The 71102-nt window shown below is 50.5% G+C and overlaps 1 protein-coding gene across 4 annotated transcripts; it reads right to left on the bottom strand.

The window, feature by feature from the left end:
• Positions 1 to 11136: 11136 nt before the first annotated feature.
• FGD3 (FYVE, RhoGEF and PH domain containing 3) lies at positions 11137 to 63756 on the bottom strand. 4 transcript variants are annotated; one of them, XM_082637289.1, is made up of 19 exons: positions 63689 to 63756; positions 62476 to 62588; positions 52575 to 52758; positions 51207 to 51726; positions 42045 to 42134; positions 36686 to 36822; positions 34714 to 34870; positions 33372 to 33507; positions 32499 to 32557; positions 29358 to 29504; positions 28921 to 29013; positions 27637 to 27716; positions 26217 to 26247; positions 25200 to 25307; positions 24081 to 24143; positions 14837 to 14959; positions 14398 to 14538; positions 12514 to 12660; positions 11137 to 12245 (listed from the first exon to the last, which is right to left on the bottom strand). In XM_082637289.1, exons 4-19 carry the CDS (start codon positions 51675 to 51677, stop codon positions 12003 to 12005), a joined length of 2226 nt encoding a protein of 741 aa, XP_082493415.1. In that variant the 5' UTR covers positions 51678 to 51726; positions 52575 to 52758; positions 62476 to 62588; positions 63689 to 63756; the 3' UTR covers positions 11137 to 12002. The 4 variants fall into 4 exon arrangements, with proteins under 4 accessions (XP_082493415.1, XP_082493413.1, XP_082493414.1 ...); XM_082637287.1 differs by having other exon boundaries at positions 11138 to 12245; positions 33372 to 33510; XM_082637288.1 differs by lacking the exons at positions 62476 to 62588; positions 63689 to 63756 and adding an exon at positions 52297 to 52425 and having other exon boundaries at positions 11138 to 12245; positions 33372 to 33510; positions 52575 to 52595.
• Between the last annotated feature and the right edge of the window lie 7346 nt (positions 63757 to 71102).

Here is a 71102-nt window from a genome sequence, read left to right as displayed (position 1 = left end):
TCTTCCCAGACCAGGACTCGAACCCGTGTTCCCTGCATCGGCAGGCAGACTCTCAACCACTGCGCCACCAGGGAAGCCCCAATGTCTGTGTTTTTGGTGCTTGTCCACATTTTCTGAACTGTTCAGAGGAATGTACACTCTATTCGTCTGGCCTTGGGCTGTAACGATGCTATCTGAGGGCAGGCGGGCAGAGTCTATAACCAGAGACGAGGTCATCTCTCACGTACCCATGTGTGGAGTCCTGATTATGGTGCCCAGGAGTTTTCCTTCCCATCGAGACCCAGCTCAGCCCAGGTGGGTCCAAGCTCATGTAGATCTTGGATATTGCTGTATTTTCTCCCCTGTCCTCTGTACCCCCATGGTCCTGGTCCTCCTGGAGACCACCTTGTTCTCAGCTCCTTTGAGAGGCTCAAGGAGGGCCAGGGGAGGCCAAGGCTAGCCCATCTGGTGAAGGCCAAGACGCTGAGGGTAGTGCACGGGCTGGATCTCTTTGTGTCTCTGTGCTCACTGGGGCCCCTGTGCAGCAGACAGTCTGTCAACTGAACTGTGATCCTCGGTGGGGAACACGCCCCTTCAGCCTTCAGAGGACTGTGAGCGCAGAGGTCCTGCCTTCCCTTGCTGATGGCCACCACCTCTTAAAACCAGACTCAAAGGGTGATTAGGTTAAAAGGTCCCTGCCCAGCTCTTCCTTGACTCCCTTATCTTATTCCATCCAGTCATCAAATACCTGCTGCTGTCTGGCTCTGTGCCCCATGCTGCTGACCGCTGTGATCTCTTGGGTCCCCAGGGCCCAGGAATAAAGCCCTCAGTTAAGCTGACTTTCCTTGCAGTCTACCCAGCCCTGTGGCTCTCCTCGTGCTTCCACAATACACTCAGGTGCCACTGCTTCCAGGAAGGACTCCTTGCCTACCCAGGCTGGCTTGAGGCAGACCATAGGCTTGCGACTCCTTCTCTCCCACCCAATAGACAGATTGTACTTGGAGTGCAGGAACCACACCTGGTTCATCTCCTTGGCCCCAGAGCCCAGCACAGGCTGAGCACAGGGCAGGTGTCACTAACTGTTGGAGGAATCTGAGAACGAGAGATGGTCCAGGTAGAAAATGTTGGTGACACCTTGGGCAAACTCCTGCTATTCCTTTCTCTCCACTCACCAAATCGAGCTGTGGATCAGATTGTGGAATTTGGCATCAGTGACCTTAAGCTCAAACCCTGGCACTGCTGTGGTGACTGTGGGCAGGTCATCTGTGACAGATGCTGCCTGTGCCCACCATGTCTCCTCTGCTAAGCTCACTCAGGGCCCTAGGCCCAACTCCCAGCTGCCTGAGTCTCCCTCTGGGGTCTTGTGTTAGTCCCGTCTTTTATTTTCTGTGTTCTGATGCTTTGACGCAGGCCAGGCTGACCCTGGAGGGATGGCCTCCAAGTCCTAGAGAGAGTAAAGCAGTTGCCATGAGCACATCTTTCATATGCAAACCAACACATCCAGAGCCAATGCCACAACCACCTCACACTCCAGACCAGTGTCCACCCGCCCTAGTCACCCCAGGGCCAGGTACCGGACAGCTAGCCTCTGTGCCCTGGTCCACTAAAATGATTCCAACTGGCCAATCCTAAGCCCGCTCACGCTGCTCACTCGTTCCTTCCCATGGAAACCACAGTAAAGGCTCTCACCACATGTCCCCCTCTCCCTCTGCCTCCTGAGCAAACCTGGTGCTTCCCTGTGTGGCCCTACATGGTGCAGTGTGCTTCCAGCCCCCTGGCCCTTCAGGCAGGTTAGCTCTGAGGTGCTGGTTCTATACAGTGAGAAAGTTGGGCCCTGGGGCTCTCCTGTTGAACATAAATGGTCACAGAACATCAACGTCAGACAAGGTCACTCTGAGACAAAGAAACAATCAACTGTACCTATCCTGGTGATACAAGTGGCTGCTGCTTTGTTACCAACTCCAGCTTTTGCTTCCCTTTATTCCTTATACTTTCTAATAAAACTTATTGATACTCAAACATAGAACAAGCCCCACTTCCTAACAGCATCCAGTCCAGCTCTGCTTCTTTGAACCTCTTCAAGATTGCCTTACATGAGCCCAAAGCCTACTCAAGTCCTCCCTAACACCATTGCACTGAGACGCCTTACGATTTCGCGTGGCAAGTGTTTCACCTCACCACATCATGGCAGGTCTAAAAACCCCGGCGTCATCCTGGGGTCTCTCCTGGGACAGAGTGAGGGACACACAGGCTTCCCCTACAGCCAAGCCTCAGTGGCCTCCAGACCTAAGTTGCTTGATACCACACTCTGTGTATCAGTGTCCTGGGGCCACTACAACAAAGTACCACAAATCAGGAAGCTTAAAACAGCAAATGAATCCTTGGCCTTCCTTGGCTTGTAGCTGCACCACTGCAATTCTGCCTCCACCATCACATTTCTGTGTGTCCTTTCCCTCTTCTTTTTTTCTTTTTTTATGTTACACACTTTAAATATATGTAGTTTATTGTGCATTAATTATACACCAATAAATCAGTTAAATAAATCATGCCAACCCCCAAGTCAAAGATGCCGAGTATTACACACACGTGAGAGATCTTTTTGCAATTTTCCTGCTTCTGTCTTGAAAAAATAATCTGGAAATATTATACCTCAAAAATAATAGAGAAATATTGAATAAGTCTTTCCCTCTTCTTATAAGGACACCAGTGATTGGATTTAGGGACCACCCTAATGCAGTAGGACCTCACCTTAACTAATTACATCTGCAAAGACCTTCTGTCTTGGTCACATTCTGACGTTCCAAGTCGACATGAATTTTGGTGGGGGACACTATTTAACCCATCCTAATCTACTCTTTGACCCCCTCAAAAGTCACTTTGGTCCCACTTTCAAAATACATCCACCCCATCCCAACATCTCCCAAAGTCTTAACCCATTCCTAAAGGGAGAAAAAGGAAGAAACGAAGGAGTCACTGGTCCAAAGCAAGTCTGAAGCCCAGCGTGCACATTCCAGGAGATTTCAAGGCCTGCAAATAACCCTCTGTGGCTTGATGCTCTGTCCTTTGGGTGCATGAAGGTGGCCCTGCTCTCTGGGGCTTTGGCAGCAGCTGCATCCCACCTTCTCTGGTCTCTGCCTCTACATTCATGGCTCTGCCCTCCAAGCCATTCTTTCTCCACTTCATTTCATCTCTGGGCCTCTCAATCTAGACTGGCAGAGTTTCCACTAATGTAACAGTCTCAAAAGCCTTGTTGGTCTTCTGCATAATTCACAGGGAGCTACACCATCAGGTAAGAGGCTCCACAGATCTTTCCTGAATAGCCCCATCTCTCTTCCTGCATTCCTCTAAGATGGTGGAGTATACCCGCAAGTCACAGATTTAACCTCTTCAACAGTAGGTTCTGCCACAACATCTTTGGTGCTGTCTTTAGACCACACTTTCTGAACAGTGAATTTCCTAATTTTAACAGGCTGAGGACTTCCCAAATCATCAAGTGCTGGTTCCTTTTGCTTAACAGTTCCTTCTGCAATTTATATCTTTCCTCTCAGATTTTACTACAAGCGGTGAGGAGAAACCAGGTCATATCATTCATATTTTGCTTAGAAATTTCCTCAGCTAAATATCCAAGTTCATTCCTTACAATTTCTACTTTCCACTCAACGCTAGAATACAATTCAGCCAAGTTTCTGCTGCTTTATGGCCTTTCCTCCGGTTTCCAATAATTGGCTCTTCATTTCCATCTGAGACCTCACTAGAAGCACCTTTCATGTTCATACTTAATACCAACATTATGTTCATGGCCATACATGTATTCTCTGAGACAATAGAAACTTTCTCTACATTCTCCTCACTTCTTTCTTTTCTTTTTTGGAGGTTTTTTTTTTTTATTGAAGTATAGTTGATTTATAATGTTGCATTAATTTCAGGTATACAACCAAGTGATTCAATTATACATACATATATATCTATTTTTTTCAGATTATTTTCCCTTATAGGGTACTACAAAATATTGAGTATAATTCCCTGTGCTATACAGTAGGTCCTTTTTGTTTATCTATTTTATATATAGTAGTGTGTATATGTTAACCCCAAACTCCTCATTTATCCCTCTCTCCCATTTTCCCCTTTGGTAACCATAAATTTGTTTTCTATGTCTGTGGGTCTATTTCTGTTTTGTATATAGGTTCATTTGTATCATTTTATTTAGATTCCACATATAAGTGTTAACATATGGTATTTGTCTTTCTCTGTCTGACTTATTTCACTGAGTATGACAATCTCTAGGTCCATTCATGTTGCTGCAAATGGCATTATTTCGTTCTTTTTTATGGCTGACTAATATTCCATTGTGTGTGTGTGTGTGTGTGTGTGTGTGTGTGTATCACGTTTTCTTTATCCATTCATCTGTCAATGGACATTTACGTTGCTTCCATGTCTTGGCTATTGTAAATAGTGCTGCAATGAACATTGAGGTGCATGTATCTTTTCAAATTATGGTTTTCTCCAGCTATATGCCCAGGAGTCCTCACTTCATTTTGACCTCTCTCTCACCAGAATTGCCTTTATTGTCCGTATTTCTACCAACAATCTCTTCAAGGAAATGTAGGCATTTTCTATCACGTGCCTCAAAACTCTTCCAGCATGTGTACTTTACCCGATTCCACAGCCACATTTTAAGGTATCTGTTCTAGAAGCATCCCCCTTCCTGGTACAAAATCTGTGTTAGTTTTCTAGACCTGTTGTACAAATTTCCAAATTTAGTGGGTTAAACCAACAGAAATGTATCCTTTCAACGTTTTGGAGGCCAGGGGTCTGAAATCAAGATGTGGTCAGGGCCATGCACCCTCTGGAAGCTCTAGGAAAGGATCCTTCCATGCCTCTTCCAGCTGCTGGCCACTCTGGGTGAACTTTGGTGTTCCTTGGTTCATAGCTGCAGCATGCCCATCTCTGCCTCCATCATCACAAGGCCTTCCCTGTGTGTCCCCTCCTCTTCTTATAAGGACACCAGTCATAGGACTTAGAGCCCACTCTATTCTCATCTTAACTAACTACAGCTGCAAAGAACTTATTTGCAAGTAAAATCACAGTCTGAGGGTCCAGGTGGACATAGATTTAGGGTGGGGGATACCATTCAACCCAGGAAGCCAACTTGTGTGGGCTTTCTTCCCTTCTCTGCCTTAGTCTCCATTCCCCTACTATTCTTCCTGGGTTGCCTCCCAAATAAACTCCTTGCATTCAATCCGTGTAGCAGGATCTGCTACTGGGAGAAAACTACCCAAGACACAGGCCCCCTGCTGTGAGCCAATGGGGACCCACCTAAGACATGCCCGCCCCCACCCCGTGAGCTACTGCCAAACCATTGAAGACATAACTCCTGGTGCTGAGCTACAATGTCCCCCTCTGTGAGTGGAGTGAAGATAATGGCCCTTTCCTCTGAGGTTTTGGGAGCACAGGGGAGAGAATGCTGTAGGGCTCTGGGTTTAGGACCACACACAGGGAATGGCCACTCCCTACTTCTGGGAAGTGGGGTGCTTTGGGAATGACCCCAATATTTTTCCTTGAAGTGGATGGGCTGCTCTTTTGTCAGTTTTCCAGTGCCCCTTGGGGGCAGATGTTGTTCTGGGGGGCTATAATGTGCTTTCTGAGTTCTGATAGGGCACAAGGAAGTGGAGCTCCCTCTCCAAGATGGAGATTCATGGGAGGGATGGTGGTATGTGCATTTTCAGCGGGCAGAACTGGAGTGCTTAAGACCAGGCTCCCGGGGCAGGCCTGGCCCTGGCAGGAAATGGAAGATTTTTGTCCCTCTCAGGGATACTGCCAGCCTGGATTCTGCTGGGGAGATAGGGTCAAGGCAGGACTTGTTGGAGGGTGCAGGCTGGTCCCTGCAGATGGGGTCTGCGGGGTGGGGCAGGGCCATAGAAGAAATCAGACTCCAAATGAACTGTATTCTCTCATGGCTGCTTCAGGTGAAGTCAGAGATGGGTTTCTTCCTGCCTCTGTTCTCCCATCCTGGTTTGGGCTCCCCGGGAGGCCCTTCCATCCCGTTCCAGGATGGCCCCCCTCCACCCTCAAGGGGGGGGCACTATCTTAGGTCACGTGGCCATCTTGGACCAACCCCAGCAGAGGGAGCGGGAGAGCTGGTCAGTGAGCCTGTGCCACAGGAGGGCTGGCTGGAATCCTTCCCCTGTAACCTTCACTTTCTAGGATCTTGGGGCCAGATGGCCCACCCGAGCCCCAGCTCTTCTCCTTGGCAGGAAATTCCCTAGGCACTACCTGGTATTTGCCATCCTGCTGGTCAGAGAGGACCAAGTCCAGTTTGGGGACAGCACAGAGGGGCCATCCGGAAGGTAAGACAAGGCTGAGAAAGCAATGTGGGTGTGCCACCATCCTCAGGGATCCCTGGTATGCTCCCATCAGGGGGTGCTACTGAGGCCCAGCAGACAGCAGCTTGAGCACACCTGGGCTTTGAGGGAAAGAAATCTGCAGGCTGCGAGATGGTGCGGGTGCCATGGGACAATGGCTTCCTGGGGCTGCAAGGGCCTCCATCAGAGCTTTGCACCTGTGAGCAGGGCACCAAGCCCAGAAATTTGTTGGGTCAGCAAGACCAGGCCTGGTGGGCCTTGTGGCCAGGAGGGCGGGGGAGGCCAGCTTTCTAGGACGGAATGTGCAGAATGTAGGGTGGGAACCTGGCTGCTCCCCCATGGCCTGCCCTAGCCCTACCTACTTCTCTGGCCCTCTCATGTTTTCTCTCTTGTAAATGGGGGGCAGTGGTGGGTGTGGGAGGGTATGTGACCAGGGAGCAGCCTGGCCTCTTGTCACAGCTGGTTGCCTTGGGACCATCTGGAGCTCCTCGGATCACCTGGAGGACTTAGGAATACCTGGAGCCCCCCGGGGACACCTGAAGCCTCACAAGGACCATCTGGAGCCCCTGGGGACCATCCGGGGCCCCCTGAGACAAACTGGAGACCCTTAAGGATCCCTGGGGCCCTCGGAAACACCTGGAACCCCTCAGGACCACCTGGAGACTCCTAGGACACCTGGAGGCCCTCAGGACCACCTGGAACACCTTGTGACCACCTGGAGCCCTCTGGGACCGCCAAGAGCCCCTTGGGGACCCCACGAGGAGGGGGAGGTGACTGAAAGGAATGGGTGGTGGGGGGTCCATAGTGCAGCCACCCTCTGTTGCCAGCTGGGCCTCCCAGAAGGGTCATTCAGAGAGAGCTCATCTGCAGACACATTACAGTGGCTCTTGGGGAGGTGAGCCCACCCTCCTTCCTAGATGCCAAGCACCTGGACTAGCTGCTCACAGGGGCTTGGATTCCAGGACCCTGTCAGACCCCAGGAGGTGGGGAGGCCCTTTGAGCATCTGGGGGATGAGGGCTAGAGCCCCCCAAGGCCTGGGCTCTGAGGCTTAGGGTAAGCAGGGACTTCAGGGGCTGATCCTACCGCTTCCATGTGCACAGTGGTCCGCTGTCCCCTTGGAGGGTGGTGTGAGGGATGGGCACAGGTGTGCGGTGGACCCACCTGGGTCCAAATGTCCCTCTGCTGATTTCCTGGGGCATGGCAGCCCCTTTGGGTCTTGTGTGCTGGTTTCTGCAATGGGACCAGACATCTGAGGAGGAACTGGCTCTATGTCCTGGAGACCTGGGGACCTCAGAGGAGGCAGGAGAGCACTGGGCCTTTATGATCTCAGGCAGCCTCTGTCTCCCTCTGAGCCTCGATTTCCCCATCTGTTAAAAGAGGATTCCAGACCCAAAGTGCTCTGGGGCTGCATGGCAAGAACAAAGTCTCTGAGCTTTCACCCAAGCTGTTGGCAAATATTAACTGAGCACATACTCTGTGACAGGCACTATTGTAGGTGCTTCATTCTGCTCTCAGAACTTCTGTTCTAGATGAGGAGACAGAGGTTAAACAAGAGAGCAAATACCCCAACAAAAAGTAGAAAGCCTGGGGCAAGGGCTCTTTGTTGAGGTTCACCAAGTAGACTTTTGCAAAGTCCTGCAGGAAGAAACCCCAGGCAGACAGAACAGCATGTGCAAAGTCCCTGAGATGGGAAGGAGACTGGTGTGTTCTGAAGGTCCAGTGGCTGGAGCCTGGTGACCTGGGGTGGGAAAGAAGCAGTGCGGGGGCGCCAGACAGGAGAAAATGAGGCTGGAAGTGTGACCAGGGCCAGACGCTACAGGGCCTGAGTCCAACCCCTGAGTCCCAGAAATCCAAGTGGCCGGCACACCAGTGCCCAGCACACAGGAGGTATGCCAGCAGTGCCTCCTGCATGAAGACATGGACAAAGAGTGAATGAATGACTCCTGGCTGGGTCCCTAACTCGTTGTGTGACCTTGGGCAAGTGTATTTCCCTCCCTGGGGCTTAGTTTCACTGCTACTAAGACACCCTGAGTTGTCATTATTTTCAGCGAGTGGCTGGGCTGGGTGCCTGGCTGCAGCAGGCCCCTGTGTATGCTGGCCCCTTCCTCTTCCCAGGACTGTGAGGGACACGGCCAGCAACCCCCCTGGGCCTAGTGGGAAATGTGTGCTCCCCAGGCTGAAGAGGCAGCAACCCTTGGGGGCACAGAAGACCCTCAGCTCAGGCCTTTGTCTCCTGTGACAGCTGGATACTTCAGACCCTTTTCCTGCCCCGTCTGGCGTTCTTTAGGACCCCAGAGGCCCCAGGGCCCACCTCCTGCTCAGCCCACTGGCCTCCCTTCTCCCTCTGTTCAGGGGATGGCCTCCTGTCCTGCAGGGTTGGGGGCTGGACTTGGGGAGGAGGAGGAAGAGGAGGGACAGCAAAGGAAGGAGAGTGGAGAGGCTGAAAGCCAGTGTGCGTCCAGCCTCCACCCTCTGTGGGTGGGCAGTGCAGAGTGCCCAGGCCCCAGGCTATGGGAGCAAGATGAAGGGGGACAGAGGTGGGCAGTGTGCAGGTAGGAAGAAACCCAGGCCCGAGGATTACCCACACACGTGGTGTGGAGACTCCAGGCAGGCAGCCTGCTTCTCACAGTCCTTACTGGGGCATCCAGAGGGCCAGGCCAGATGCCCCAGCCGCAAGGGTCCCTGGGGACAGACCTGCCTTCTGGGGCCATGCACCGGCCACCCACCCCATGACTTCAGACTCCACAATAGTTATTAACATTTATCAGGATATTTCACAAGAACATCTGAGTTTCTTTCATCTCCTGAAAAGCTGGAAGCTCTGGCCACACAGGTCCATGCCTGCGTGGGGACAGCTGGCAGAGGCTCCCCTATATCCCCATGACTGCTGGCCTCCAGCATGCCTGTCATGAGGGTCTGTGTTGAGACTTGCTGATGACACCAGGCCCTGTCTCCAGCTCTGCTCTGGTTGCCCCCACTGCAGCCAACTGGATCTGTTAAGACCCCCAAGCCTGCCCCATGCCTCCTGGAGCATCACCAAATGAGACCCCGTGGAGACCCCACGACCAGGCCTTGTCTCCCCCATGCTCCCTCTGCTCCTCGCTGTGTGTCACTGGCTCCTCCAGGCCTTGGTGGCCCTGCACTCAACTTAGGCACCCTTCCTGCAACCCCTCCCCCAGGGTGTCCTGGCTGGGGGTGGGGCTCCTAGGGACCTCCTGCCACACCCCCTGCCATGCCCACTCCCCTTCCCTGCTTCTGTTCCTCTCCTGTGGCTGCACATCTTCTCAATGTCTCAATGGGAATAGACTCCAAACAGAGGGATTTCCTTTCCTCTGTGTTCTCAGGGCCCAGCACTGTCCAAAATGGACAGCGAGGACATTTTTCCGGGTCCTGCTGGGATGCCTCCTGCTTTCACTCTTGTAGCTTGCCCCAGGACATATGGACCGTGATGGAATATAATGTCCTGGTGTACCCCGAGCCGCTAGGGACAGAATGCCCACCTTGCCAGCCTTCCGATGTGCTGACTGAGGACAGGACCCTCCTGAAATTACTGTGGAAGCTTGCGTGCCGGGCTCCCCAGGCTGTTGGGTGGGAGAGGATAGGGCTCAGGTCTGCCCTGGGGCACAGAGAGCTCACTGGGAACCGGCCCCGGGGACCCTGGGCAGGAGCCCACAGTGGGGGCCATGGGTGAGGACCCTGGATGGGGGGCCCAGTCTTGCCCCCTCAGACCCCAGCAGAGTGGCACCATGTCCAGCAGGTCAATTCCAGCTGCCCACTTGGTCTGGAACGGTGGGACTCTTGGGGGCATCCTTTCTGTGACTGCTTCCTCAACTGTCATGTGGGAACATCCTGGGGTTGAGGTGAGACTGGAGTATTACAGAGTTGACCCTGAGAAGGAGCCCCACTAGGCCCGCTCAGTCACTGCATGAGGCAGAGAAAGCAGAGCTCCGAGGGAGAAAGGGCAGGACCAGCGGGAAGAGGCCGGCTGGGCTCCAGGTCCCTTCAATGCCTCTGACACCTGCTGTCCCTGCCTTGGCTCCATGGGCAGGGACTTTGCTGTATCTCCTTGAGTAAGAGCACAGTTGGAAGGGCCTGGCCTCCCCTTCCCAGTGGGCAAGTTGCTGGTATCAAGCAGCTTCAGAACACCCACTGCAGGGTGGTGAGCTCTCACAGATGCAGGATTGAGGCCCAGGTATGCAGCAGGTATACGGCTGCAGCAGCATCCAGGCATAGCAGGGTGGGTATGTGGGGGACGGCGCTGATTCATGCCTAAGCTCACCTGTGCCCTGCCCGCCTCACCTGGGTCTCTACTTTACCCGTGTCCTGTCCTACCTCACCTGGGCCCTGCCCACTTCACCTGGGTCCCAACTCACCTGTGCCCTGAGCACCTCACCTGTGCCCTGTCACTCCTTGCCTGGGCCCCACCCCTGCCTCACCAATGACCAGTCATCCATTTCTGGCTCCCACAATGGCCCTCTCGGACCACAGGTATGTGCCCTGCAGGTCTGCCCATGGCTGGGCAGTGACAGGCATCCCTGCAGGGTGCCTTGCGGATGTTAGAGGGATGGGGGTCCCAAGGGACTGGACACCCCTCAGTCATCAGTCCCTAAGTCCCTCTGCTCTCCTTCAAGGCCCTCGGGGCTCTGGTGCAAATAGACCTTCCTGACATCTTTGTGAGTAGCCAGCATTCCCACGATCCCATATCTAAGTCTGGCTCCACTTGCTACAGGGGCAAATGGCCCTGTCTACCTCACTAGCAGGGACACAGAGCAGGTCTCCAGGCATGGCACCTTGTCTGAGGCCCCGCTGCTGCATCTGGGGCAACCACAGGGGTGTTACTTGTACCCTGCAGGCCTGGATTGGGGTCCAGGGCCTCATTACCGGCTGTGCCCATCTGTTACCCTCATTCTCCATCCAATCACCTGGGGAGACCCTGCCCCAAGGCTGTGTCCACCTGTTGGCTGCCAGCATTTATTTATGTAGATAAGCACTGTTCACCACCGACCAGGGAAGGCAGGCACAAATCTCAGGCCCCCACACGATGCCTGTGTGGTCCCCCTGTAGTTTCGCAGCACGGTTATTCAGGAACCCACCACTCACTCCCTTGGGCATCTCCCAATGGGGTGGCAAGCCACGAGGTGGCACAGGGTGTGCCCAGTCCCCGGGAGAGGAAAGAGGAGAGAGGTGGAGTCCAGGGGGCCAGTATGGTTCAGCTCACATGGATGTAGATGGTATAGATGGGTGGGCAACCATCAGGAGGGGTGGCATGACTGCAGACATCCACCAGGTGTCCCTGGGCACCACCCATGAGCTCCTTCTGTCTTCTGGCGCAGATGACCCCTCACTGCCCACTCAGATGCAGTTTTCTTGACAGTCACCCCACGCCCCACTCTGGGCCACACTGCTGGGCCTGCGGGCAGAGGCCCGGGTCTTTGAGGGACGTGCTGGGTGACCCTGGGCAATTGGCTGCCCCTGTTTGGGCCTCATTTTTCTCCTCTCTGACATGGAGGAACCCTCCAGGGCCAAGTGCTATGTGGCCTGTTGGTCCCTCAGCAGTCCAGGCTCCCTTCATGCCTGCATGTGGCCTGATGCCACCTCTCAGATGAGTACAGCCCCTGCCACGGTGGCTGTACAGCTAGGAGATGCGGCAGAGACTCAGCTCATGGGGCAGCTGGGGCCTGGGGCTGCTGGGCCCCTGGGCTGGCCTGGGCCAGGTGCCCGTGGGCTGCTGAGCTCAGGGCCTCCAACCACTGCTGCTGCAGCTCGGCGGACGGGGCACTCAGGTACAAAGACTGCTGGGCCTGCTGCAGCTGCCACATGTGTCCAACATCCAGCCTCTCTGCAGGGTCTGGCACACTCACCCTGCAGCCAGAGAGGGGGATGGCATGCAGCAGCTGGCCATCCTGCAGAAAAGGAGAGGAGCCTCAGCACCCCGGCCTCTGGAGTCTTGGCATCACTAAATACCATCTCCCACAAGTGGGCAGCAGAAGGGTGATTCTGGACAGCCGGGGAAACTGAGGCCCTAGGGTCACATGAGCCACCCACCACGTGGGGTTGGCCCCAGGCTGCATGGCCCAGGCCTATCTGGGCGCCACAGGCTTGAGGCTGTGGGCTGCTGGAGCAGGGTGGACCCTCCCCGCCCCAGTGTGGCCCAGCGGACAGAGGACACACCTGGCTGCCTCCTCGAAGGTGCAACACCAACTGCAGGGAGTCCGACTCAGAGATGGCAGCCCACACCTTGCTCCAGGCTGTGCCGCCATCCGACGCCAGCAGGGGCCCACAGAGCAGGCTGGGTGGGGGGTCCACAGAGGCTGGCTTCTGGGGACACAGAGGACAAGTCAGGTGGAGTCTCCCTTGTAAGAGCCACTCTCCAGGAAGCACCAAGGCCAAAGCTCTGGGGGGAGAGAGGAGGGGGAGACAGACTGGACAAGGCCTGGGCCAGCCTGAGCTTCCCCAGGGCCACTGCAAGGCCACTTGGGATTGGGCTGGACCTTCTAGGCAGTGAGACCACAAGAAGGGTCGGGACAGAAATAAAGATAAGGTAGGAAAAAATGGAACAGCAGGGAACCAGAACGTGGCGGCTGTTGATGATTTCCCTGTACACACACACACCTCTCACACGTAACATCACGCACACCACACACATTCACACACACATATACACCCATACCACCCCCCAACACCCACACACACCTCACACACACCACACACACAGTACACACAAACATACTCACTCACATACACATCACACACACACACACACCACACACACACCCTTCCCTTTCTTCTGATGTGTTTAGAGCAGTCATGGACACAACCCCTAGGTCACCAGGAAGCCCCTCAGTCACACCTGGCAAAGCTGGTCCCTGCTCGGACCTGAGACCTGGGTCTCCCAAACACAGCATCTAAAGTGCATGGATGAGGGGGCCAAGGGGGCTGAGCAAGGGGCTCCTCTCTCCTCTATGGAGATAATGCTACACTCAGTTCTAATATACTGATGCACTTGACCTCTAACATACAGAGACCCTAACTGGGGCTCCAACCAGAGTCCTGGCCAACCTGGATGACCCTCCCTGGAACCTTTGGGAAGGGAAACTGACATTATAAATAGCTTCCCAGAAGACCCCGATGTGCAGTTGGCCTTGAGAATGAATTATGCTCTATGTTATGTGGAGAGAATGGAAAAATGCTCTTTTTTGGAAACCACATTCTCACTTTGCCAGCTTTCCTGTTACCTCAACAAATAGGCACATTGCCCTTGAAGGAGGGCCTGGAAGGCAGCAGCCATGCTCAGGAGGACAGGAGGTGAGAAGGTTGCTGGTGTCCTGACTGCCCCCTAGCCCCCGATGGCTTGGGCAAGGCAGGAGCAGCATCTCCTTTTGGCAGGGCCTCCAGGCCTTCAATCAGAGTGACCATGAGTGAAGATGACACTTGTTCCCATCTGCTGTGGGCTGAATTGTTTGCCCTCAAACCCATATGTTGAAGCCCTAACCCCCCATGTGACTGTGTTTGGTGATGGGGCCTCCAAGGAGGTAATTAAGTTAAAATGAGGTCATATATATGGGCTCCAATCCAACATGACTAGTGTCCTCATAAGAAGTGGAGATTAGGGCACAGACACCCACAAAGAGAAGACCGTGTGAAGACACAGGGAGAATATGTCCATCTACAAGCCAAGGAGAGAGGCCTCAGGAGAAACCAGCTTGCTGACACCTTGATCTCAGAATTCCATCCTCCAGGACTATGAAGAAATAAGTTTCTGTTGTTTAAGCTGTCCATCCTGTGGTATTTGTTATACAGCCTGAGCTGACTAATGCACCATCTAACTCCTGAGTGCAGATGGTTCCCAAGCTCTCAGCCATGACTGGATCCTAAGAGCCCAACACGCACACACATGATATTTGGCATTCAACTGCTAGCTGCTCTCAGTGGCCTATGGACCCAACTGAGCCCTACCAGTCCTGGTCCCAGGGAAGGCGACAGCTCTAGGAGCACAGTCTGTCAAGGCTTCTGGGGTCTTGTGTCTGGAAGGCTCACCAGCCCCAGCCCACCCACCTCTGTGCTCTGCTTGGGCTCCAAGGGCTCCTCAAGGCTGGGGCTCGAGGGGGCCACCAGCTGGGTCAGGAAACACTCTCGGCAGACACGGCTCTGCCTGCCGTTCTCGGCCTTGAACTCGGAGCACTTCCCACAGATGACCTACAAGACAAGGGCACCTGTGACCCCAATGCCCAGGGCCAGAAGACTATCCAGAAGGAGGCTGGAAGGAGAGGTGTAACGGCATGTGGAGGGGAAGGGCTTGTCTGTGAGCCATGGGAGTCGGGAGCCTTGTCCACAGGGCAGACACCCCAAGTCTGGCCCCTGCTGGGCCTCCAGAGCCTGCCTTCTTGCTCAGAAGTTCCAGGATCCAAGGGTCTGTGTGCATGGAAAGAAGACTTGGAGGAGGAACTGAGCACATGGAGGCCCCCGCAGCTGGCCTCCTCCCACCTGGACTCACCGCCCCGCACAACTTGCAGTGGTGCTTCCTTTTGATGATGGAGTTGAAGGTCTCGCCGCAGCTGCTGCAGCCCTGCTTCTCCTTGTCACGTCTGGTCTTAGAGGACCCCCTCTTGGGCTCAAGCTGTGGGAGGCAAACGGCTGCAGTCAGCTTCCCAGCGCACGTGGAGTGGCAGCTGTACGATACACAGGCAATGCACATGCAGGGCAAGAAGGCCGGACGTGCAGAAGGGAATTAAGCAGGAGCCACACTGGCCATGGCCCCCTGCCCAGCCTCACTCCCCAGCAGCTGCCCTGCCGTCACACGGGGTGAGAGTCCAAGGGGAACAGGAACTCTATGCTTGGAATGGCTTGTCCCACCACGGAGGTCAGTGACTTTGAGTGTCTGCAAAGATAACAACCGGAACCCACACTGGGGGAAGCGGTGGCTGCTCTGCACAGGAGCCCAGACGCCAAGGACTGGGGTGTCTGCACCCAGCATCCAGCCAGGTGGCCCTTGCTTCCACGCTCTGTCCTTTATTGGACCCCAGAGCATGGTGCCTGCTCCATGCCAGGCACTCAGGGGTGTGCACTTGCCCACCCAACACGGGCGAGAGCACTCTCCTGGGGTGGGAGCAGGGGCAGGGGCAGGGCTCCCCTCTCTATCTCCTCTGACGCTGCCTGAATTCCCCACAAAAGAGGGCAGTGATGAGTCCTTTCTGCAAGACAACGGGAAGTCATGAAACATGGTGTGTGTTCAAAGAGGTTAGAAGATCTTTAAGACTAGACACAAGAACACAATAAAGACACAGACCTACTTGAGAATGGACTTGAGGATATGGGGAGGGGGAAGGGTAAGCTGTGACAAAGCGAGAGAGAGGCATGGACATATATACACTACCAAACGTAAGGTAGATAGATAGTGGGAAGCAGCCGCATAGCACAGGGAGATCAGCTCGGTGCTTTGTGACCGCCTGGAGGGGTGGGATAGGGAGGGTGGGAGGGAGGGAGACGCAAGAGGGAAGGGATATGGGAACAGATGTATATGTATAATTGATTCACTTTGTTGTAAAGCAGAAACTAATACACCAAAAAAAAAAAAAAAGAAGGGGCCTTTGATAGGCCCCCCTGAGGAGTCCGATGACCCTATCTGAAAACCAACTGGACTCTGGCAAAACCCCCAGAATTCTGGGAAGCTCTGCCTCGACACAGGAAGCACAAATCCTCTTCTTCTGGGCCTGTTAACTGGCCATTCCCCACAGGAAAGTCCCTCTCCAGAAACAGCAACAACCGTTATGCCAAAACCAGACCAATGTCCCTGCATTGCTTGGGATACTTATGTTCATTGCTTATCCTTTGGTTTTGAGATTAAAACCATGACAGTTTTTTAAAAAATGCTTTTACTTCTTGTTTGTTTGTTTGTTTTCTTTTACATTGAAACAAGCTGTTTTGTGTAAGGTTTCTCAAAAAGTTTTACAAGAACCACATCAAACTCCTTGGAGCAAAGAGGAATTGGAGAGTGGCAGGCAGCAGTGGGAGAGAGGTTTTCATTTTATTCTATCACTTTCTATCACTTTACTTTTTTCTTAAAAAAAGTATTTATTCCTTTTTTAGTTAAACATATTTACAAATTTTAAAAAGTCTGATGCAGTCTAAAATTAAGGGACAGGTATACAAATCATACATGGGAGGTAGATGTCAGGGCGACATGTTGGAAGACTGTTTAAAGGTGTCAAGTTACATTGCTAAGGGAAACAAGCAAGTTGCAAAATAATGTACAGTAGCATATAATGTTTATAACAAAAAGAGTACGTGCATGAAAAAAAGACGGGAAGGAAGCACACTCTGATGATCTCATTGGCTGTTTGGGGTAGAGTTACTCTTATCTGACTCTCTTATCTGGATTTTCTCAAGTGTTCACTGAGAACAGCTCGTGAAAGAGGAAGAAAACCAGTAGACACGTAGAAAAGCAAACCAGCCACTCACTGACCAGCTCCCCTAACCCCCCCACCTCCTCCCTCACATTTCCTCTGAGGAGTGTGTTCTCTCTGCACTGTGGACAGTGGTTTGAGAGCTGGGTGAGTGAACCTATGTGGTCCGCTCTGGCTGCCTACCCCTGGCCATAGTGACATCAGTCATGTCTAGGACCCCAGCCCCACCAGATGCAAGGGCTTGGGAGGTGAGCAGGAGGCAGGAGGGAGTGGGCACCGACCATGCAGGGTGAGGCTGGGGTGGGGGCCCAGTAGCGCTGTCTGATTAGGTTTCCCCATATGATTAGGAGTGGTGCAAGTTGGGGGACAGCTCCCAGGCCCTTGCCCTGCCCCTCATCAGCCATGAGACCCTGCACAAGTCACTTCTCCTCTCCAAGCTTGGTTTCCTCATCTGTAAAGTGGGGTGAGGAACCGCCCCTGGCCCTGAACCCCGTCACATCACGAGAATCCTGACTGGTTTTGCTGATTGCCTTTACATGTTACCATGGTTCTCAGGAAATGCCCCATCATTTGATGAAACAGCTTTCTAGCTTTGAACAGCCCCAGTCTCTTAGCATTTCCTCTCTGTGTGGGTAGGGGGCGCTGGGGTCCCAGCAGAAAACACAGTCAAGTCACCACAGACTTAAGATTTTAAGAAATGCCACAGATATGTATCAAATTCCCCAGGATGTCAGAGCTAGAATGGCTACCGGAGGTGCTTGTCTCAACCCCTCCCCTGCACAGATGGGGAAACTGAGGCCCAGAGACACTTTATCGGTTTAAAAGAGAAACACTTAAAATAAGTTTAACATGAGTGTTTCTGAGCAGAATAAAATGAGGTCTGAGATTTGTTTTAAAAAATTCCAGAAGAAAGAAGAGTATGTGGGGGTGGGGTGAGGATAGGGGTGGAAAGACAGATAAAACATGAACAGCACGAAGTTGAAGTTGCTCCAGGCTGGTGTGGGGGTCTCGCTGTCTGTTATTTCTACTTGTGTGTGTCCAAAGCTTCCCTAATAAAAATGTGAACAAAATAAGCTAAAAATATGTTTCATATAAACTCTGCACGTTTAAGGAGAAAGAGATGCACTGGTTGGGGGGGAGGGGGACAGAAGGGAGGGGCTTGGGCAATGGAGGCTGTTACGGGCTGAATTGTATCCCCCAAAAGTCATAGTCTGCAGTTCTAACCCCCAGCACCTCGGTATGTGACTGGAGAGAGGGCCTTTAAAGAGGTGATTAAGGTAAAATGAGGTCACTAGGGTGGGCCTTAGTCCAATACAACTGGTGTCCTTATAAGAAGAGGAGATTAGGCCATGGACACACACAGAGGCAGGACTACGTGAGGACACGGGGAGAAGATGGCTGTCTACATGCCAAGGAGAGATGCCTGTGAACAAAAAAAGAACAAAGAGTGCCACTCCTCATCCAGTTATATAAGGGTTAAGATGCACCCACTGCCGTCACCCACGACCGTGCACCCTGGAGGGACTTCAGGATGAAAAATCAAGATGAGGCATTCTGTGTGTTGGAGAAACAGGCCCCGAGATAGAGGCACATCTCAGAAAGAATTTCAGTGACTCCAGATTCTTGCATCTTCCCATGCAGAGAAAAACACTTAAAAGTATTAACTTAAGGGCTTCCCTGGTGGCGCAGTGGTTGAGAGTCTGCCTGCCGATGCAGGGGACATGGGTTCGTGCCCCGGTCCAGAAAGATCCCACATGCCACGGGGCGGCTGGGCCCGTGAGCCATGGCCACTGAGCCTGCGCGTCCGGAGCCTGTGCTCCGCAACGGGAGAGGCCACAACAGTGAGGCCCGCGTACCGCAAAAAAAAAAAGAAAGTATTAACTTAAGATATCTGTTCTTTGTGATACAGCAGGAATCTTTTACCAAAATGTATGCTTGACTACATGTATTTCCTAGACAAAAAATTCGTACATATACTGGCTCCTCCCCTCCCTCTTACAAGCAGTCCCTCAGAGCTGTCTCCCAGGCTATAGTCCTCAGTAAGATCCTGAATAAAACCTAAACTCAGCTCTAGGTTGTGTGTTTTTCTTTAAGTCGACAGGCCTCAGGAGAAACCAGCCCTACCAACCCCTTGATCCTGAACTTCCAGCCTTCAGAACTGTTAGAGGATAAGTGTCTGTGGCACTTTGTTAAGTAGCCTGAGCACACTAATTCTGGCCTATGCTTCCAAGTTCCGCTGCCTCTGCTCATAGACCCCACTGTGGGCCCCACCACTGTGAGGCCAGTGCTAGCCCCCTGGTACGAGGAGCCCTGGGACCAGCTGGTGCCTCTGAGGGTGATAGGGACACTTGCTCTGCCCAAGACCCCATCACCCTCCTCCTCCATCTCATGACCCCTGACCCCATGGACACTGGGTGTAAGAAAACCTTGGGCCCCCTCTCAGTTTATTCCATGCAGCTCAGGACCACAGAGCCCTGTGGGTGGAAAATGGGTGGCACAGACCGGACAAGCAATACTGACACTCCCCACAGCCACATGCCTTACTGGAGGCCACCCCTGTCACCCGGCCTTGGCTGCCAGCCACACTCTAGCCCTGAGGCACATCTGTCTGCCCCACTCAGGGCTCCTTCCCTTGAGACCATCTCTCAGGACTGCTGGGGCTCAGACATGAGAAGAGAGAGGAGGGGCCGTCCCTGGGTCTGCTGTGGCCCAGGAGCCTCAGCCCTCTACCAACCTTCATGGTGACCCTGCCATGCCTGTTTTCCAGGTGAGGACACCAAGGGCACTCGAGGTGGGAGTGGTCAGCGGCAGGGTGGCTGGATCCGCTGTCTTGCCTTCAAGCACTTACATGTGCTGCAGAACCTGGGCTCTCCAGATGCTGCGAACAGCCCTGCACAACTGTTGAGAACACAGGGAGGCCATGGGGGCTACTGGGGCATTCCTGAGGGGCAGGGCTGCCCATGAGATGGAGGAGAGGCTGTAGCGGGCCAGGGGTATGTGGCCAAGAGCTCAGCTGCTGAAGGTCAGCAGGGACCCCATCCTGGCCAGAGGGACCAGAGGGCAGTTCCTAGAGCCAGGCATCTTGGGGCTGGGGCTTGGAAGAGCGACCCATCCTGGCTTCCTTTTGTAGGCTGCAGTTCAGTGAGCAGACAGGGTCTGAGTACCAGCTTTCTTGGCTGGGTACCAGCTTCCTCGGTGCTGAGGACTGTAAGCCACCATGGCCCACGCTTGATGCGGCTCCCCCAGGCAGTTCCCAGCACCGAGGGCTGGTGACCAGGTGGCTGAGGTGAGCCCACCTGCATCGTTGAGGACAGGTCTTCCTGGCCAACCATACTTCCTTTTTGGATGAGGATACAGAATAAGTCAACCAAAGGGAGGGGCTCAGATTTTCTCTTTGGACGTGGAGACATTGGAAAGGCTTGGGCCAAGTCTAACCAGGGAGGTGTGGAACTGTGGCTTCCCTAGTAACAGCCAAGTGACTTCACCCAAAGCGCTCCAAATGCACAAGCGTGGGCCTGGGAGTTCTGTGCTGAGGGCCTGTTTCACTCAGCGTTTTCTCTTCAGCAGATTCACTTACAAAGCAGGGAAGCAGGAGGAAAATTCAGGTAAGAATCAGGGCCCAAACGGTAGCCCTGACAACCAGCCTCAGAAGATGGAGCCACACAGTTATCATCGGTCCTAAAGGGTGTGGACATAGGCCTGGGTCTTAGTCCTGGCCCTGTGGTGGGTGCAGCTCAGGCCCTCTTCCCTTCACGGGCAGCCCTGTCCTGGGCTTGAGGCGGGAGGGCGGCACTAAGTCTGTGCACGCTGAATGACGGGTGGCAGGGATGGGGCCTTTCACGACATCGTGGAAGGGTCCATATGTTGCCATGGTGGCTCTGGAGCCCTGGGAGGCCTTTTGGACTCTGACATTTCTGTGCTTCCTGAAGAGAGACGCAACTTTTGCTGAACGGGGAAGTCTTTGGATTCTGCAAGACTCCCTTGCAAAACTTCCTGGTTTGGGTATAGCTTTTCTTAGGAAAGAGGGCCTTGTGGGAACTGTGCGTCTGAGGACACCACCAGGAAATCAAATGAGCACACCAAGAGTGAGATTACATTTCCTCTCCAAAAGCTTAACATCTGGCATGTTATAGCAAAGATCACTCTTTCTAGCGCAAGAATTAAAACCCACTTTGAGGTACTTTCCACAAATATCCACTGAGCACATCTCGGACTCGCCCTCTATGGCAGGAGCTTCACTGAGCTGCCCTCCTGGGTCCACCAAAACCTGTGCTCATCAGAAACACAGATGAGAAAGACTATGGCCGGGCCATGGGTGCCGGGGCCGGAGCTGCAAGTCTGTTGCTGACAAGCGTTTGTCTGTTGTAGGGCCTGGGCCTGGCTTGGGGTGGATAAAGGGACTGGGACAAGGAGGCCTGAATTTGAATTGTGATCCCGAGCATCTGGCAAGTCAAAGATGCTGCAGAGCCCTTGGAAGGCTGAGCCCCTGGGTAGAAGAAGGTGGGGTGGCCTGCATATCCACTGGCTGAGCATCGTCATCGATGCCCAGCAAGTCTGCAGCCTGGCCTGGGCAGACCCCTGGACTGGGCTGAGGCCCTGAGCCTCAGGGGCTCTCAGTTACCTTTTCACCTGTCAAAGGAGTGGGGCAACCAATCGAAGGGGCACCCGAGTGGCCAACAGACACCTGACACAGCTTCTCTCTCTCTTCTCCCCACCCAAGGGAAGGTGAGGGTAAAGGGGGAGGAGTTGCCCAAAGCCTCATGTCAGGACCCACTCCACGTGTTAAAACATTAAACATGTGACCTTCAGGTCCCTTCCAGCTAGAACGTTCTCTGATGGGCACTGCCTGTCATGTGTGCCAGCCTCACCTCCTGCTCCTCTCTCTCTGCCTTGGCACTGGATCTTCCTCAGCCCTGTCTCCCTGACCACACAGCCCGCAGCCACTTCCACTTTTCCCTGCATCCACGGACTGAGGCCTGCCTGTGGACTCACCCTACAAAGAATGGGGGTTGCTCACGGCCCTTGATGCCTTCCGGCATGCCCCAGGCCAAGGGTCGGATAGCAGAGGGCCCTGCAGGGGGTCCAGCTCAGCTCCCGTACAGAGACAGGGAGAAGCAGTGCTTCCTGCAAAGGGCCATCATGGAGGTTGTCAGAGACCCTGGCCAAGGGACCCTGGAGCTGATTGGAAAGCTGAAGAGGCCCCATCTGTCATTTTTCTCTGGGCAGTTAGTTACACAGATGACGCTTGAGTGTGCAAGCTGCTTTTCATGACATTCCTAGACGTTCCAGAAAGGAGCCCCATAGCACACTGCCAGCCTCCCACGCACAGTTTGGTGATTCAGAAAGCTGATGGCGGGTGGCTTCATGTGAGAAACACTTGTCAGTGACTCTGGGGCCAGCTGCGAGGGCTTCACGGAGGAGGCCTTGGGGCACAGGAGGCATAATTGAGGCATTCTGCACAGAGGGGATATAGCAGGTGCAAAGGCCCTGGGACGTGGCCAAGTGAGGGAGGCCAGGGCATGGTGGGGCAGGGTGGGCTGGAAGGAAGGCAAGGCCAGACAGAGCCACAATGCAGGAAGCCCCTCAGGGAGTATGAGGGGCTGTGATGAGACCATCTCTCCCCTGTTGATGGTGCTGCTTTCAGATTTCCTGACTCTGAGGTCCAACAGATTAGCACAGGCTCCCTCTGGTTCTCGCAGTGCCACCCTGTAGCAGCAGTAGCACTCACATAAGGGGGTCCCCTCCTCTCACCTGGTCCCTGAAGCCCATCATGCCCTAGAAATGCTCCATCCCTCCATGGGAGCCCAAAAACTCCTCAAGGTTTGCCCAGTGCCTGGCAGTCAGAGACACGTTGGGTCATGGGTCGTGTGGTGACCTGGCAAAGCTTCTGCTCTTGTAACCGAGCAGGGGACTGGGGCATCTGGGCACATCTGTTCTGGGGCCTCAGCAGGGGCTCAGTGCTACCCAGCAGCATGGATTGTGTGGGAGGAGGGGACTAGTTGTTTTTTTTCTTTTTTTTTTTGGCGGTACGCGGGCCTCTCACTGCTGTGGCCTCTCCCGTTGCGGAGCACAGGCTCCGGACACGCAGGCTCAGCAGCCATGGCTCATGGGCCCAGCCACTCCGCGGCATGTGGGATCTTCCCGGACCGGGGCACGAACCCGTGTCCCCTGCATCGGCAGGCGGACTCTCAACCACTGCGCCACCAGGGAAGCCCGGGACTAGTTTTCTTACTAAAAATCTAAGTCAGGACAGGGACATTTACTCCCCATGATGAGCTAGACATCCGTCCCTCCCTCTGCTGCTGTCCCAGGAAAGTCGAGTCCCACCACAAGGCCTTTGAGCCAAAGGCCAGGTCTCCTCACCTATCAAGCCCGTTTCCTGTTCCTAAAATGGGTTGACCCTAACAAGTGCCAACCCAGAATGGCTGTGATGACCAGCAGGGTGGCCCTTGTAGCCAGAAAAGAAGGAGCTCTGCAAGTTGGTGCTAAATTCAGGCAGACTTTGCTGTCCAACTGGGGAGCACCTGCCACCAAGGGAGTGCTGGCCCAGATGGGGGATGTGAGAAAGAGAAGTGGCGGGGAGGGAAGGAGAGGCAAGCCCAGTGGAGAGAATGTGGGGGCAGTACCGACCTACCCATGGAAGAAGTTCCGCTTTAGGAGCAAACCCCCTGTTAGGGGTCAGGCTGGGGCTCAGGCCTCCACTCATTCCTTCTGAGCCCAGAAAACTGAGGGATAGGGCAAAGCGAAGATGCCCAGGAGAATCCCCTCTCAGGATGCAGGGTACAGCACCTCCTTGGTAGTCTAGGCTTATAATTGTCATCAGACTTCATGACTATTAGGCCTAGTGGTTAATAATGATGCTTCCCTGTACTGGATACTCACTGCATGCAAGGCGCACACATTTACCCTGTTACTAATCTCCCAAACTGACAGAGCAGGGGGGACTCGGGCATAGTCCCGTGGCCTGGCCCTGTCAGGGTGGGGACATGGACACAGGCTATCTGACCCTGGACCACGCCTTCTCCGCCCACATTGACTGAGCCTCCTGAGGGCCAGGTACCGCCTTGATCCACATTTCATCCAGGCATACTTTACCTGTGGTAAAGAGCACAAGTCTTCAGAAGAACTCAGCTGTGTAACCTTCACCCACCCAAGGAAATGGACATCTGGGTCCCAGCGGGCTTGCCCCAGCCCTCCACCAACAGGCCCCAGAGGCCATCACTGTGAGGACCCAGGTCACATGGAAGGGGGAGGCTAAACCCTCACCCTTAGGTCACCCTGGACTGACCCCAACTTCCACCTCCCACCCCTGTCAAATCCGGGGCCGCCACTCACCCCTGCAGCACCCCCTCCACCAGTGGCTACCACTGCAGGCACCTCTGAGTTGGCGCTCACCATCTGGAGGGGACAAAGACAGCTGATGAGCAGAGGTTCTGTGGCCACATGCTGACATCCAATGCAGTGTTGGAATGGCACCATTCCTTCTGTCTGGTCCCAGGGTCAGGAGGAAGACTGTCGGGGCCTAGTGTTTGCTACGACTTTGGGAATCTATCCTCCCTGGCCTGAAGGCATCTCAGAAGAGTTATCATTTCCCAGCTGGGGTGGAGGGCGGTGGGCAGGTATGAACCTCCTTGAGGCCCACCAGGCCTAACCAGCTGCATCACACCATGTGAGGTGGCCCTGGCCTCTAGCTTTCCTCAGGCATCTATGGAGAGCTCAGTGCCCTGACTGCTATGGTCAGGCTCTGTCTCTGCACCAACTTTAACGGCAGGTATGGGATGGGGCGGGGGGTTCTGTTTCCAGGTCACCTCTTTTCAAGGTAGGGGACAGCACTTTCCCTGCCTGGGGACAACACAAAGTTTTCTTCTAAAATAGTCCAGAAAGCAGACAAAATGGAGATTTGATGCAAATATTAAGTGGATAATGAGGTGGCCTGTGGGCCACAGACCAGTGAGACCACAGGGAGGGCCAACCAGCCCTGGTGTCTGGGACTCAGGGCTGCTCAGCCAGGCTGGGCTGGGTATCCCTTAGCTTCAGGGATGTCTCTGAGGCATGGAGTGAGGGACCCTCACTGTGAAGTCATGTTTGGTTGTACCCAGACAGAGGGGATGGCCAAGGCCTAGGGAGGACCCATCTGGCTCTGGGTGGGGATCCTGCTTCCTGGCTCCCCCCAGGCCTGGGGACAGCTTCCCATGGAGAGCAAGCTACCCCTGCTGAGAAGATCACAGCCCCTAGGTGCATGTGATAGGACAATGCCTCATATTGCAGCTTTATCCAGGCCTGTCCTTCTCTCCCGCCTGTCCAAGCACTGACCACCCCAGCTACAAGGTACAGGGGTCCCCACATGGATGCTCAATAAAGGTGGGCATGAGGAGAGCATGGGGACCAGCTTCCCTCCCAGACACCAGTCCTTGTGCAAAGGGCCTGGGTTGCCCCAGGGACACTGGCACTCACAGGCGGGTCTGGAGTGAGGGAGGAATCCTCATCCTGGCTGAAGGAGCCACTGAAGGCCTTGAAAGTCTGGCTGTTCTGCTTGTGCTTCTCAATGGTGGCCTCAATGACCTGAAACAAACCCACAAAGAACAAGGGCCCTCAGAGAGCATTCCAGGAGGGTGAGGACAAGGGTCCTGTGGTCATTGTGTTTTCCCCTGACCAACAGCCTCACATGTCCTCTGAGATGAGGAAACAAGGCTCAGGGATGTGATCAGTGACTGACCAGGTCCCCATTCCAATCTCCTTGGGTCCCAATGCCACCCCACATGCAGTACTCCAAGCCAAGGGCAGATGCTCTCGGAACATTTTATATGCATTCGAGGCCATGTTTCCATTTCCTGCAACAGCATTCCCATCTAATATCCGTTTGAATTTCCTTTTTCTCTTCTCACTCAGATTTCTGTCTTACGAATTTTGGGAGCCACAAATCACTAATGGTTAGCGTTTGGCCTGGTGGTGGTCTGCCAACCCCGGTCACTGCCTTGGCCTCCGCTCTGACGTGGCCCTCCTGACCTGTGTCCCGACTATGGCTGGTTCTGAGCTGAGTCTGCTCTGGCTGCCCCAGGACACTGCCTGGCCTGTCTTTGGAAGCACAGGCTCCGTCCTGGAAGTCAAGCTGCTCGTCCTGTAAGACCCACTGCTCCTGCCAGCCATGGAGAGAAGGACAACGTGGACCCACCTTGGAGCTGCCAGACAGTGGAGATCCTCCCCAGGGTGAGGGCACCTCCCTGCATGCCCACCTCCAGGCCTTTATGTTTATTTGTTTACTGGGGAGCCCCAAATAAGAGAATGGATTCAAAGGTTTGTGGAGTCTGAAGGTGCTGATAAACTTGGTCACCCCATCACTTCAAGGTGGATAGATGGGTGGGTAATACCTGGGGGGGACACGGGGCCACCCCATCCCTTGCTCCAACATGAAATGGCCATACCGCTCAAGAATTTGGTCATTTGGTTACTTTAAAACTTTAGGAGCTTCACCTGAATCCATTCTTTCTTTTCCTCTTCTGTCCTATAAAAGCCAAAAGAGTATTTTATTCATTTAGACTTGGATACTGACTCTAAACCACCTGATTCCTCTCGGCCCTGCAGTACATGCCTGTGCTGCTCACTGCCTGGAAGTGCACCTCAAGGCTTGGGAGAGTGGCCCCAAAGGCTCTGGATCACTGTGGCCAGTATCACCAGGTGCAGTCAGGCGAGGTCAAGTGTGGCCAGGTGGAGTTAAGTGTGGCCTTGTGGGTGCAGGTGGGGTCAGGTGTGGCCAGATGAAGTCAGATGTGGCTAGATGTGGTAAGCTTGGTATGCAGAGCCCTCTGCAGTGGACGTAAACCAACACTTCCCTGGGCTACAATGGGTCATTGCAAAGATCTCACGTCATTGGCGGAAGTGAGAGATGGGCTCTCCCAAGCCCTGCCACAAGTCACGCACCATCTTACAGGGTAGTGTGACGATAGCCACCAAAATTTAAAGTGGACATGCTACCCTTTGGCCAGCAATTTTACTTCAGGAATCTACCAGATGGACGTAACGACACATATGTACAAAACTTGGTTCATGGACACTGCCTGCAGCACCATGTGCAACAGCAAGACCCCAGAGGACCTAGGTGCCCGTCAATGGGAACCAGCCAATGATCATATTGGAAAATTATGCTGCTTTAGAAAATGGTGCTCATATATGGGATGATTTCTGATAAATTAAATGAAAAAAGCAAGATGCAGAACAGACTAGATAGAAAATGGTCATCTGTGATTTAAAAAATAGATACAGGGCTTCCCTGGTGGCACAGTGGTTAACAATCCACCTGCCAACGCAGGAGGCAAGGGTTCGAGCCCTGGTCCGGGAAGATTCCCACATGCCATGGAGCAACTAAGCCCGTGCGCCACAACTACTGAGCCTGCATTCTAGAGCCCGTGAACCACAACTACTGAGCCCGCGTGCCACAACTACTGAAGCCTATGCTCCCTAGAGCCCGTGCTCTGCAACGAGAGAAGCCACCACAATGAGAAGCCTGCACACCACAACGAAGAGTAGCCCTTGTTCGCTGCAACTAGAGAGAGCCCGCGCGCAGCAACAAAGACCCAACGCAGCCAAAAATAAATAAATAAATAAATAAAATAAAAAATAAAAAATAGATACGTATGTACGGGGACAGAAATTCCAGAAGGATACTTCAGAGATGGTTAAGAATGTCTGCTGGGGGAGGGGAACAGGGGGTGGGCAGAGGCTTAATTTTCATTGACTTTCCCTTAGTACTGTTACATTTTAAACCACAAATAAGCGAGTAAAATGAAGAAAAACACATCGAAAGCTTATCCAGTTTAGAAAAGGAAGCCGTCTTCTAAAATTTCAGGTCAAACACATTCACACAGCAGCAGACACCAAGGCAGCTGAAACCTACCGAGTTTGTAGCTCCAGGGACCTTTTCTTTCCAGTTATGATGAATGTGTGGGCTGCATTTGACTTGACGACATCCTGCACCTGAAGGCATACAACAAAGGACAAAACAAAAACAGTAGGTCACTTTTAGCTGGTCCTGAACTGTGGACTCACACTCTCAGACTTGGAGGTCTTTCCCTGAGAAGTGGGGGCAGAGGTGACCCAGTGAGTCTGTAGGGAAGTGCTCGGCTTAGGGTCATGGTTGCTGCGGGCCACTCCATGAGTCAGTCCATGGTGGAGGGTGGACCACCGACCTGCTCAGGCAGGGCTAGGACCACTCATCCACTGTTCTTGGAACTGTGCCGGCCAAATCTGCCTGCTCTCAGGGCTTCCCAGGAAGTCAGCCCCAGTGCCTTTCCCCACAAAGGTACCCACAGGCACTCCCAACACAGGGATGGGGATCTTAGGAGAAGAGCCAGGAGGATCTCCACTACTCTGCCGGGGTTTCGGAGGCCCTATGGGCAGGTACCTTCTATCTGCAGGTGTCTGCAACAGGGAGCCTTCCCTCATCCCCTCGACATCCCACTCCCACAGCCCTTGGCTGGATGTGGCCCACAGGCTGGCCACTGTCAGAAGGGATTTTTTTGTATCACTAATGCAACCCTTACTTTTTAGAATAACGAAATACTTTGATTTAGCCAGTATTTTTGGAGTGCCCGTTAATTCAAAGCACTCTCCCACAGGAGAGGGGGGCTGACTCCAGCTCCAGCAGCCCCACAGCATGAGACATTGATGGACTCAAGGCATAGGGACAGCAGGGACAACAGGTCATGTGGACCTTGGGTACAAGTGCCTGCAGAACCTCATCTGGGCTCCAAATTGGTGCTGGAGTGGAGAGAGCATGGGACCAAGGACCAGGGAACAGGCAGGATGGGCACTCCATCTGCATTCACCCCAAGTTTCCCTTAGAGTAAATGGGGCCCTTAGGGCTGACTTCACAGGGGACAGGACATGGCCCAGGTCCTGGCATTGTCCTTCATCCTGCCAACATGAAGCCAGCAGCACACTGGCCCGTAGGCCAAGTGGAGGGACAGGGGATCCTGCCCATTCAGCCCAGGATGCTAGGCCAAGGCGCCCTCAGAGATGTTCCCCCATGCCTGGGTCAGGATAGAAGCAAGGCTCAGAGAAGCATGCAGGCAGGCAACCAGTTGCACAGCAGTGAGTGCTTTGGTGGCTAAAGAGCTGTGTCCCCACACCTGCTCTGTGCTTTCTCAGGGGAACAGGTCGGTGGGAGGGGCTCACCCACCTGGAGGCCGGAAATGTCCATCTTCTCCCGGACGCTGAACTTCTGGCCCATGAGCCGCAGTTTGGGCACACAGTAAAGGATCATGCTGTTGAACTGCGATAGTGACGGGCAGGTATGGGGTGAGGGGCGGTTGACTCCACAGAGGAGCACCCCAGGGAGGAGGTGGGGTGTGGCTCTGGCAGGAGTGGGCAGGGCTAGGCGGGGCTGGGCTGAATGTGGGCGTGGTGAGGGCACGTTGGGGGTTGGACTGGGGGAGTGGCTTAGCGGTGGGGCGGGGCTCTGCAGCTGGTTGGGCCTGAGTTGGGTGAAGGTGTGGCTGAGTGGCTGGGTAGACCCAGGCTCTGCCCCTGGGCTGCGTGTGGCGTGGCAGGGGCGTGGTTCTGCAGCTGGGCTGGGCAGGACTGGGCAGGGCTGGGTGTGACCGGATGGGGGCTCACCAGGAAGAGGTGGCGGTCCTGGGTCGTGCCATTCTTGGCTGATAGCTTCTGGATGTGGCCCTCCTTGATCAGCTCGTTCGCAGGGTTGACGATGTCCTCCTCCCCACCCAGTCTCTCGTACACCTCCAAGAGCTTGTGCATTTTCTCCTGAGAGAGACACGGGGCTCAGGCAGCTGTACAACCACAGGGATTGGAGGCCTGCCAGGGCTGGGAACCCAGAGGTGTGTGGAGCCCTGCCCTGCAAGTGTGGTCCAGAACCAAGATGGGACCACGATCCTGCTGACAATGGTGGGAGGGAAAACACGGGCCTTGAAGAACAGAGGTTCACCTTGCAGAGAGTAATAAATAATAACAACAGTTAGCACCATTGCTATGTGTCACACCCTGTTCTAAACACAATGTGGGTATTAATTAATTTAATTCTAGCATGGGCCTTAAGAGGCAGATGCCATTACTCTCCTCAATCTGTAAACAGAGAAACTGAGGCACAGAGAAATCAAGTGAGTTGCTGGAGATGTTTCAGCTAGAGAACTGGGACTGGCTCTCTTAGCCTCCACAGTGAAGGGCACTGGGTCAGAGGAGATACGTTGGGCAGCTGCAGCTTTTGCCCTGGACAGTCATCCCCTCTTGTGGTAGCCTTACCTGGTTTCCTGCTCCACCTTCAGATGGCTCAGGGCCATGATGAGACCAGACCTCTGCCTATCCGCAGGTCATCGCCCTCTGTTCTCGAGGCTGGTTGTGTGGTCATATGGCCAACCAGCACCCTTGTGGTGTGAGGGGAGAGGGTAGGCAGCTCATTGCTCCAGCTCTGGGCCAAGAGGCCATAGGCCCTGACCAGGGGCTTGAGCCAGGAATGAAGGAGTGAACTCAGCAAAAGGCAGAGCTGAGCCTACAGGAACCTTAACCCAGCAACAAGGAGCATGGATCCACCATGCTACAGCGGCCACTGCCCTTGGACCTGACCCATCTTAGCCTGCACTCCCTGGAAGCAGGCTGGTTTGGTAGCTCTTCTGCCTCTGGTATGGAAACAGGTGGTAGATGTGGGCGTGGGAGCAGGAGGAGGAGCCAGCATGGAGAGTGAGGAAGAGCAGGCAAGGCAGGGCCAAAGGGCCTTGTGTGTACTGGGGGCTGGGCGTGCAGTGGGCATGTAGGAGAGCTTATGTGTGTACCTGTGAGGCAGTGACAGACCAGGAGGCTTCTGGACAGGGAGTGACAAAATAAGCAACCCATAGAAAGCTCTGAGTAGAGAAGTACAGATCAGACACCAGGGAGACTGGAGGTGGGGAGGCTGGGGTGGTGGTCCAGGTTGAGGGGATTAGGGATGGACAGGTGGAAGCATGAAGACGGTCCCATGAACACACATTGATAAGCCTTCCCCCACACCTGACCAGAGCCCCCTGCCGGTCACAGAGGCCTCGCCAGACTTGGAGCGAGAACTGCCACACGGTGGACATGCTACTGTGGGACAGGAGTCCACCCCAAGCCCCTCAGAGATGTAGGCCCATGGGGGCTCCTCCATGGGCTCTGTGTGAGCTCATGACCACGGAGTTCCATGAAGCAGCTCTTTCTCCTCCATTAGATTTAGTCTTGGGGAGGAAAAAAAGGGGAAATGAGATAAAAAGGATCTAGAGTGAAATGTCACCTGTTTAGGTTGCCATGGGTGCCCCACTGTGGGCCTGACCTCAGATGCATCTGGTCTGGGGGCTCCAGACCCAATCCCGGGGACAGGCAGGTAATGCAGACACAGGACGTGGACCACACATAGCAAGAGCTGCCCCAAAACAGGCGGCCTGTCCCTCATTTCTCCTTTTGAGAGATGTGGGGTCAAAGAAATATTTCACTTTCTTTTTCCTCTCAAAAAACGACAGTATCCATGTGAAAGTAAATAGGTCTCAGGACTGAGGCAACCAGGGCTGAGTAGGGACTGTGGCAGCCTGGAGAGCCGGCCCACTTAGGAGGCACCTCGCCTCGTCCCAGGTTGGAGTGTGGGCCTGGGGTTTTCAGAGTTTTCCAGTAAAGCCAGGAATTTGGATTCTCCTGTGAAATGACCTGATCTCTAATTCTGGGCAAGGATTTAGAAATTCTTACACCATGTCCAGGCAGTGTGCAGGCCACACAAGGACCTCTGAAGACAGGGCCCACTGGGTCAAAAGGCATTGGTATGGGCTAGGAGGCCTCTCCATCGGCAGAGCCTATTACTCGGGGGCGTTAGATCAACAAGAGGACACCATCTCCTTCACCTTCAGGCTGTATTTGGAGGTGGGGCCTTTGTTAGGTGATTAAGTTTAGATGAGGTCATGGTCATGGGGTGGGGGAGGGGTGGGGGCATGATGAGATTAGAGCCCTATTAAGAGACACACCAGAGAGCTTGCTCTCTCTTTTTGCCATGTGAGGACACAGCGAGAAGGTGGCTGTCTACAAGCCAGGAACCAAATCCTCCAGCACCTTGGTCTTGGACTTCCAGCCTCTGGAATGGTGAGAGTAAATGTCTGCTGTTTAAGCTGTCCAGTCTACAATACTTTGTTAGAGCAGCCCCAGCTGACACAGCTTCAGTGAGTGAATGAACGAACAAATGAGTGATGCTAACACCAAGAGCTAACACTAAATTATGCCAGGTCCTGTTCTGAGCACTTTATGTAGAGTGATTTAATCCCCACAACAGCCCAATGAGACAGATTCTGTCAGTGACCACATTTTTTTTTTTTTTTTTTTTTTTTGCGGTACGCGGGCCTCCCACTGCCGTGGCCTCTCCCGTTGCGGAGCACAGGCTCCGGACACGCAGGCTCAGCGGCCATGGCTCACGGGCCCAGCCGCTCCGCGACATGTGGGATCCTCCCAGACCGGGGCACGAACCCGTGTCCCCTGCATCGGCAGGCAGACTCTCAACCACTGCGCCACCAGGGAAGCCCCTGTCAGTGACCTCATTTTACAGATGGGGAAACTGAGGCATGGAGCGCTATATAACTTACCAGCAATCACCAAGCTAGTAAGGGACAGGCCTGTCTGGCTCTCAGTGGAGGCTCTGTCTTCCTGGGGGACAGGTGGGTGAGTATGCATGCTGACAGTACCTGGCCCACCCTGTGCCCTCCCTACCCCAAACTACTGGTCCCTCGGGCATCTTCCAGGGTCGCCCACACTCACCATTTTCCGAATGGCAGCGTTGGAGTGGTTGGCAGCCGTGGAGATGAGCTCCAAGGACCCTGCAGAAAGAAGACAGTCAAGCTGCAGGGCGCCCGGTGGCTCCACCCAGGTAGTCGCCCCACGAGGCTTCGTGTCAGGGTCTGCCCTGCTCCTGCCCTTTCCCACGGCTGTACCAGGCTGCTCATGAGACCTGGCCCTGGGTGTGGGGGTGCGACCCTGCAGACGCATCCCATTTGCTGGGGGTCTGCCGGGGCTGGCATGCCACTCCCCTGTGCAGACCTTGCCCCATGCTGCCTGCCAGCTGCTGCCCATGCACCAGGAGCAGCCTTGCCAGCCCCATAAGGTCCTCCATGAGGCCTAAGCTCTGCCAACACTTAGCAGCGCCCTCCACAGAACCTTCATCCACCTGCCGCACTGCAGTGGAGGCAGGGGCGGTTTTCCCTTACACTCAGACTCTCGGTCACCTCCTTGTTTAGGGGTCACTTGGAGCTCTCTCCATCTCCCTGTCTCTATCTGTCTCTCTGTCTCTATCTTTTTTTTTTTTTTTTTTTTTTGCGGTACGCGGGCCTCCCACTGCTGTGGCCTCTCCCGTTGCGGAGCACAGGCTCCGGACACGCAGGCTCAGCGGCCATGGCTCACGGGCCCAGCCGCTCTGCGGCATGTGGGATCTTCCCAGACCGGGGCGCGAACCTGTGTCCCCTGCATCGGCAGGCGGACTCTCAACCACTGCACCACCAGGGAAGCCCCGTGTCTCTATCTCTTTGTCTCTCTCTTTCTGTCTCTGACCCTCTGTCTCTCTCAATGTGGGTTTTCAGCAGAGGCCCCAGCTCCCACTGCCCAGGAGCCCCTCAGCCTGTGGCCGGCTTGGCTCACTCTCTGCGTCCTTCCAGTCTGGGGCATCCTCTGGGAGCCTCTTCAGATAGTCCTTGAGCAGCAGCTCATAGCGGGGGACCCTCTGCACGGGTTCCAGCATATGGTGCTGCAGTGTCAGATTTCCGCACATCTCCTGCTTCTGTGGGGGAGATAGAGGCAGTGTGGGACACCCATGGACACACATGTGGATCCCCCAGGAGGCTGCCTGGAGTGCTATACCCAACTTACAGACCTCATCTTACAGCAGAGGAAACTGAGGCTTGGAGAGGTTGAACAATGGAGTAAGGAGCTGGACCCCAGGCAGGCCTGCTCTAGACCCAGCGCTGGCCTTTTTATACACATCCTCACTGGAGACTGTTCTGTGGGGACAGCTGGGAGGGCCCAGACATAAGTGAGGGGATGAGCGTGCAAGGAGTGCAGGCAAAATGAGAGAAGGAAACACTCTGGTAGTATCAGAGCTATCCTCTCTGGGGAGGGACAGGGATGCTGCGAGATGCAGGGGGATCTAGGACCCTAGGCTGAGAAATCATGGGTGACCTGATTACAGTGGGATCTGGGGAAAACACAGAAAGTTATCAAGGGGCCACCCCAAATCGGAGCCTGGCCTCCAAACCCTCAGCACAGAGGGACTCTGTGCCCATTAACCCTTCAGGGTACAGTGAGGAATGTAGGTGCACGTATGCATGTGTGAACACATGTGTATGTACACATATGCACATGTGCCTATGTATTATGTGTGTGCATGTATGCATATATGTGCATGTGGCACATACTGAAAATATTTTTTAAAGAATTACTTTATTTAAAATTGGTGAATGTGGCTAATTAAAACCCCAAAATTTTGTATGGAAAACAAAATCATACATAAAGTTAAAAAATAAAACATCAATGGAGAAAAATAATTTGCAACACATTTGACGGTTAACAGCTGACATTCTTAACATATAAAAACCTCATGAATCAGTAAGAAAAAGACCAACATGGCAGTAGACAACAGCAACCAGAGGTGTGAACAGGCTGTTTGCAGAAAAAGAGAAAGAAAAGGTCAATGCAACATTTTCCTAAGTGCTTCCACTAGCCATTGAGGGATGCTGTGGAGGGAGACCAGCATGTTTGGATCCAGGTCCTATTGAATAATAGTTTGTGACACAGATCGCACAAACTTTTTGAGCCACGATTTCCTCACCCATGAAATGAGAAGGATGATTTGTCTCTGGAAGTTATTTTAAGGATCAAAGCATCAATAGAGCATCTGGACACATCCCACAATTTTACTGATTTTCTCCATGTTGAAACACAAACCCAACACTGTGCCCATGAAGCAGAGGTGGGACTGCCCTACCTGGATGCCTTGGACAATGTCCTTAAATACCAGTGAGCGCTGGGTCCAGGTGCTCACCAGCTCCACGGCCCGGTCAAAGTTCTTGACATATTCACCATACATCTTGAGGAATGGGGCCAGCTTCTGCAGGATGTCTCCAAGCCGGGGGTTTGTGTCCCTTTGTGGGGGAGTGAGTGAGATCGTCAGACAAACAGCTCCAGTGAAGGGCCAGGGTGAGACAGGGACTTCACCAGGGAGCTATGGGACAATGGCCTGACTCCCAGCTCTGTGTGATGGTGGGCAAACTGGTCACCTTCCCCAAGCCTTACTTTCCTCCCCTGTATCACATGGGATGGAAAATAGTGTGTTACCTAGAGGATCATGTAAAGTACTTCAACCGTGCAGTCATAGAACGATTGCTCAAAACCAGGAGTTGTTAGTAATAATGGAATCACTTTAATGATGAGTTATCAAAAAGAATCAAGATGGGCTTCCCTGGTGGCGCAGTGGTTGAGAGTCCGCCTGCCGATGCAGGGGACATGGGTTCGTGCCCCGGTCCGGGAAGATCCCACATGCCACGGAGCGGCTGGGCCCGTGAGCCATGGCAGCTGAGCCTGCACGTCCGGAGCCTGTGCTCCGCAACGGGAGAGGCCACAACAGTGAGAGGCCCGCGTGCCGGAAAAAAAAAAAAAAAAAAGAATCAAGAAAACCCCATTATACTTCTTCTGTATGAGCAAAGATTAGGAACAATGGGGCAATCTAACTGGCAATGTCATGGGAAAGCAGCACTGTGTAATAATGAATGGTTTGGACAGGGATTTGGAAATAAATTTCAAGGAGCAGAAAATATATTAATAACCTTTGACCTTAGAACTGTGGGGGATTTACCCTAAAGAAATAATCAAAAAGAAGAAAAAAAGGCATATGCATAAAGTCATCCTCTGCAGCATTACTAGGACTGTGCACTCAAAGGCCCACCGCCTGTGAACACGGATGGGCAAGCTGCTGGACTCTCGCACCATTATTATACAAGGAGTGTCTGTGTGCTGACAGTCTCTCCAGGGCCTTGAGGAGAAAACTCATATCTAGCAGGTGTGCACTGCATCAGCCAGAAAGCCAATCTAGCCCTGAGCTTTAACCTCATGGCCTTGGACACAGTATAACCTGCTCTGCAGGTGGAGCATGTCTTTCTAAATATTTACAGATTGCCCTGGACCCTCGCTGAGCCTTGCAGGTGCAGGGACAATCCCCAGTCAAGCCCCCTGGCCTCTGTGTTCTCCCTGGCCTGGCTGCAGCTTGGAGAATGGCCTCGTCTCCTCTTACCACAGGAGAACCACACACTGGCTCAAGCCAGGCCAGTGAAGAGGGGAGATAGCAGAGACCCCAAAGCAAAGCTGCAGCAGCACCCAGAACAGAGGGGGACGCACATAATGTGGAGAATGGCGAGCTGGGGGCCATGCCTGAAATGTTTTATTATCATTTCTTACAGCTGGGCAGTCCCTCTGCTACAAATGAATGGAAGCGGCAGAGAGCCAGATGGACAGCCCTCTGGGGACACTGCTGAGGAAGAAAAACATCTCATTTTTTAAAGCAGAGGTGCAATATACACTAGGAGGGAAAATAAACCAATAAGCACTGTCTATTCCCTGGTGTTTGCAGATGGCAAACCTCATTTAAATTCTACAAAGCCCTGAGCAGGTATTAAAGTCCCTTTAATTTGCAGATGAAGAAGCTAAGACACTGAGTGGGCTTGGGGTCAGGGTTGGCCCAGGACCCTACAGAAAGAGAGCCCAGGGCACTATGAGACAGGTTCCCCAGGTGCCTCCTGACTTTTGGGCATACAAACCCCAGATTTAGAGGCTGCTTGGCAAAGAGTATTCAACAAAACCACTGCAATAGTATCACCAGGACCCTCAACCACTAGGGGCATTGGAGCCAAACTCCCTGGGAGATGCCAGCCCCACACTTCCCGGGCACCATGAGGGGCACTTACCACTCATTCATGATCCGTGTCTGCAGCTCAGGCAGGAGGAACTGCCCATGGAAGCAATAGATGGAGGAGATGTTAGAGAAGATGCCTGTGGTGACTTCTGAAGGGATCCCTGCTTCCACCAGTCGGGTGCAGAAAACCTGGGCACGGAGAAGCCCATGCAGTGGTCACTGAGTGTGGGTCACTGCAGATGGTTACGATCATGCTTCTGCTGCAGGTATGGGAGCTCAAGAGAGGCTGCCATTGCCTTATGTTTTCTTAGTGAACCTTCCACTTCATCAAACTGGCTCAAAGAACCTTATGGTCTTTTTTTTTTTCCTTTTTTTTTATTAGTTTCTGCTTTATAACAAAGTGAATCAGTCATACATATACATCTGTTCCCACATCCCTTCCCTCATGCATCTCCCTCCCTCCCACCCTCCCCATCCCACCCCTCCAGGCGGTCACAAAGCACCGAGCTGATCTCCCTGTGCTCTGCGGCTGCTTCCCACTATCTATCTACCTTACGTTTGGTAGTGTATATATGTCCATGCCTCTCTTTCGCTTTGTCACAGCTTACCCTTCCCCCTCCCCATATCCTCAAGTCCATTCTCAAGTAGGTCTGTGTCTTTATTCCCGTTTTACCCCTAGGTTCTTCATGACATTTTTTAAAAATTTTTTTTTAAAATTCCATATATATGTGTTAGCATACGGTATTTGTCTTTCTCTTTCTGACTTACTTCACTCTGTATGACAGACTCTAGGTCTATCCACCTCATTACAAATAGCTCAGTTTCGTTTCTTTTTATGGCTGAGTAATATTCCATTGTATATATGTGCCACATCTTCTTTATCCATTCATCCGATGATGGACACTTAGGTTGTTTCCAGCTCCGGGCTATTGTGAATAGAGCTGCAATGAACATTTTGGTACATGTCTCTTTTTGAATTATGGTTTTCTCAGGGTATATGCCCAGTAGTGGGATTGCTGGGTCATATGGTAGTTCTATTTGTAGTTTTTTAAGGAACCTCCATACTGTTCTCCATAGTGGCTGTACCAATTCACATTCCCACCAGCAGTGCAAGAGTGTTCCCTTTTCTCCACACCTCTCCAGCATTTATTGTTTCTAGATTTCTTGATGATGGCCATTCTGACTGGTGTGAGATGATATCTCATTGTAGTTTTGATTTGCATTTCTCTAATGATTAATGATGTTGAGCATTCTTTCATGTGCTTGTTGGCAGTCTGTATATCTTCTTTGGAGAAATGCCTATCTAAGTCTTCTGCCCATTTTTGGATTGGGTTGTTTGTTTTTTTGCTATTGAGCTGCATGAGCTGTTTATAAATTTTGGAGATTAATCCTTTGTCAGTTGCTTCATTTGCAAATATTTTCTCCCATTCTGAGGGTTGTCTTTTGGTCTTGTTTATGGTTTCCTTTGCTGTGCAAAAGCTTTGAAGTTTCATTAGGTCCCATTTGTTTATCTTTGTTTTTATTTCCATTTCTCTAGGAGGTGGGTCCAAAAGGATCTTGCTGTGATTTATGTCATAGAGTGTTCTACCTATGTTTTCCTCTAAGAGTTTGATAGTTTCTGGCCTTACATTTAGGTCTTTAATCCATTTTGAGCTTATTTTTGTGTATGGTGTTAGGGAATGATCTAATCTCAAACTTTTACATGTCCCTGTCCAGTTTTCCCAGCACCACTTATTGAAGAGGCTGTCCTTTCTCCACTGTACATTCCTGCCTCCTTTATCAAAGATAAGTTGGCCATATGTGCGTGGGTTTATCTCTGGGCTTTCTATCCTGATCCACTGATCTATCTTTCTGTTTTTATGCCAGTACCACACTGCCTTAATTACTGTAGCTTTGTAGTATAGTCTGAAGTCAGGGAGCCTGATTCCTCCAGCTCCGTTTTTCGTTCTCAAGATTGCTTTGGCTATTCGGGGTCTTTTGTTTTTCCAAACAAATTGTGAAATTTTTTGTTCTAGTTCTGTGAAAAATGCCAGTGGTAGTTTGATAGGGATTGCATTGAATCTGTAGATTGCTTTGGGTAGTAGAGTCATTTTCACAATATTGATTCTTCCAATCCAGGAGCATGGTATATCTCTCCATCTATTTGTATCATCTTTAATTTCTTTCATCAGTGTCTTATAATTTTCTGCATACAGGTCTTTTGTCTCCTTAGGTAGGTTTATTCCTAGATATTTTATTCTTTTTGTTGCAATGGTAAATGGGAGTGTTTTCTTGATTTCATTTTCAGATTTTTCATCATTAGTGTACAGGAATGCCAGAGATTTCTGTACATTAATTTTGTATCCTGCTACTTTACCAAATTCATTGATTAGCTCTAGTAGTTTTTCGGTAGCATCTTTAGGATTCTCTATGTATAGTATCATGTCATCTGCAAACAGTGACAGCTTTATTTCTTCTTTTCCGATTTGGATTCCTTTTATTTCCTTTTCTTCTCTGATTGCTGTGGCTAAAACTTCCAAAACTAGGTTGAATAAGAGTGGTGAGAGTGGGCAGCCTTGTCTTGTTCCTGATCTTAGTGGAAATGGTTTCAGTTTTTCACCATTGAGGACAATGTTGGCTGTGGGTTTGTCATATATGGCCTTTATTATGTTGAGGAAAGTTCCCTCTATGCCTACTTTCTGCAGGGTTTTTATCATAAATGGGTGTTGAATTTTGTCAAAAGCTTTCTCTGCATCTATTGAGATGATCATATGGTTTTTCTCCTTCAACTTGTTAATATGGTGTATCACATTGATTGATTTGCGTATATTGAAGAATCCTTGCATTCCTGGAATAAACCCCACTTGATCATGGTGTATGATCCTTTTAATGTGCTGTTGGATTCTGTTTGCTAGTATTTTGTTGAGGATTTTTGCATCTATGTTCATCAGTGATATTGGCCTGTAGTTTTCTTTCTTTGTGGCATCCTTGCCTGGTTTTGGTATCAAGGTGATGGTGGCCTCGTAGAATGAGTTTGGGAGTGTTCCTTCCTCTGATATTGTTTGGAAGAGTTTTAGAAGGATGGGTGTTAGCTCTTCTCTAAATGTTTGATAGAATTCGCCTGTGAAGCCATCTGGTCCTGGGCTTTTGTTTGATGGAAGATTTTTTTTTTTTTTTTGCAGTACGCGGGCCTCTCACTGTTGTGGCCTCTCCCGTTGCGGAGCACAGGCTCCGGACGCGCAGGCTCAGCGGCCATGGCTCACGGGCCCAGCCGCTCCACGGCATGTGGGATCCTCCCAGACCGGGGCACGAACCCGTATCCCCTGCATCGGCAGGCGGACTCTCAACCACCGCGCCACCAGGGAAGCCCTTGATGGAAGATTTTTAATCACAGTTTCAATTTCAGTGCTTGTGATTGGTCTATTCATATTTTCTATTTCTTCCTGAGTCAGTCTTGGCAGGTTGTGCATTTCTAAGAATTTGTCCATTTCTTCCAGGTTGTCCATTTTATTGGCATAGAGTTGCTTATAGTAATCTCTCATGATCTTTTGTATTTCTGCAGTGTCCGTTGTTACTTCTCCTTTTTCATTTCTAATTCTATTGATTTGAGTCTTCTCCCTTCTGTTCTTGATGAGTCTGGCTAATGGTTTTTCAATTTTGTTTATCTTCTCAAAGAACCAGCTTTTAGTTGGGTTGATCTTTGCTATCGCTTCCTTCATTTCTTTTTCATTTATTTCTGATCTGATCTTTATGATTTCTTTCCTTCTGCTAACTTTGGGGGTTTTTTGTTCTTCTTTCTCTAATTGCTTTAGGTGCAGGGTCAGGTTGTTTACTCGAAATGTTTCCTGTTTCTTAAGGTGGGATTGTATTGCTATAAACTTCCCCCTTAGAACTGCTTTTGCTGCGTCCCATAGGTTTTGGGTCGTCGTGTCTCTGTTGTCATTTGTTTCTAGGTATTTTTTTATTTCCTCTTTGATTTCTTCAGTGATCACTTCGTTATTGAGTAGTGTATTGTTTAGCCTCCATGTGTTTGTATTTTTTACAGATCTTTTCCTGTAATTGATGTCTAGTCTCATAGCATTGTGGTCGGAAAAGATACTTGATACAATTTCAATTTTCTTAAATTTACCAAGGCTTGATTTGTGACCCAAGATATGATCTATCCTGGAGAATGTTCCATGAGCACTTGAGAAAAATGTGTATTCTGTTGTTTTTGGATGGAATGTCCTATAAATATCAACTAAGTCCATCTTGTTTAATGTATCATTTAAAGCTTGTGTTTCCTTATTTATTTTCATTTTGGATGATCTGTCCATTGGTGAAAGTGGGGTGTTAAAGTCCCCTACTATGATTGTGTTACTGTCGATTTCCCCTTTTATGGCTGTTAGTATTTGCCTTATGTATTGAGGTGCTCCTATGTTGGGTGCATAAATATTTACAATTGTTATATCTTCTTCTTGGATTGATCCCTTTATCATTATGTAGTGTCCTTCTTTGTCTCTTCTTATAGTCTTTATTTTAAAGTCTATTTTGTCTGATATAAGAATTGCTACTCCAGCTTTCTTTTGATTTCCATTTGCATGGAATATCTTTTTCCATCCCCTTACTTTCAATCTGTATGTGTCTCTAGGTCTGAAGTGGGTCTCTTGTAGACAGCATATATATGGGTCTTGTTTTTGTATCCATTCAGCCACTCTGTGTCTTTTGGTGGGAGCATTTAGTCCATTTACATTTAAGGTAATTATTGATATGTATGTTCCTATTCCCATTTCCTTAATTGCTTTGGGTTTGTTATTGTAGGTATATTCCTTCTGTTGTGTTTCTTGCCTAGAGAAGTTCCTTTAACATTTGTTGTAAAGCTGGTTTGGTGGTGCTGAAGAACCTTATGGTCTTAAAGCAAGCTTACTTAGGGCTAAGAATTGGGGGTGAGGCAGGGACAGTCGCCTCTAGATGGGGACAGGCCATCTTTCTTCCATCTGCCTTTCAAGGGAAATGGATGGTCCTGATTTCCTTTCTTTGCTTTGTGAGCTACAAACAGACGAAGCACCTGTCAAAACCCAGTTTCTGTTGGAGTTTTACTTCCTGTGCTCATAAACCCCACATTGCCAGGTGGACAGGGAGAGTGCCACCCACTGTCCCAACTATTTATGCAGAAAGATGTCCAGAGGCCATTACATGCTCAGATAATTTGACTGCCAAGAAGAAAAAAAACCCAAGGTGACTGGATGAGACCGTTGCCCCAGAGTCACAAGTTCTGAAAGCAAAAACTAAGACTTTCTGGAGGAGACTTAAATTTGTCCAAGTTTTAGTATTCATGTCAGTCATACTCCAACTGCAAGCCCTAGCCAATGCTAAGATAGAAAGTTTGCCTCTGAAACTGCCCACTGAAACTCTGGAAGTGGACAAAGGCAGGCCCAAGCCAGGAGGGCTACCTGGTCTAGCAGGTGCAGACGCTTCACGTAGGTCTCCTCAGTGTACAGCAGCTCCTGGGCAATGTGGAGCAGCTTCTGGGGCTCAGAGCACTGTGAAGAGAAGAGCCATAGTTCACCTGGGGAAGATGAGTTTTGGGGAGGCAGCATATGACAAAGGCTACCTGCTGTATGCCAGGGATGACCAGGGGCCCCAAAAGACCAGAGGAGGCTACTGGGACTGGGATGTGGGGCTCAGTTCTCGCAGATGGAATTTCCAGGGAGGTTTCTGGGGAAGACATAATAGTTTCTACCAACCCCCCCAAACCTTCTGCAGCCCAGAGAGAACTCTATCTTCCAGGGGCTTTAACTACAGAGGAGTTGCAATAGCCACTTCAAAATATATTGTGGAGTGACATCAGCAAGGTGGCAGATTAGAAAGCTACAGGCCCTCCCAACAGGCACATGAAAAGATGTTCCACGTTGCTAACTATTAGAGAAATACAAATCAAAACTATAATGAGGTACCACCTCACACTGGTCAGAATGGCCATCATTAGAAAGTCTACAAATAAGAAATGCTAGAGAGGGTGTGGAGAAAAGGGAAACCTTCTACACTGGGAATGTAAATTGGTGCAGGCACTATGGAGGTTCCTCAAAAAACGAAAAATAGAGTTGCTATATGATTTTGCAATCCCACTCCAGGGCATATGTTCAAACAAAACTATAATTCAAAAAGATACATGCACCCCAATGTTCATTGCAGCACTATTTACAATAGCCAAGACATGGAAACAACCTAAATGTCCATCAAAGATTAATAGATAAAGAAGATGCGGTACATATATACAATGGAATATTACTCAGCCATTAAAAAGAATGAAATAATGCCATTTGTAGCAACATGGGCTAGAGATTATCACACTAAGTGAAGTAAGCCAGACAGAGAAAGACCATATGATATCACTTATATGTGGAATCTAGAATATGACACAAATGAACTTATCTATGAAACAGAAACAGACTCACAGACATAGAGAACAGACCTGTGGCTGCCACTTATATGTGGAATCTAGAATATGACACAAATGAACTTATCTATGAAACAGAAACAGACTCACAGACATAGAGAACAGACCTGTGGCTGCCAAAGGGGGGGAAGGGATGAATTGGGAGTTTGGGATTAATAAATGCAAACTACTATATATAGAATGGATAAGCAACAAGGTCCTAGTGTATAGCACAGGGAACTATATTCAATATCTTGTGATAAACCATAATGGAAAAGAATATTAAAAAATATATATATGTATATATATAACTGAATCACTTTGCTGTGCAGTAGAAATTAACACAGCATTGTAAATAAACTATACTTCAAGAAAATATATTTTAAAAAAAAGAAAGTTATAGGCCTTCCTTCCCCCACACATGAGTTAACAATATACTAACAAGAATACCTCTGTGAAAACTCTGGAGACCAGCTGAGAAGCTACAGCTCCCAAGGCATTGTAAAACTAAGAAGAGATTCTATCAAATAGAGAATGAAAATTGGCATGTTTGGAACACCCTTTTGTGTTCCTCCCCCATGCAGCATAACACAGCACAACTGGGAAGAACCCCAACCCCTGCAACTAGGGCTCCTCCCTCAGGATGGAAACAAAGGAATGAACTGTGCATCCAAAGTTTTGGCTCATCTGGAAGCTGCCTGAGGGACTGGTTTCTGTCTTGCCTGATTTGGAATGCTGCCATGACCAGTGCCAGAGTCTGAAAACAGAGGCAAGCAGCATGTTAGAGCTGATGTTCTGCAGGCAGATGCCAGGGGAGCAAGAGATCAGAAAAAGTGTAATAGGTCTTAGAAATTCCAGCCTGATTGGCTAAGGTTTTCCCTGCACAAAGCCAGCATGCAAAGACTGGAGAGACGGTTGTTTTTCAGATGCCCAAATTCCAGCAAAAAATCACAAAGAAACAGGGAAGCATAGTGTGATTAAAGGAACAAAATAAAATTCCAGAAACCAAACCTAAAGAAACATAGCTCTATGAGCTGCCTGTAAAAAATATTAAATACCTGTCATATAGATGCTTAATGAACTAAAAAAGAACACAGACAACTAAGTGAAATCAGGAAATTGATGCATGAACAGAATGAGAATATCAATAAAAAGATAAAAACTATTAAAAAAAAAGAGCCAAACAGAAACTATAGAACTGAAAATTGCAATAACTAGACTGAAAAGTTCAAGCTAGGTCATTTGAAATCATAAATCAGAGAAACAAAAAGAAAAAACAATGAAGAAAGCAAAGAGAGGCTAAGAAGCTTATGGGATACTACCCAAGGGACCAATATATGCATTTTGGGAGTCAAGTACAGCGTACTTGAAGAATTAGTGGCTGAAACTGTGCCAAATATGAGGAAAGAAATGGACATACGAATTCAAGAAGCTCACAGAACTCCAAATAGGATAAATCTAAAGAACCACACTGGGACACATTATAATAAAAAAAAGGGGGGTGGGAGGAGTGGGGTGATATATTTAAAGTGCTGAAAGAAAAAATAAAACTGTCAACCAAGAATATGTATCCAGCAAAGCCATCTTTCAAAAATGAAGAAGATGATACCAAAACCAGACAAACATATCACAAAAAAAGAGAATTACAGTCCAATATCACTGACGAGCATACATGCAAAAATCCTCAACTAAATACTAGCAAACCGAATCTAACAACACATTTAAAAGATCATACACCATGATCAAGTGGGCTTTATCCCAGGGATGCAAGGATTCTTCAATATACACAAATCAATTAATGTGATACACATATTAACAAATTGAAGAATAAAAACCATATGATCACCTCAATAGATGCAGAAAAAGCTTTCAACAAAATTCAACACTGATTTATGATAAAAACTCTACAGAAAGTGGGCATAGAGGGGACCTACCTGAACATAATAAAGGACATATATGACAAATGCACAGCAAACATTATTCTTTTTTTAAAAATTTTATTTATTTATTTATATATTATTATTTTTGTGTGTGTGTGTGTGTGGTACGCGGGCCTCTCACTGTTGTGGCCGCTCCCGTTGCAGAGCACAGGCTCCGGACGCACAGTCTCAGCAGCCATGGCTCACAGGCCTAGCCGCTCTGCGGCATGTGGGATCTTCCCGGACCGGGGCATGAACCCGCGTCCCCTGCATTGGCAGGCGGACTCTCAACCACTGTGCCACCAGGGAAGCCCAAACGTTATTCTTAATATGAAAAACTGAAAGCATTTCCTCTAAAATCAGGAACAAGACAAGGGTGCCCACCCTCGCCAACATTATTAAACATAGTTTTGGAAGTCCCAGCCACGGCAATCAGAGAAGAAAAAGAAATAAAAGGAATCCAAATTGGTAAAGAAGAAGTAAAACTGTCACTGTTTGCAGATGATATGATACTATACACAGAAAATCTTAAAGATGCCACTAGAAAATTACTAGACCTAATCAATGAATTTGATAAAGTTGCAGTATACAAAATTAATGCACAGAAATCACTTGCATTCCTATACACTAACAATGAAAGTTCTGAAAGAGAAACTAAGGAAACAATCCCATTTACCATTGCAACAAAAAGAATAAAATACCTAGGAAAAAACCTACCTAAGGAGGCAAAAGACCTATATGTAGAAAACAGTAAGATACTGGTGAAAGAAATCAAAGATGACACAAAAACATGGAGAGATATACCATGTTCTCAGATTGGAAGAATCCACACTGTGAAAATGACTATACTACTCAAAGCAATCTACAGATTCAATGCAATCCCTATCAAATTACCAAGGACATTTTTCACAGAACTAGAACAAAAATTTTACAATTTGTTTGGAAACACAAAAGACCTCAAATAGCAAAAGCAATCTTGAGAAACAAAATTGGAGCTGGAGGAATCAGGCTCCCTGACTTCAGACTATACTACAAAGCTACAGTAATCAAAACAGATGGTACTGGCACAAAACCAGAAATATACATCAATGGAACAGGGTCAAAAGCCCAGAGATAAACCCATGCACCTATGGTCACCTAATCTATGACAAAGGGGGCCAGAATATACAATGGAGCAAAGATAGCCTCTTCAATAAGTGATGCTGGGAAAACTGGACAGCTACATGTAAAAGAATGAAATTAGAACACTCCCTAACATACACAAAAATAAACTCAAAATGGATTAAAGACCTAAATGTAAGGCCAGACACTATAAAACTCTTGGAGGAAAACATAAGAAGAACACTCTTTGACATAAATTGCAGCAAGACCTTTTATGACCCACGTCCTAGAGTAATGAGAATAAAAACAAAAATAAACAGATGGGACCTAATGAAACTTAAACCTTTTGCACAGCAAAGGAAACCATAAACAAGACAGAAGGACAACCCTCAGAATGGGAGAAAATATTTACAAATGAAGCAACTGACAAAGGATTAATCTCCAAAATAAACGAGCAGTTCACGCAGCTCAATATCAAAACAGCAACAACAACAACAACCCAGTCCAAAAATGGGCGGAAGACCTAAGTAGACGTTTCTCCAAAGCAGATATACAGACGGCCAACAAACATGAAAGGATGCTCAGCATCACTAATTATTAGAGAAATGCAAGTCAAAACTACAATGAGGTATCACCTCACACTGGTCAGAATGGCCATCATCAAAAAATCTACAAACAGTAGGACTTCCCTGGTAGCGCAGTGGTTAAGAATCCACCTGCCAATGCAGGGGACGTGGGTTCAAGCCCTGGTCCAGGAAGATCCCATGTGCCACAGAGCAACTAAGCCCGTGCACCACAACTACTGAGCCTGCACTCCAGAGCCCGTGAGCCACAACTACTGAAGCCTGCGCACTTAGAGCCCATGCTCCACAACAAGAGAAGCCACCACAATGAGAAGCCCGCACACCTCAATAAAGAGTAGACCCCACTCGCCGCAACTAGAGAAAGCCTGTGCACAGCAACGAAGATCCAAAGCAGCCAAAAAGAAGAAGAAGAAGAAGAAAAAAAAAAACTACAGACAATAAATGCTGGAGAGGGTGAATCCTCTTGCACTGTTGGTGAGAATGTAAATTGATGCATCCAGTATGGAGAACAGTATGGAGATTCCTTAAAAAACTAAAAATAGAACTACCATATGATCCAGCAATCCCACTACTGGGCACATACCCAGAGAAAACCATAATTCAAAAAGATACATGCTCCCCAATGTTCATTGCAGCACTATTTACAATAGCCAGGACATGGAAACAACCTAAATGTCCATCGACAGATGAATGGATATAGAAGATGTGGTACATATATGCAATGGAATATTACCCAGCCATAAAAAGGAGCAAAATTGGGTCATTTGTAGAGACATGGATGGACCCAGGGACTGTCATACATAGTGAAGTAAGTCAGAAAGAGAAAAACTAATATCAAATATTACCGCATATACATGGAATCTAGAAAAATGGTACAGATGAACCTATTTGCAGGGCAGGAATAGAGACGCAGACGTAGAGAATGGACGTGTGGACATGGGGGAGGGGAAGGTGAGGGTGGGATGAATTGGGAGATTAGGTTTGACATAAATACACTACCATGTGTAAAATAGATAGCTAGTGGGAACATGTGGTATAGCACAGGGAGCTCAGCTCAATGCTCTGTGATGACCTAGATGTGTGGGATGGGGGGTTGGGAGAGAGGTCCAAGAGGGAGGGGATATATGTATACATATAGCTAATTTACTTTGTTGTACAACAGAAACCAACATAACATTGTAAAGCACTCCAATAAAATGGAGTGCTTTACAATGTTTTATACTCCAGTAAAAAAATAAAAATCAGATGGAAGATCTTTAAAAAAATAAAATACTATAACTTTAACTATTTTATGTAATTGCAATAGAAAAAATATATAGAATATACACAAGAGGCAATGAGAAGGGAATCAAAGCATATTATTACAAAAAAGTCAATTAAACTTAAAAAAGGAAAGCAGTAAGAGAGGGACAAAAAAACTACAAAACATACAGAAAACAATGAAAAAGACAATAGTAAGTCCTTCCCTACCAGTAATTACTTTAAATGTAAATGAATTAAACTCCCCAATCAAAAGATATGGATTGATTGAACAGGTTAAAAAAAAATCCAATTATATGCTACCCACAAGAAACTCACTTTAGATTTAAGGACATACATAGGCTGAAAGTGAAAGATGGAAAAAGATATTTCATGGAAATGGTAAACAAAAGAGATCACGAGTGGCCATATTTACATCAGACAAATGGACTTTAAATTAAAAAACCATTACACAATACAAAGAAAGACATTATATAATGTTAAAAGGACCAATTCACCAAGAAGATATAACAATTATAAATATTTATTCATCAAACCTCAGAGCTCCTAAATATATGAAGCAAACTTTGGCAGAATTGAAGCAAGAAACAGATAGCAACAGAAGAATAATAGGAGATGTCAGTACTCTACTTTCAACACTGGATAGGACGTGCAAAATATCAATAAGGAAGCAGGGGATTTGAATAATACTGTAGAATAAATGAACCTAACAAACATATGCAGAACACTCCATATAACAATGGCAGAACATACATTCTTCTCAAGTGCACACAGAACGTTCTCCAGGTCAAACCACGTGTTAGGCCACAAAACAAGTATTAAAAAATTCAAGAAGGGCCTCCCTGGTGGCGCAGTGGTTGAGAGTCCGCCTGCCGATGCAGGGGATACGGGTTCGTGCCCCGGTCTGGGAGGATCCCATATGCCGCGGAGCAGCTGGGCCCGTGAGCCATGGCCGCTGGGCCTGCGCATCCGGAGCCTGTGCTCCGCAACGGGAGAGGCCACAACAGTGAGAGGCCCGCATACCGCAAAAAGAAAAAAAAAAAAAAAAAAAAAAATTCAAGAAGATTGAAATCATATAAAATATCTTTTCCAATCACAACAGAATGAAACTAGAAATCAACAGCACAGGGAAAACTGGAAAATCCACAGATATGTAGAAATTAGACAATACGCACTTAAACAGGAGTCAAAGAAGTTACAAAGGACATTAGAAAATAGCTTGAGACAAATGAAAATGAAAACACAATATATCAAAACTTATGGAATGTGGCAAAAGCAGGGCTAAGAGGGACGTTTATAGCTGTAAGTGCATACATGTAACAGGAAGAAAGATCTCAAATCAACAACCTAACTTTGCACCTCAAGATTAGAAAAAGAACACACTAAACCCAAAGCAGTCAGGAGGAAGCAAATAATAGAGATTAGAACAGAGATAAATGAAACAGAAAGTAGAAAAACAATGGGAAAAAACCAACAAAACTAAGAGTTGTTTTTTGAAAAGATAAACAAAATTAACAAACCTTTAGCTAGACTTACCCAAAAAATGAGAGAGTACTCAAATAATATGAAAGAGGAAATATTACAACTGATACCACAGTTGAACACAAGGGATCAGAAGAGACGGCTCTGAACAATTAAATGCCAACAATTGGATAAGCTAAAAGAAATAGATAAATTCCTAGAAACACACAACCTGCCAAGACTGAGTCATGAAGACATAGAAAATTTGCACAGACCAATAACAAGTAAGGAGGTTAAATAAGCAATAAAAAACTTCCCAACAAAGAAAAGCCCAGAAACAGATAGCTTCACTGGGAAATTAATACCAATTGTTCTCAAATTTTTCCAAAAAATTAAAGAATAAGGAACACTTCCTAACTCATTCCCTGAGACCAGCATTATCCTGATACCAAAACTTTGGGGCCTTGCTGACTCTGGAGGGACTGTCCCTCCCAGGGTTCGCTGATTCCTAGAGGTGTAAAGGATTCGCTGGCAAGAATGTCTTTCAAGTGCAAACCAACCCATCCAGAGCCCACACCCAACCACCTTCTTTATACTTGCTTTTCCCCTATTCCCCTGCCCTAATTACACAGGTCCAGGTGCGAGCTACCCAGGGACAGTCCCTGTGCACAGAACCCACTGAAATTCTTCAAACTGGCCAATCTTAAGCCTGCTTACCCTGTCTCACCCATCCCTCTCCTCAGAAACCACAATAAAGACTCTACTGTAACTTATATAGTATTTGTACATCAACTATACTTCAATTAAAAGGATAAAATCATTATGTGATTAAAAAAAGACTCTTGCTCACAATTTCCACTCCCTCTGCCTCCTGCCCTACCCTGGTGCTTTCCCCTCTGGTTCCCCATGGTGTGGTGTTCCCCTTCCTCTCGGGAGCCATAAACTGTCTTTAAATGGTAGTCATCTCCTGGTTTGTTGGCTTCACCATTCCTGAATAATAATAAAACTTAGATTAAAACATGCCCCCAGCCCACTCGCTGAGAATCTGGCTTCCAACAGTGCAGGCCTATGGCTGCCCTTTGCCCACTAAGCCTGCCTCCTGATGCGGCCATGTTAGCCCATACCATCTCTACCAGGAGCCAGCAGGTCTGACCCTGGCCAAGTGCCACTTGTGCTTGTCTTGGGACCCAGTCACTTGCAGCTTACCTACGCTGTTCTCCTCCCATGCACAGGCGGTCTCTCTAAGCCGGGGCTGTTGGCTTTACTTCCATGTCCCCACAAGTCCCAGTGTAGAGCCCAGAGCCCAAAACGCTAAAGGGACACAGATGAGCTTCCTTGCAAGGCCGAGCCCCCATGGGTGGGCACACCTGCTTCCCGGGGCCATCTGCACGGGGCTCCCCTCGCATGCCTGGGCTCCCTTCCTCCAGTGCCACACCCCATTGGAAACCCTGGGGTTTCCCCATTCATAAAATAAGGTGACAAGCGTGCTGTCTTCCTCATGGGGGCTCTGCAAGGCAGGCAGCAAGCACTGGCAAAGAGTGGTGACAGCACTGTTTCCGCTAAGTTGGACCGCCACAGCCACCCTGGGGTGGGGTCCCTGTGCCGCTGTGGGGCCATGGAACTAAGGCTTGGGAGTGAGATCATTGTCTGATGTGTCAGGGAGAGCCCTGCCTGCGTGGTCCTTCCCCAGAGCCCGCCCACCAACCCATAGCACAGGGGCTTCTCTGAGCATGGTGTCTGAGTGTACACCCTGCTACTGGCACCAGGTCTGGGTGATGGCACTGTAAACCTCAAATACCCTCGGAGGAGAGCTCTGCAGCCCCTGACACTTGGGACGGGAAGGTGGCCTACCTTGGCTGGATCCGCGTCAGCCCTCAAGGGGCTATTCTCGGGGTCTGGCTCCTCACTGCTGCCCTCGCCCATGTCGCTATCGGCCTCCTCCCGTGGGGCCTTGCCACCTGGGGCTGTCTCCAGGTGCAGCCCTTTGATGGTGGGGCCTGGGCCCGCCTCGCTGCCGTCCTCGCAGGAGAAGTGCTCGCCGACCACGCTGCAGGAGGGGCTGTCTATCCCGCTGTCCCGGTTAGGGATCTTAGTGCCGCTGCTGGGCTCGCCCACAGGGCCCATGTCCCCCGCAGAGGCCTGGCTGCCGGGGATCCCGGAGCCAGGGTCACCACAGTGGGCTCCAGGCCCAACAGGGAGTGCTCGGAGCTTCCCTGGGTCTGTGCTTGGATGCTCCAGGGAGGAGCTGCTAGGCCCAGCATCTGGCTCCCCCGGGGTGGCAATGGAGGTTGGGGGCATTGAGGACCCCCCTCCTGGCTCCATCCTCAAAGATGAGTTCTCTGAGCTCTGTGAGGGGCTGGCCGGGGGCTTCCTGTCAAGGAGAAATGAGCGTAGTCAATGTCAGCTGGGCCATGGACCAGCCCCCAGGTGGGGCTCTCTGGAGATAATCAACATGGAGGAGGGGTGCTGGGACTGAGTGTGAAGTGAACACCCTGGTCAGCCTCAGCTGGGTCCTGACTAGACAGGCTTTGGGGCAATGGCAAATGGAAAGCATTTTATTCTAAAAATAAATTTCTTCATTAAAAAAAAGAAGGCAGAGAGAGAGGGAAGGAGGGAGGGAGAGAGTGAGAAAGAAAGAGAGAGAGAAAGAAAGAAAGAGAAAAAGAAGGAAGGAAGGAAGGAAAGAAAGAGAAAAAAGGAGAGGGAGGAATGAATTCTGTAGCGTGAAGCTACCTGCCCCTCAATGAATTCAGAATATATGTGTAAAAGAATAGCAATAACCGTCATGAGCACAGTGAATCTGGTCTGTACTGTGCTTTGGCATCCGTGGCACTCTATCCTACCATGTAGCTCTGAGGTGAGGCAGGATCCCCGTCGAGACCCGCCCTCAATATCACTGTCGATATTCTGTCTGACATGTGACCTGTCATTTTCCAGAGACCTGGAGGCTGAGGAGGCTGGATCTTGGTCCCCAATTCCTCTTCCTGCTAAGCACTGGAGCTACTTCATGCCCTCACATGGTGCCTCTTCTGGAAACCTTCGTGGAGGAAAGGCACCTTCAAGTGTCAGTCTAGGTGCACAGAGAGGGTCAAAGGTGAGACTAGACTGGGAGGAGATTGACATTCCCCCCAAATTTCCACTTGAACCCCCAGTGGAGCTGCAGAGGAGGACAGGGACCAGGAGTGGCAGTCACTTATTCCTGGGCAATAGGTGGGTTACCTGAGGCGGTCAGACTCCGCAAGGACGCTGAGGTGGAAGGCTGGGTGCCAGACTCCCTGCTGGCTGCGTTCCAGGTCGTTTGAGTTGGCCAGCCCAGGCCTTGCACAGGGTTGGGGGGCTGGGGGGATTCGCTGAAAATCTTTTTCTTGCCCAGCAATTTTGAAGTGGAGCCGTTCAGGAGGTTCTAAAAAAAAACGTGAAAGGAGAATGAAAACCACCTTCTCCACTGGCACTTGGAGCAGCGTGGTTGAGAGACCCAGTGCTCAAGGGAGAACATGGAAGAGCATCTTCATGCCACCACCCAGTGCAGGAGACCCCTGGGCAGGTCATAGAGGTCTGCGGATGGATGGAGCATGACTGAGTCCCTGGCCCCCGTGCAGCAGCTTCTAGGCCCTGGCTTAAAACTGGGGCCAGAATTGAGCTTGTCCCCAGTCATGCAGTGACTCAGGGAGAAAGGGTCCCGTTGAGTGTGCAGTGCCCACTGTGTCTGAGGAGAGCTGGCTGGCATCTCCACGCGCCCTTCCAGACACAGGCACTCACTCAGCTCTGCTGCCAGTGGCTTCTTCACACATTCCCGTCCTCCCTTGCTAAACAAAATAAAGAACCATCGGTGGAGATGCAGTTTCCCCTCCCCGCAACACACACAACCAAAAAGGTGTCCTGAAGCCTGACCCCTGGCCACCCATGCAGCAGAAGGGCCTCCTGTCAGAGTGTGCTCAGAAGAGAAGCATGAGCCACCTCTGTGCGTGCGTGGCCTTGAGGGTTGCCGAGGCCCCAGGAGTCAAGCACCAACTCCAGCCCCTGTGATAGTCTCCTGCGCTCTTGCCTTCCAGTGCAGTCAGATTTCTTCTGAGTGGACCTTTTTTTTTTTTTTTGCGGTACGTGGGCCTCTCACTGTTGCAGCCTCTCCCATTGCGGAGCACAGGCTCCGGACGCGCAGGCTCAGCGGCCGTGGCTCACGGGCCCAGCCGCTCCGCGGCATGTGGGATCCTCCCGGACCGGGACACGAACCTGCGTCCCCTGCATCGGCAGGCAGACTCTCAACCCCTGCGCCACCAGGGAAGCCCTGAACCTTTCTTTAAGTGACACCAAAACCAGTGCCGGGTGCACATTTAGTATTGGCTACTGCCGCATTCTTAAAGAATGCTAAACAGAATTCTAAACAGAAAATGCATGCTTTGCTACATTTTTCTCATAGCACAGGTGATAAACTCCAGTTTCTGGAAATCAGACATGACACAACAGTTCAAAATATGCCAGATGGAATGCAGGCCATGCACTCAGCTTTGGTGTGTCCAGTGCAGCCATCTGGTGCCAGGTGGAGCCTGCTGCAATCACACCTCAGGGATTCCTGCTTCTGGCCAAGATGGAATAACAGAAACTGGAGATACTCTTTCACTGGAAACAACCAAGTCATGGATAAAACATACGAAACAACAGTTGAGAGACACCTTACACCAGGCAGCAAAGCGTGGTGCTCCTGAGAGGCGGGTACAAGTGCAGTGATCCCTCTCTCACCCCAGCTTCCTGCCCAGAGAAGGGGATCTCAGGTAGACCCCTGAGTAAGGAGACAGAGTTGGGAGTCCAGGAACACGAAGGCAGCTGGAGGTCACAGGATAGAGCACTAGAGAGAGAGCTGCACAGAGAGAGCGCAGAGAGCTGACAAGGGCCCTTGGAGATGGCTCAGTGCATGTGTGAGGAAACTGCAATGCTGGAGAAAGATCTACTTGAGAGGGTCAGAGGGAACATCACCTGGTGCTCACACAGGGCAGGGCATATGCCTGTTTCCACCGGCTAGACTGGAAACCCCAAGATCCACAGGGAGTTAGAGAACTTGGAGGGGTCTTGCCTCAGTGTGGGGAATAATTAGCCCCACGGTGAGCTCTGCTCAGGTCCCCACCTAACAAATACTGATGAATTTTAACAGGAAAGTCCATCTGTTTACAAACAACTTAACGGCCTCCCTAAACAATGCCTAAGGACAATTATAAGAGCACAGACATATTCAGCATCCAGTAAGGTGAGACTTATAGTGTCTGGCATCCAACCAAAAATTACCAGACACAGAGGGCAGGAATACACAGCCCATGGTGAGGAGAAAAAGGCAATGAGTTGAAACTGACCCACATATGATACAGATGTTAGAATTACCAGACAAGACAAGGTCATTAAGGCAGCAGCAGTTACCCGCATTATACTTAAGGTCAGTAGAAACATGAAGAATAAAAAAAAGATGCAGGCTTCCCTGGTGGCACAATGGTTGAGTGTCCGCCTGCCGATGCAGGGGACACTGGTTCGTGCCCCAGTCCGGGAAGATCCCACATGCTGCAGAGCAGCTGGGCCCGTGAGCCATGGCCGCTGAGCCTGCGCGTCCGGAGCCTGTGCTCCGCAACGGGAGAGGCCACAACAGTGAGCGGCCCGTGTACCGTAAAAAAAAAAAAAAAAAAAAAAAGATGCAAATCCAACTTCTAGAGATGAAAACCACAAAATGTGTGATCAAGACCCACTGGAAGGGATTGATGGCAGATTAGATATTGTAGAAGAAAAATTAGTGAGTTTAGAGAGACAACAGAAGCTATCTAAAACCAAAGAGCGAGAATGAATTGTGAGATGCGGAAAAACTTTAAGCAGCATAATATCTGTGTAACCAGAATATATATGTGGAGTCTCAAAAAAGGAGTGAGCTTGAAAAATAGTTGAGAAAAATAATGACCAAAATTGATACCAATTCTACACAAATCTTTCAACCACTGAGGGGAAAAGAGAATACTTCTGAACTACATGGATGAATCTAGAAATAATCATGCCAAGTGAAAGAAGACAGACAAAAGAAAAGGCACCTACTTTTTTCTCATTTACATAGAATTCTAGGAAATGTACACTAACACGTGGTGCCAGAAAGCAGACAGGGATGTTGCCTGGAAGGAGGGGTAGGTGTGGTGTGGGGGTTACAACAGAACACAGAGAAGTCTTCAAGGGGTGACAGCTGTGCTCATCATCTTGGCAGTGGCGACACTTTCACAGGTGTATATGTGTATGTTGAAACGTCAAATTGTACATTTTAAACATATGCAGTTAATTGTATGTTGATTATACCCTGTGGAAGGTGATACCTCCGAGCTGTGCAAACTTGGTGAGTTGCTGACACTCACCAAGTGTCATTTTCCTTGTTACAGAAGGGACAATGAATCACGTAGAGGAGGGTGGTGAGGGGTGTGGCAGGCCCAGAGCCTGGGGAGGCTGGCCTGCCTGGATGCCTTTCAAAGGGAGGAAGTGTGCCTTTCCTCTGGAGGCCCTTTAGCCATGACCATCTTATCTTCCAGGGGTTTTAGTGCAAGGGCAGCTGAACCATGCTCGGCCAGACTGGGCAGCCCAGGGCTCAGCATAAAGACATCCTCCAGGGAGCAGAGTATGTGGTGGAGGGAGGTCCTGGTTGCAGAGCCACCTTCCTAAAGATCAGACGACCCTCTGATCTGATTTGGGAAGCCACAGGATACAGTCCACAGCCTCGCTTACCTCAGGACTGGCCTCCCTGTTGCCTGTCCAAGGCCAAAGTGAGTGCAGGGCAGGCCAGTCCAGTTCCAGCCTCCCCTCCACACTGCTCAGAGGAGCCGGGGGCTAGGGTAGGGTTGGGGGAGAGGGAACACATGTTCAAGGGTGCCCAACATACACACATATAAACACACATGCCTCCACACATGTATACACATATGCACATGCACACATACACAAATACATATAAACATATATCCAATTATATATACACACCCACACACCCCATGTGCCAGGAGATGTGCTGAGTGCTTTTGTACATTTGCTCAGTCACAGTCACCAAGGTGGGTGACATTCCATGTTTCAGACAAGGACGCCAAGGCTGACCCTGGCCATGCTGGCCTGGGGTAATCAGCACCCAGGAGCTGGGTCCCCCAGACATGCTGCTCTGAACCCCCTGGACTGGGCTCCAGGCTCATTCTGACATGCCCAAGGCCAGGGACGTGTAATCATGGAGGAGCCAAGGAGCATTTGTCATTTCTGTCTTCCCAGCCACTCAGCTCTCCCTTTAGAAGCCCTGAGCTGAGAGAGCCCACCCTAGGTGAGTTGAGCCTGCTGCCGAGCTCAGGACCCAGGGCCCCTGACACCCGAGGCTGCCACCACCCAGCATCGAAGGCCCCAAACCTGGGATTGGGGGAGGTGTGGGGACTGGAGAAGTACAGAGAAATTAAATGTGCTCCACTATCCAGTGCATTGTGGACCGTTAAGTGGCTCCATCCGCAGCAGCCAGTTGGATGGGGTAGCATGAATGATGTGGTGCCTGCCCTGGAGTCTCTGAACCACTTGGTAGCTGCCTGAGATGGGCAGGGATAGTCTTACAGATGGGCCACAAGTCTGCTCCACCTGCCACTGTCCCCACCTTGGAAACAGTGTAGGAACCCCCACCTTGGAAACAGTGTAGGAACCCCCACTAAAACCACCATTATGCCCATCTCGCTTCCTGCCTGTCACCTGGTACCCTGGAGGCCCCAAGTGGGCAGAGACCTCGGCTGTCTTGTCACTGACATGGCTTAGTGGCCCAGGCACATGGGGCCTCAGCTGACAGCTGGCAGCAGCCATCAGATGTGTGAGCCTGAGAAGAAGACTTTGAAACAGTTCTAGCCCTCACTGGCGACAGTCCCAGAGAAACCCTGAGTGAGAGCCATGGGAATGCACCCCACGAGCCCCAGATTCATGAGAGATGACAATCCTTGGTGGGGTTTCTCTTTACCCTATACCATGTCCAGGTGATTGGTTACGTGAGGGAGGTAATCCAAACAATACTGAAAGCACCATAGGGCAATACCAGAAACTGCTGTGCGGCACACACCTGCATTCAGGTTGCAGGCTGGGAGACAAGGCTGCAGAAACCCACAAGGCTGTATTAGCAGTGACAAAGGTCTGGCTGCGCTGGCCATGCCAGATGTAACAATCAATGACATGTCAGCAAAGCTGCCCCGTGACCCAGGGGTGCCTGCACTCCAGTGTCAGGATCCAGAAGCGCAATACTTGCCTTGGGGCCTCAGCCCGGGAAGTGCTCTGGCTGCAGCAGGTACAGTCTGCGTTCTCCATCCTGTGTGCTGAGACCACAGAGATGGACACAGGTACTGTGAGGTGCCACGTGCTTCAAAATTCGCTGGGGTCAATGGGACCTCGGGGCGGGATGGGGCCAGCAGAGTGGGGAGGAAAGGAGACGGATCAGCACAGCACCATCCCAGCTTGCTGGGACGCCCTGATCAGATGTTCCCCAAACAGTTCACACCGCCACTTTAAAAAGTTACTGTTATTTTTTTAAACCGCATGGGTGATGGGTCATTTTTTTAAAAGAAAACTTAGATATTATGGAAAAACAAAAAAGGAGCAAAAGTTACCTGCCTGCTCTAGTACTGGGATACTGGTGAGTGGGCAGGGGCCTGCAGACTGGACAACAGGGGTGTGAGGTAGGTGGGGGTCCTAACGCTCCTAGGTGTGCTGCAGCTTTTCTTAGAGAAGCTGCATTTGTTTCAACACCAAATTCCAACATGAATCCCTTATGTCCTCAAGAACGCATTTCCCCCAGAAGAACTGGAAGCAGAGACTCGAACAGATGTTTGCCCCCTGTTCACATGTGAACAAAGGTTCAGAGCAGCATTTTTCACAGTGGCCAAAAGGTGGAAGCCTACTTCAACATGAATGAACCTCGAGGACGTGCTGAGTGAAACAACCCAGACATAGAAGGATAAATATTAAGATTCTGCTTGTATGAGGTACCTGGAGGGGGCAAATCATAGAGACAGAAAGAATGGTGGAGCTGAGACTGGGGAATGGGGAGTTAGTATTGGATGGAATAGGTTTTCATTTTGGAATGATAGAAAAGTTCTGGAGATGCATAGTGGCGATGGTGCGTAACAACGTGAATGTACTTAATGCCACTGGGCTGTACATCTAAAAGTGGTTAAAATGGTAAATTTTATGTTATGTGTATTTTACCACAGTAAAAAATAAAAAAACTTTTAAAAAAAGGAATGCATTTCAGAAAGGTTTGCATAGGAAGTTGTGTAAATTAGGGTCAAAGTGACAGTGACTCAAAAGCACAGGAAACTTATTCCCTGCCCTGCATTCCTGTCACCCTGCGCCTCAAACCCAGGCTTTTTCTCCACTCACCCACCCGGAAGCCTCAAGGCCCACGGTGACATGCAGTTGTGGAGAGGCCTGGCCCCGAGCAAGAGCTGCCTGTAAACCTCTCACCCCGCTGTTGATGCATCGTCACCCTGCACTGCCCACCCTACTCCTCAGGAAACGTGGCCCCCAGGGCAGGGCTTTGAACAGACCTGGGGGGTGGTTGGATGGTTGGACTGTGGCCCACGCTCTGTGTGGCTCTGGCTCTGGCCTCGGCCTCCAGACCGTCTTTTGGTCCCCCACCTGACGAGGTAAGGCTCAGAGACAGCTCATGGCGCAGCACAGAACATGGGGATCATTATTAGAGGCTTAATAAATGATTGTGGGGAAAATGCAGAATGATTTCCCGGTTGATTACAGTCCTAAGACCACAGGTGCCTCACTGGGAGGGAGGTGGGAGGGCTAGAGCCCCCTGCCCACCAGGGAGGGTCAGCCAACTCCAGCTATGTAGAGGCCCTGCCTGGACTCCTCCCTGCTCTGACCCCAGGCCGTCTTCTTGGGCCTATGGGGGCATGACAGCCCCCATGGATTGCATGATGCACCCTTGGCCCTCCTGCGTGGATCCAGGGAGTAAGCAGCACAATGGGCCTGAGGCCCTGCATCCAGAGTGATCAGTTTCTACCACTTATTGACCCGATAACCAGAGGTAAGCTCAACTTCCCCAAACCTCAGTTTCCTTGTCTGTCAAATTGGATCCAAAAACAGTCCTGCAAAGGTTCTTAAAGCTTGAGGCACTGCACAACACTCTACCCTCAACTGGCCATGTCGTACATTAGTGGCCCTAAATGACAAACATGGGCAGGACACCGCACCAGGGTGATGGCCTTCAGCCATTAGCATCGCCTGAAGCTCCCAGGTCCCCTGTCACAGGGCCTGCTCAGCTATACTAGGAGTTGCTGAAATCACACAGCGAGCCCAGTAGTGATGACGTGTGCCCAGAGCTGGATTGACAGAAACTCAGGGAACGCATGGGGTGCAGTGTAAGGAGCTATGACAAGAAGGGTTACATGCAGGGCTGCACTGTGCGCAGGGGGGCTGTGCCTGGGAAACAGACCACTGCACTGTTTCTTTCTTTCTTTTTTTTTTTTTTTTTGGCTACACTGCGTAGCATGTGGAATCTTAGTTCCCTGACCAGGGATCCAACCCATGCCGCCTGCATTGGCAGCGTGGAGTCTTAACCCCTGGACTACCAGGGAAGTCCCTGCACTGTTTCTACTTAATCTTTTTACTTATATATTTACTTCATATTTTTCTCTATTTCCTATTTTTGAATTTTCTATACTTATTTCTGTTTCATATTTTGTTTCTGCTTTTATTTTACTTTCATCTAGAAGGAGTATAAAGATAAACACTACAGACACTGTGCATTACCATACATGAAAAGCAACTCTAAAAATAAAATCACAACCTTTGAAATAAAAAATAAATCCTTCCTTGCATAGGCAGGTAGATGTGTGCTAAAGCAAGTAGAATCTCAGGAGGGGACACTGTAAAATTCTTGGAGCTTTGCTGTATGTTTGAAATGTTTTGTAATAAAGTTTGGGGGGAAAAAAGTTGATCTCTGCAGTACCCGAGACCTCCAGGCCCACACTTGGGGTGGGGCAAGGGGGGGTTCCTTGTTCCATTCTGACCTCCTCCATTGGGCACCCTGGGCTCACTACATACTTCTCTCTACTTTTGATTATGTTTGAAATTTTTATTTAAAAAAGTAATGAAACAAAACAGATAAGAACTTTCCAACAGCTTCCGACTGACACTGAAATCCTTGAACACAGATGTAACTGCTGCTCCCTCCGCACTGAGCCACCTCAGGGGCCTTTGCAAGGTGCTCCCTCTAGAGGAACAGCCTGGCGCAGCTCCCTGAACTCACTCCTTGCTCTGTGACAGGCCTTCTCCAGATGAGGCCGCCCCTCCTCCATCCCCCCTACCCCTCCAGGCTCACCCACACCTCCAACCTCCACTCCCCACTGGCTGCAGCCCACACAGGTGGGAATCTCACCGCCTTCACGTGGTCCCCCACCTGGCAAACAGCAGGACTCAGTAAGCATGTTCGGTGAATAGATGAATTTGAATCAGCATCTCAAGCGGTCTTATTTCCCTTCTAATATGTACTTTTACATAAGCATACAAAAATGTCCTCTGGCTGAGTCCAAATTTTGAAAATATAAAATGCAAATCAATATTACAGAAGGTCAGGGGCTTCCCTGGTGGCACAGTGGTTGAGAGTCCGCCTGCCGATGCAGGGGACACGGGTTCATGCCCCGGTCCGGGAGGATCCCACATGCCGTGGAGCGGGTGGGCCCGTGAGCCATGGCTGCTGAGCCTGCGCGTCCGGAGCCTGTGCTCCGCAATGGGAGAGGCCACAACAGTGAGAGGCCCACGTACCGCAAACAAACAAACAAACAAAAAATTACAGAAGATCAAATCCCACCTCCTACAGTCCATCACTCGACAGCCCCACGTCGTCTCATCTAACTTCACAGTGACCCTGTTAGGTAATTACAGCGAAAGGGACACCCAGACAATGGATTCACCTTTCTAAAGCCACACACCTGCACCAGCAAGAGCTCTGTGTCCTGGGCACCGAAGGGCTCCAAGTGGGCCCCACTAAAACCCCCAGAGCTGATGTGTAAGATCAGCCACCATCCACTTCACTGGGGACCTAGGTAACCAGTCATCACTCATGGGGGCTCAGACAGAGGGGACAGTATCCCAGACAGACGGAACAGCATTACAGACAGAGGAAACAGCATCCCAGGCAGAGGAAACAGCCTCTCAGGCAGAGGGAACAGAGCCTCAGACAGAGGGAACAGCATTGCAGACAGAGGGAACAGCATCTCAGAGAGAGGAAACAGTGTCCCAACAAGGGAAACAGCATCCCAGACAGAGGGAATAGAGTCTCAGACAGAGGAAACAATATCCCAGGCAGAGGGAACATTATCTCAGACAGAGAGAACAGCATCTGAGGCAGAGAGACCAGTGTCCCAGACAGAGAGAACAGCATCAGATAGCATCAGACAGAGGGAAGGGCACAAAGCAAACAAGAGTGAGCCAGGCCATCTGAAGAGCTGACAGTGTGCCTAGGTGGGTGAGCCCAGAAAGGGAGGGGATGGGACCTGGTGGTTGGAGCCAGGATGCATCTCATAGCTGTGGGTAGCCAGGGGGTCATGCAAGTGAGTGACACCCCACCCAGCTTTGGATTTCACATCTCGGCAATGGTTAATACTGCCCCAAGGTTACATTTTTACCCCTATGTTCACCCACTTTTCCATGAACCTGTTTCCTCATCTGTCAGTGGGGTCGTCAGAGCCCACCTGGAGAAGGTGGCAATGATGCAGCAAGGTAGGTGCTCCTGGCACTGGATCAGCGACTCTTCCATGGTCACTGTTCTGGGTCCAGGGACACCCACCACCCTAGGTTCTCAAGGGGCTCCGGGCAGCAAAGCCTCACCCTTCCTCTGGGGCCTCACTACCACATCTCAGCTTTAACCCCAACAGACCTACCACAGTCGAGGCTTCTGTGTGTGGAGAGCACACAGTCTTGTCCAGCTTTGCGAGGCACTGTCTATTTGGAGGTGCTGGTTTTTGTGCGGAGACAGACATCAGCCCGAGGAGCGGAACCAGGGCCTCTGGCCTCCTGCAACCAACCAGCTGGAGACAAACCACTTCCTCCCCGTCCGCACCCGGCCCCACCCAGCCCCAGGGCCACTTGCCAGTCAAGCTGTCAGGCTCCAAAGGTTTGAGTTTGCCCGGCTTGGCATCTTGCGGTCCATGGTCTAGGGCAAGCGGTGGGCCTCAGTTTCTCTGTGGCCTTCAGTTTCCTCTCCTGAAAGAACGGAGGAGCGAGGTCACCCTGGGCTTTGTCTGAGGGCTAATCCGAATAATAGCAGAGCTGCCTCAAGCACACCCAGCTTCCAGGGGGCTGTGGTCACCTCCGGAGCCCGGCACCACTCAGACCCCAGTTCACATACAGGAAAGCTAAGTGGTCGAAGCATCTGCCCAAAGTCACAAGCTGGGGGAGGGGCTGCAAGCCAAACGTCCCATTTGGCCACGAACATCAGCAGGGCACCAGCCACCTGCTGCCCCATGCTCAGTTTCCCCTCTCCAGTGGGGTCTCAGAGAACCCCAGGCCCAACTTTCCACCTCCCAAGGGGACTCCACAGCACCTCACCGACTACAAGAAGCTGTAAATGGGCTGATGGTCAGCAATCACAGGGACTCCCACGCTACAAACCCCAGAGGGTCCTGCGAGCCAAGCGCTCTGGGTGCAGTCGTGCCCTAGAACATGTCTGCTCTGTACAACGGGCACAAACACGGCTGCCTCTGGTACCCCATGGCTGCCCATGAGGCTCCCCCAGTCTGCGAGCCTCTCTCAGGTGGTCCGCCCACCACCCTGCACTGTCTGGGCACAGTGTGGGATTCTGAGGAGGCCCTGATGGGCTTGGCCTTCCTTCCTAGTAGCACTATCATGGACAGGCCCTGTCTGTCTGTACCTAAAATGCAGATTGCAGAGGAATCTTCTGGAGCCCCACCGTGTGGAAAGGCCTAGCCCCCTAGGGACTGTGTTTGGGACCATTCATCCCTCCTCCGTAGGCCCAGCCTACTCAGGGACCCTGGCCTCAGGTTCATCTTTGCTAGAGTCTAAGCCACCCCAGATGACACCCTACACTGTCCTGGCAGGTGTGCTCGTTTGCTCTTCGATGATGCCCACAATAACCTGACTTGTTACAAATCATGCCAGAGGCCCCACAGGAAGACAAAGGGACACAAGACACCACTCAGCGCCACCACGGCAGCTTCCTGCCTTGAAAACATCCGACCCCAGATGGCTCCTGCTCTGAACTTCCCCTGACCCCGAAAGTGCCCCTTACAGGACGAGCACAGGCTCTCAGGGCTGGCGAAGACCCCGAAGCCAGCACCACTCACCTGTCTTCTGCGGCACACACACTTCTCTCCAGGACTGACTTCAGGCAGCAGCAAAGCACAACTTCCTTTTGCTGGTTTTCGCAATATGGGTCACTAAACGACAGTGCATTTGCATTTCCGCACTATCACACATCCAAGCTCACTGGTTCTCCCCCTGCCTTATTTGCAAAAATACAGCCCAAACCGGCTGGAACGCTGTCCAAGGCCCAGGCCATCCTGGCCTGTGTTGGTTTAAAGTTTAACAGGCTGCTTGGGTGTCCCTGAGCTGTTCTGGGCGTGGAAGCTTCAGCCATTCTGCCTCTGCCCCTGTGGGTTTTTCTAAGCAGACCTCCAGGCGCCTGTCGCTCAGACCCTCAGAGAGGGGTCGTCAGTGGGTTCAGTGCCTGAGCGGTGGGGCTGGCCCCAGACCATACAGGCAGTGGCCCCTAGATCAAAGAAAGGGCCCAATGGGCCCCCAGGGGCTTCTTCAGGTCTTCTTTGGTGGGAACGGTGAAAATGGCTGCAGACGGTTGGAAAATTGAGAGGTCCCAGTGAAAACAGATTATTTCAAGATGCTCCCATGGGTGAAGCCAGTCCCCTGCCACTTCCCGAGGAGACCTGTTCCACAACGGATGCTCCAGCCCAATCCAGCGCCCCCAGCACCCACAGGGAGGGCCCCATCACTTCTAGGGTGAAAGTAACTATATAAAGATACAGGATTCCTAGAAGGCTTAGACCACGAATTCTGACCTAATTTAAATGATGGATGCTTCATCCAGGCTTACATGATTTTTAAAGAACAAAGCAATTTCTCTGGGCCTTGGTTTCCTTGTTGTTGCAGGGGTGTCACCATAGAGCCCCCCTCAGAGGCAGTACCTAACACACAGGGATCATGTGAGTGTAACGAATGAAATCATCGAAAGGGCCAGGTAATGAGATAATTTCTCCAGCCCACCCTGACTTCCCTTGGCAGAGCACACAGCCATGTTTCTCCACGAGTTCCTAAGTGATGCCCACACCAGCTGGAGAAGGGACTTGCTTCCGCCCTCAGTTCTACTAAATATTTATCAGTTGTTTGGGAGGGGGTAGGCTGAGACATGTTACCCACTTTCACCTCCAGATATTCTTCCTTTCAACCAAAGATTTGAAGAATTGTACAACTAGAACACTGATGAGCTCTCACTCACCTCCATGACTAATTTCAGTGAAAGCCACCATGCGCCAGACTCTAGGAGTATGGCCACCCTGGACCCAGGCCCAGCTCTAGGATACACAGGTGCATCTCCCTCCAGGAATCTGAAGACCAAGGTGAGGATGAGTTCCATCTGGCCCCCAGCCATTGCTGAGGACTCAGACTAGCCTGGCCAGCAGGTGACAGAAGACAGGGTGGGCTGTGTTTCAGGGGCACCTGGTTTCACATCCTGGCTCACAGGTTGTGTGACCTCCACACATCACTGAGCCCCTCGGAGCTCCAATTCTTCTCATAAAATGGAGATAATACAGGATGCGTGGTTGGAGTTTTTGTGAGGAACGAGAGCCTGGCCTGTGGCAGATTGACCATTGGAATGCTTCCAGCCCAGGCTGGGAAGGACAGTGCCTGCCACCATCCTCCAGCACAGCCCTTCCCCTTGTTGACATCCCTCAGACAAGAGAGTGGCAGGGGGACTCCATCAGGACATGGAGACCCAAGCCCAGACATCTGCTGTACAGAACTGACCTAAGAAAGCAGAGATGAACCCTGGCAGCACAGCAGCAGACCAGGTATAATGACCAAAAGGTCATGTGGTGGCGGGGCATGGCCAAAAAGCAGAACTGGGGTGAAGTGCCCTCTCATCCTGAGATGGGGGTCTCCAATGGGAGGCGACACCATCCAACAAGAAGCGTGCTTGTGGCAGTCAGCTCCCAAGATGGTTCCTGGTGATCCCACTCTTCTGCAGCCATGCCCCCTTTGAATAGGGTTGACCCAGTAATGCAGCCAATAGGACACTGCAGAAATATCGAGGGTGACTTCTGAGGCCAGGTCACCCATCACATTGCAGCTTCTGCCTTTCTCTCCTGGGTCAGTTGCTCTGGGGGAGCCAGCTGCCATGTCATGATAGTGCTCAAGCACCTCTGAGGAGAGCCCCATGTGTGGAGGAGCTGGGCCCCCAGCCAACAGCCAGCACCAACTTGCGATGAGGGAGTGAATTACCCAGAGTCAAGTCTCTGGGTAAGACTGCAGACTCACAAGAGACCCCAAGCCAGAGATAAACTGTACCCAAATTGCTGACCCACCAAAACTGAGTTGGTAAGCGTTTACTGTCTTTTTAAGCCACTAAAGTTTTGGACATTTCGTTATGCAATAATAGATAGATCTGTTATGCAATGATATAATATGGTCATCAGGAAATGGGCATCACCTTAAGGTCAGGGAACATCAGCCCAAAGTGAAGAGGTGACTACAGGGTATTAATGGTACACATTCCTATTTCTCTATCCAATTATTTCATTAGTGATCCAATGGTCCAAATCGTTTCCTCAACCCTGAAGGTGTCCCTGGTAACAATGGTAAAGATTCTGTTATTCACTCTTCTTTTTTTTTGTGGTATGAGGGCCTCTCACTGTTGTGGCCTCTCCCGTTGTGGAGCACAGGCTCCGGACGCCCAGGCTCAGCAGCCATGGCTCATGGGCCCAGCCGCTCCGCGGCATGTGGGATCTTCCCGGACCGGGGCACGAACCCATGTCCCTTGCATCGGCAGGCGGACTCTCAACCACTGTGCCACCAGGGAAGCCCTGTCATTCACTCTTGATGGCCCTGAATAGCTTCACGAATCAGAGGCTCTTCAGGGGGAGGCCAAGTGCCCCAAACCGTCATCCCTCTGCCCATCCATCCTCCAAAGGGGATGCTCACTCCTCCCCCAAAGCAGCTCACTGCACACGGGGCAACACTGATCAGGAGGGCTCCCCCCACGGCCCCTGCTCTGCCCCAGAAACCCCCAGCCCCACCTACCAGGACAGCTGGCAAGGACCTAGAGGCGGCCCATCTGAGGAAGGCAGAAGAACCCTGAAAGCAGTCACCAAAATGGGCTTGTGTGGAACCAAAGGCTGGAGAGAACGGGTGAGCAGAGACCTTTCTACCAGGGGGAATGTTCACTCATTTCACTCAGGAGGTGACCCAAAGGGAGAGCGCCCCAGGCCAGCCATAAGAAACTGGTCTTGGGGACATTGAATCGGGCAGAGCCCACATCCCGAGGTGGGGCTGCTGCCTAGCTCTCAGTCCTCACAGAGGAGAGTATGGGGCAGTCTCTTGGAATAAGGGACAGGCTGGCGCGGAAGCCAGGAAGGTCTTGTGATATGATTTCTTTTGTGTTATGATTCCTACTCATCTTGTGTGAAACGCATAAGATTTAAGCTACATTAAGTAATTCAAGATGGAGTCACAGTGGTGAATGTGAACTTCCATACTAGTTGTTTTGAAATGTCCAATACAGGACTGTGTGTGTAATACACTGAGAGTGTAATATAGAGAAGGAACTTGTATGGCAACATCCTTGGAAAGATTTCGGGAACAGAAGGGGTGACTAATAGAGACAAAACCCCCTGGGGTGTAACCATTACACCTTACTGACTCCTTAAAAGTTGAGACCACTGAGCCAAATGACTTAAAGCCTCTTTGCTGGAGGACCCGGCTCCACGCTGCTGAGAGCTGTTCCAGACGGACCTGCCGGAGGCTCTGCTGGAGCAGAAGCGACTTTCCACTCACACTTGTCAAGACACCCGTTGCTGGACCAGAGACTGCTGCTGGTGCTGAGATGCCTTCTTCTGGGACTTGTCCCTGGAATGGTTCATTACCCCCTTTTCTATTTTCTCCCTACTTTGACTAAGCTCTGTTGTGTGTCGATTGCGTGCAATAAACCGAGTGATTCGCGAATTGAATGTTAGCTACGTTTCGTGTATCTCCAATCCCGTGATTCTTACCTGACTTTACTGTTGTGCCCTTCCACAAACAGGTCTGCACAAAGAACAGTGGAAAGCGTGAAGAAAGAGGCCTTGGGGGTTAAGTCCAGGGTTTATGGAGTCTCTCTATAAATTTGTTTGTCTCTCTGTACATCTGTACGTTAATTTCCTGCCCAACCCTGAACTCCCTGGTGCTCCATTCACTCCCGAGAGTGCTGTGTCCCAGCTTGAGGAACAGAGGTCATCCAAAATGAGTTTTTTGTTTGTTTGTTTGTTTGTTTGTTTTTGTGGTACGTGGGCCTCTCACTGTTGTGGCCTCTCGCGTTGTGGAGCACAGGCTCCGGACATGCAGGCTCAGTGGCCATGGCTCACGGGCCCAGCCGGTCCATGGCATGTGGGATCTTCCCGGACAGGGGCACGAACCCACGTCCCCTGCATCAGCAGGCGGACTCTCAACCACTGCGCCACCAGGGAAGCTCCAAAATGAGTATTTTTATAGTATAAAATATTGAACATGAAATGGCCACATCTGGTTGTTTCTTATTTGCACTTCCTTGAGTGTGAGGAGGAGTACAGGAGAGTACCGCCTCCAAGTTCTTCTGGAGAGTGAAGTGACCACATCTTATCACTCCCGACCTCCCCTGCTGATGGTGGGCCATGTTGTCAGCACTGGACAATGGGAGTGACATGCCCCCCTCAGGCCTGGCCTCTCAAAAAATGCCCACGCAATCTTCCAGCTCCCTCTTCCCCATCTGCCAGGAAAATGCATGGAAGTCAAGCCAGGAGCCAACAGATGGAGAGGCCTGGACCCCAGACTGTCAATGAGCTAAGCTGGACCTTTGTCCCCCAGAGCCCATTCTCCCTGGGGACCTGAGTTAGGGCTGGTCACAAGGGAAATTTGCCCATGGTCTGGGAGATGAAAGTGAAGTGGTGCCTCCCTTTCTGAAAATCATTGTGATTTGATGAGAGAGACCCAAACAGGAGTGCTAGCAGGTTCCAGCTCATCCCCATTCCTCTCTGCTCTCTGTCCCACTCCGCATCTCCCAACAACCACCATCAACCCAGCCCCAGAAGCAGGGTCACAGCCTTCCCTGAGTATCTCCACCAGTCTCCCTTCATGGTTCTGGTCTGCTGGTAGGACGCTTCTTTCCCAGCTGGTATTTAGTAAGCACATGCCTGGGCTGCATTTGTGGGGTAACTTGGCACCCACAGGCCCACCCCAAATGCTGCTCAGAATAAGATTAACCAGCAGGGTACATCCTCTGGTCATGCAAGGGTGTCCCTGGCTGTGGACATCTGATGGCCCCAGAATGTGCAGAATCAAATGTGTGGCCAGGCCTCACTGAGGTTTCCCTGCAGACACAGAGGCCAGGGGACAGCAAAAGCACTAGCTCTGGGCAAAAGTCACCTCTCACCTATACTGTATGTGTCATTGAGCTTTGCGATCATATCTAAGCCCCGTATGAGACTCTGATGTTTAAGACTCTTTCCCATGGGGACAAATTTAGAGTTTACTCATAGCCGCCAGCAATGGAAAAGCCCCTGTTAGAAAAGGGGGTGCCTAACCCACCTGTGTACATTCTGAGTGGATGCTCAGAGATCCCATCAAATCCTCTGGCTCTAAGCAGAGCAGAGAACAGAGCCTCCAGTTTCCTTGTCACCAGGAAGTGGCAGGGCTGGGGGTAGTCCTGTCTTCTTGCCTGTGCTGATCTGAGATGACCTAGCTCTTGCTGTCCTTCAGTACTGTAGGTGCCAGCGACCTCTCCCAGGACACTCTTGTGAATCATCAAGTGGACACTCTGGACCAAGGGTGTTGGGCAATCGCTGCTTCAGTACTGGGCAACTTGGGAGACACACGGAGCAGCCACTCTTCTGGATCCTCCAAGAGCTGTCAGCCCACTGATCTCCCATCAGAGCCCCTCAGCACTGCTGCTGGCCCCTGCATGCACTCCCTGCCCCACGGTCCTCTCTGTGTCCTTGGGGATCAGGCCAAAACCACAGGCCAACACTACTTCAGTGTCCCTGATGGGGTATCCTGTGCCAACACAATGACCCAGAGCAGGCATCAACAAATCCCTCCTCACCGGCCAGGCAGCAGGCAGTCCCCACTGCACAGCAGTGTGGAACCAAGAAAATGGCCTTCAAAGTGGTCCTGACCAAAGGAGAAAACTACCATTGTTCCAGGACCTTTAGAAATGTTTTTCAGATCATTGAAAATCTCTCACTGTTGCTATAAATATAGAAAGATGAAAAATGGTAAAACCAACATTTATTCAATATGCTGTGACAAGACATTAGAAACATTAAGACAAGGTGTTCTATTTCCTTGCATAAAAACTTATACAGAGAGAACCTAATTCTCTCTTCTATCTTTTAGAACTCTGGGCATGTATAACATTAAAATCCAATATACTCCACGAGTGAAACCTAATGTAAACTATGGACTTTGCATGATTATGATCTGTCAATGTAGGTTAGTCAATTGCAACAAATGTACCACTCTGGGGGAGGTGTGGGGGTTGTTAATGAGAAGGCTATGTATGTGTAGGGGCAAGGGGTATATGGGAATATCCCTTTTCCTTCTTAACATTGCTGTGAAAGTAAAACTACTCTTAAAAAATAAAAGCTTAAAAAAATTTTTTAAAATCCAATACACTAAATATAATATGGTACCCCAGATTGGATGCTGTGAAATCTGACTACAGACTGCAGTTTATGGTATTCTACCAATGCCAATTTCTTGACAAATGGAACCTAGTTTTGTAGATGCTCACGCTGGGGCAAGCTGGGTGAAGGGTATAGGAACTTGTATTATCTTTGCAGCTTGTCTGTATATCTAAAATTACTCCATAATAAAGGGATTATAAATTCAGTACTGAATATTTTAATGAGATGGAACAGTCCTGTTGTGAGGCCATGAGCAAGTTAGGCTTTCTCTTAAAATCTTGTCTCTTACAGCATTTCACATTCTAAATAACTTCCTGGCTCATGTGTCAATCAGTGAGGCAGCATGAGGGACAAAAGGATGATAAAAACAGCTACCAAATGTAAAGTAATTTGTTTGCTGTTTATCAGATTTATACATGTGGAATTAGATGAGTTAATCTGACACAACCTAAATTTGGTTTTATTCCAAAATGGTTCAGTTTTTTTTTTTTTTTTTTTTTTAAGATTCAGATGGCTCATCTGCCATCAGATGAGTCACTCTCCATCATTTAGTCCAAGTAAGGGTGTTGGGCATGGGGGGTGGTGAGTGGAACTGTGGAATGATCCAGAAGCCAGTAACTCTCTGGGCAAAGGGCAGGAACAGATAATCATAGAAAAGGAAATGTGAGTGGTTCATAAACACCTCACACATAATGAGAGAACTACAGATTACAGCCACACTGAGATACATTTTCTCCCCGTCAGATTGGCAATGACTGGGGGAGGGGGGAGGTGAGGCTGTGGAAAGAGGCTCCTTCCACATGGCGGATGGGAGGGTGAAAGGGCACATATG

This window comes from Mesoplodon mirus (assembly GCF_964341445.2).
Source record: "Mesoplodon mirus genome assembly, chromosome: 1".
In the NCBI taxonomy this organism is placed as follows: domain Eukaryota; kingdom Metazoa; phylum Chordata; class Mammalia; order Artiodactyla; family Ziphiidae; genus Mesoplodon; species Mesoplodon mirus.
This window is presented reverse-complemented; position numbering and strand designations above follow the sequence as displayed.

Bases quoted from the DNA above. Each gene is read 5' to 3' on its own strand.
- FGD3 (XM_082637287.1), bottom strand. From the start codon at position 51,677: ATGGAGCCAGGAGGGGGGTCCTCAATGCCCCCAACCTCCATTGCCACC. The intron at 42,135-51,206 runs GTAGGCCACCTT...TTCTCTTCACAG, and splicing joins CTGACGCGGATCCAGCCAAG to TGCTCTGAGCCCCAGAAGCT. The intron at 24,144-25,199 runs GTGAGTGCCAGT...TGTCCCCTCCAG, and splicing joins CCCTCACTCCAGACCCGCCT to ATGGTGAGCGCCAACTCAGA.